General features: G+C 43.3%; 2 protein-coding genes and 1 long non-coding RNA gene across 4 annotated transcripts in view; 1 reads left to right on the top strand and 2 right to left on the bottom strand.

The window, feature by feature from the left end:
* LOC306933517 (surfeit locus protein 4-like) overlaps nt 1-306 on the top strand; it is a gene marked incomplete at both ends in the record, with an annotated part of 816 nt that extends 510 nt beyond the window's left edge. The window contains one exon of the mRNA XM_079515770.1: nt 1-306. This exon is cut by the window's left edge and continues 510 nt beyond it. Coding sequence (XP_079371896.1) covers nt 1-306 — 306 coding nt within the window.
* A 39,620-nt stretch (nt 307-39,926) lies between these two features.
* LOC306933259 lies at nt 39,927-42,351 on the bottom strand. Its single transcript, XR_013791204.1, has 3 exons — nt 41,194-42,351; nt 40,155-40,966; nt 39,927-40,082 (listed from the first exon to the last, which is right to left on the bottom strand). It is a non-coding gene; the product is annotated as an uncharacterized lncRNA (long non-coding RNA).
* Nucleotides 42,352-42,667: 316 nt separating this feature from the next.
* npr3 (natriuretic peptide receptor 3) lies at nt 42,668-71,390 on the bottom strand. Of its 2 annotated transcripts, none has more exons than XM_079516164.1 (8): nt 70,514-71,390; nt 55,476-55,598; nt 55,086-55,261; nt 46,481-46,616; nt 45,165-45,259; nt 44,549-44,663; nt 43,563-43,650; nt 42,668-43,098 (listed from the first exon to the last, which is right to left on the bottom strand). In XM_079516164.1, the coding sequence occupies exons 1-8, from the start codon at nt 71,184-71,186 to the stop codon at nt 42,987-42,989; spliced, it is 1,518 nt and encodes a 505-aa protein (XP_079372290.1). In that variant the 5' UTR covers nt 71,187-71,390; the 3' UTR covers nt 42,668-42,986. The 2 variants fall into 2 exon arrangements, with proteins under 2 accessions (XP_079372290.1, XP_079372291.1); XM_079516165.1 differs by having other exon boundaries at nt 43,563-43,647.
* Nucleotides 71,391-72,089: the final 699 nt, after the last annotated feature.

The following is a 72,089-nucleotide window of genomic DNA, read 5'->3' as shown; positions in this document are numbered from 1 at the left end:
ACCCTGTTGGACGTGAGCGTCCGCGCCAGCGTCTTCGTTCTCCTGCAGAACATGGTGTGCTCCATCCTCATCCTGCTGGTGTTCGTCGGCTACAAAACCCAGTTGGCGGCGCTGTCCCTGGTGCTGTGGCATCTGGCCTGCAACGTCTACTTCAACGCCTTCTGGACCATCCCGGTGCACAAGCCCATGCACGACTTCCTCAAGTACGACTTCTTCCAGACCACCTCGGTCATTGGCGGCCTGCTGCTGGTGGTGGCGTTGGGTCCTGGAGGGGTGTCCATGGACGAGAAGAAGAAGGAGTGGTAGGAACTGTATGTATGCATGCATGCATAAAATATTGGAGGTACGAGGTTTCTGCCCGACAGTGACAATATCCTATATTAAAGGGGGAGGGACGTCATCACAAGCGTAAATTTGTTGACACTTTCAGGCCACATAATGACCAGAGGTAATCTGCTGCCGTGATCACGAGCGCTCCCTGCATTCTTATGACAGTGACTGCAGGTGTCGTTTTGAGGACAACTGTTGGGCGAGAGAGATCACAATAGAAATCCTAATCATTCTTCCTCCACACTGGGAGAAAAACAGCATGGTTTGTGGTTCATTTTTTTTACACACGTGCAGTTAGAACCTTTCCATTGCATCTTATGAGAGGTGTGGTTCATGTGGTGCCGGCCTGCGCGCGCATGCTGGTGCTTATCCGTGTGATGTTGTCTGTTAAGGCATCTATAGATGTAATGACTAAATTGGGAGAAAAAAAAATGTCTTACTTGAAATAAAAAATCACACCCGTGTGAACTGAGTGGTGCAACTACACATTTATGTCAGTGACGTCACATACTAACCATAGCAACCATGCTCACCCGTACAGGCACAAACACACACACGGGTACTAACAAAGCCAGTTGTTGGAGTGGTTTGCACCACTCAAAAATGATCATAATAAAAATCACACAGTTCTCTCACGCTGCACCCTGTGCGCAGCTTGTCGCATGGCGGTGTTAAGGTGCGTTCAGACTTGGATGGTTAGAGCGGCGCGATTACATACAAAGTCAATGCAAAGACGACATAATGCGAGCGGGTGCGGCACGACCTGGCACGGTACAGACGGGACGAACCGAGGCGAATATATATATGCAGGTCTGAACGCAGCTTTACAGTATAGTATATAGCCTGCCTATAATATAAGTCCCATCATCGCAATATAAAAAAAACAGAAATATACTGCATAAACTGCAGGACTCTTAGTAGTAGCCTGCTATTTGCCGCAGGACTAATGGCATTTCATGTTTTGTTGTGGGAGGTAGTGGCAGACAGAAGTTAACTGCGGGCGGTCAGAAATGAAATTGTGGGGGCGGACCGGAATGGTCAGAATTCCAGTGGGAGCAGACAGGAGCAGGATTAAGAAAACACTCCTGCGCAAGGCTCTAGCGCGGGGGTCCCCGTGTGTGGTGCGCACATGAACATTTCTAGGTCATTTTTTGTTTGTTACACAATGAAAATGTCTGTCTTTTTCACACAACGGCGTGACAATGACAATACGGAACATGTTGCTCTGTGCGCGTAGCAACATGTTCCATTTATATTGCTGCACATACGCATATATCAAAATAGACATGACGTGATTTTTGAGTGGTGCAACCACTTCAAGGAACAGCAATGTCCCTATGGGACTATGGGACTATGTCCCGATGTTTAGAGTACCAGTAGGGGCAAAAGTGGCGCTGTTGTGCCAGAAACAGAGAGAGAGAGATAGTGTTACACTGTTGCCTGCTAATTACAGAGAGAGAGAGAGAGAGAGAGAGAGAGAGAGAGAGAGAGAGAGGCAGGGGGAGAGGGGAGTTGCACCACTCAGTTCACACGTGTGTGATTTTTTTAAATTGTGATCAGTGGGGGAAAAAAGACCGGGTAATTATTACTGTATGCTGCCGTGAGTAGTTCAATCATAACTAGAAAAAGTGCCCTTCTGGGCACAGGTCTCCACCAGGAGGATAGGACTGTGAGATGTTTGGCAAAATGTTTAGGATTAATATAAACATGTTTTTGAGGCATTTTGTTCCAAAAATGTGTTTTGCAAAAATCAACCTGTTGGTGGCGCTATAACAGGCCAATGTGAAAAGGGTGGGATATATTCCTCAGCCTAGTAAGAAAATGTGTGAAAGATTTCACGTAAATTGCATGCTGCGTTCATGAGGCTTTTGTTCAAAACAGGGTAATCTTGCAAACTGTGAAAGCCAATTATAGCCATTAGGATGGAATATGAAATATCGGACAGATCCAACTTGAGCACATGACCATAGAGATACTGTGTAACGATTTGTGAGATTTTTGGACAGAATCTGGAGGAGTAATATCAAAAAATGTGTTTTACAAAAGTCGGCCTCCTGGTGGCGCTATAAAAGGCAGATGCGGAAAATGCAGGTCAACGGTTTGTCCTTGGCCTCTAGGGAGTGTGCATGCAACATTTCACGCAGATCGGTGCAGTTTTAGGTACAAAATGTGAAAAGCTGCCTCATGGTGGCGCTATAACAGGCTATTCTGGAAAATGTGGGGCAGAGGTTCATCGTTGGCATCCAGGGAGTGTGTGTGCAAAGTTTGGCATCGACCGGGTTAACGGTGCCGGAGATTAGCTGGTAACGGACGGACGGACACACACACACACACACACACACACACACACACGGACGGAGTGCAAAACATACTCTCTCCCCATGCCTTCGGCCTGGTGGAGACAATAAACCAAGTGATACCACATTGCGACCTTAATTAACTTATGAACACCCCCAATATAAAAAATATATGCTGCAGGCAAGTCTTAACCCATTTAGGCCTGACGTCGAAGTAAAAAAACCATGTCTTCAAAATCCTAAAGGTTTCCTGAAAAATCGATGTTTCTATATCAGTGGTGCTCAAAGTTTTTAATGGACCCCTAAAAGTATATGTAATTGGCCGCCGACCCCCATCTGAAAATGTGTTGTTCCAGGGAGCCCCCAGAAGCAAAGATTTGAGTTAAAAACGTTCACTCTGAAAGAATATATATTCCAAAATTGTGCCACATTAACACATTTTCAAGATTTTTCTAAAATAACAGATCTACAAGCTCGTAGCTATGAGCTTGTAGATCTGCTATTTTTCAATAGCTAAAGTATAACATAATAGAGCACCGAAGTCTGACATCAATATCGTAGAGGGCGCAAATCCACGGGTTCATGTACTTTTTATTCGCATTGTAATCCGGGGATGACAATAAACATGTCATTCTGGCTCGTATGGATATGAAGAATCAACTGATTGAGAAAACGCTATTGTTACTGCTGCTGAATTAGTTACATTTTTGCTAGAAACAGACTGTATCATAAGAGTGACCGACTGTCGCAAACGATACAGAGACACCTCCCTGACAATAACGCTGAGACATCTTGTTTATTTTTGGACCACAATGCTTATATGAAACGATTTTAAGATGACCCCAACTCCATGTTATTCTCCATAGAGAAATTACTTCTGTGAACCAGGGGATGACCGAGTGACGTCAGGTCTTCAGCGCTCTATGCTTAAAACAGGGGTTTCTGTCCTGAATGGGTTCATTCTTGCCCGCGACTTGCATAATATATGGATTGCGATGGATGGTAAGAACCACGTGCGTGTGCATGTGTTGGTTGAAGAGTTGATTGAGTCCTTATACTTTAGTCCTTTATCATATCATTACACCGGCTGGGTGTTACGTCGAGCTCATTGCGCCACATCAAACGTGGAGAACGCACAGTGATTCTTTTAATACATGCCCCCATTACTTCTGTCAGTTATGTTTTGTCAGTTTATTCCGGTGAGGGAGGCCGCGCCCGGGTCGGGGCTGGGTCCCTTTGAGCTGCAGATATTCAAAAATCACACCCGTCACTTTGTGAAGTGAGGGGCGCTCTTATCATCATACATCATACTGTCCCAGAATGAGACAGTAATCACAGTTTGCGTCCTCACTTTTCCGTCTTCACTTTTATCTTCAATGTTTGTTGAGGGGCGCTAGCCCCTCCTCTCCTATATTCAGCTATTAGTGTAGATTTTCATCTTACACAAACATTAAATTCCCATTGACAATGAATGGAGAATTTACGTCATAATATGTGGATGACTACACAAAGTGCAAATCGACATGTTACGTCATGATGATGTACAATGATAAGAGCGCCCCTCACTTCACACGGGTGTGACCCGGACAGCTGGGTATAGGAGGGGCTGGCGGCCCTCAAACATAGAGATGCACGTCGTGTATACATCTGCTACTTTTTGAATATGTTTGAAAAATCTCAGGAAAACGTTGACACAAATCGTCTCTTCTGTGGGTCCCCGACACAAAATATTGTCAGATGGGGGTCCGTGGCCAAATACATTTGGGGGTCAATCATGTCAAGGACTGTAATAGGCCATGTGACCAGTCAAGGGACATAACAAAAAAATACATCATTCCTCAAAAACTCTGTGTGCCTCTGTGTGTATGCGACTATGCGTGCTCCGTGCATGTGTGAGTGCCTGTGTGTGCGTGTGTGTGTGTGACGTGACGTGACGTGATGCACCAGGGATGGCACGCAACGAGGAGCTCTGAATGTGTTATTGTAAGAAACGGTGACTGCTCCCAGACTTTCCCACTACAGCAGTGTACTGGATTAAAACCATATTGACTTCCTCTGAGCATCACACACGCACACAAAGCACATGCTCATATACATGCACACGCACACACAGATCATTTGATGACTACAATGTTCAACACATTGCAAATATGCGCTGTTGGGCAGAAACCTTGTATCTCCTTTATTTCAATTTTTGAATGTTTTTTTTGTAAACTAATGCCATACGTTGTTGACCAAGCGTGTCCCTTAAAAGTAGATACCTCTGACTTGTTCCTTCTTATTGCTGGGAAATATCCAGGATTTCAATGAATGTATCTTGTAATATGAAAAATGCAGCTTTGTCTTTTGTTTTTGTCTTCCTCTTTTTGTTCTTTTTTTGTCGTATTGTCTTTTTGTTTTGTTTTGTTTCATCAATAAAAATTAAGTGAAAAAAAAGTATAATACTTTCACGAGGAGTTGTGAGTTTGTATATCTATATTTCATAGTGAAAGTGGTTAGGTGTGTCTGTGGGTGTTAAATATTTAAATAAAGGGGCCCGGTGGCGGTGGCACAGTCGGTAGTGCTGTCGCCTCACAGCTAGAAGGTCCCGGGTTTGATTGCTGCCGGGGGCGCTGGAGGCGCGATATCAGCGCCCATACCCTAGGTGGGGTTGGAGAAAGGGCCTTTCTGTGTGGAGTTTCCATCCCCGTGTCCCCTATAGGGTAGGTACCCTCACAAAAAACATGCAGTTATCCTGGTCTCAATACTGCCTCCCCCTGGTCAGCCGGGGTGCCTGATGGAGTGGAAAGGACTGGTTCCTTCCACGCTACATCCTACCGGGGAAACTCCCCTTAAAGGAAGCATGAGCTCTGATTGGAAGAGCTTATTATACATTGGAACACAGGTTACTTTTTTTCTCCTCCATGTCCTGAAGAGTAACGGTTTTGGACATACAAGATTTACACCTAGCAGCGACAAAATGTCAACTGGTGCTGAACCTGGACAGGTTTGACATCTCTAAACAGTGAACTGACACCTGTTTTGAACAGAACTGAGAACTGTTCTGAATGGAACTGAGACCTCACAGAGGGGTGACCTGGGCGCCGATATACGTAGTGGTACTGTGGTGTACCATTAAGTGCAGCTTTACACCGCAGCACTACACCTGGCCTCAGCTCAGTGGCCTTGTGGTTAGAGTGTCCGACCTGAGACTGGGAGGTCGGGGTTCGATCCCTGGCCGGGTCATACCAAAGACTCTAAAAATGGGACCCAGTGCCTCCCTGCTTGACACTCGGCATCAAGGGTTGGATTGGGGGTAAGTCCCTGCGACATACTAGCGTCATGTCCAGGGGGTGTACTTGTACATCAAGCTGCCTCACGCTACAGAAACAGGAGATAGGCTCCTGCCTGATGGGCCTCATGGCTCGGCAAGGCTACTTACTACACCTGTACTGCGCTATGGATTCTAATAATAATTAAAACAAATCCCCGAGTTTGACTACTGCCACAGTGTCGACTGCAGTCAACTATTCGTCTATAGTCCCCTGAATGGAAGTGACACCTGTTCTGAATGGAACTCCTCCTGCCAACAGAAACATTTTCTGTTCCAGAACTGTTGTTTGACATTCTACACTCAATAATGACATGCCCAAAATAGGGGTTGCGAGGTTGAAAGTAGTTTTTATTTTGTTTTATTTTGTCTGTATGCAGGAGAGGTCTCTCTTTATCATTATGCCACATAACAATGAATACCAGCTGATTGAAGGCTCAGACTGGCGTTTGCACACATTTGCGTGTGAGCGGTTTCGAGCCTTAGTGCGAGCGAGTGTCTTTAGGGCACATCTGTCCAGAGACAAAAGGCTGTGAGCATCTCGAAGGCGGCTTCTTTTCTTCTTCTTCTTTTGACAGGGAGGGAATGAGTAATTGAAGTGAACTAATCCAAAAGAATATAAAGTAAAGCATGTAAAGTCACACAAAGTGAAACACGATGAAGGTCTGGGTGCCACACGGCACATGGAAAACTGCAAGTTTGACAGCGGGCAGAAGCTGACGGGGCAGGACAAAACCGGCAGCGCAAAGCAGCTGTGTGAACATTATTTAGTGAAGCATTTGATTTAGGCAGTGGTGGATAGTAACAAAGAACATTTACTTGCAACATAGTGTACATTGTTTGAGTATCTGTACTTTACTATATGTAGTCTAGGGTTGGGGAAGCAACATAAAATGCAAAAGGACAATTAGAATTTAAAGTACTATAGAGCGGTGCCCGTTGGGCACTGCATGGTCTACTTGGAGATATGGGGTGATCAGGTCCAGAGCCCGAGCAGAGGCTTTTGTGCTGGTTCTGCACAACCGGTTATCCGACGGACTCGACACCGTGCACTGCACTCCCTGTGGTGGTGTGGAACGCGTGTGTTGAATTTGAAGTCGGTGGGGCGAATGGTTCTCGTCTCGAGTTGCGTGGATTACAAACGTGTGTGTGTGTGTGTGTGTGTGTGTGTGTGTGTGTGTGTGTGTGTGTGTGTGTGTGTGTGTGTGTGTGTGTGTGTGTGTGTGTGTGTGTGTGTGTGTGTGTGTGTGTGTGTGTGTGTGTGTGTGTGTGTGTGTGTGTGTGTGTGTGTGTGTGTGTGTGTGTGTGTGTGTGTGTGTGTCAGTCATCAGGGTCTCAGGTCTCGCAACATCATACCCATCACTCAGGTGACCCAGCCCCGGGGTGTCAAGTCCCGACTTACGTCCCAGTAGCTTCCCTCGATCATGCAGTCCCATTAGGGAAAGACCAAGGCCACACAATCCTTTTCTCTAATCTGCCGGGACTGGGAGGTAAATGGTGCATTTGGAGGTAGATCAATCTGGTGCGTGGAAGGTGGGTCGACTCCTGTCTGGGCCCCTCCTACGTCTCACCAGGTCCACTCCTATATAAATGTTTTTTTGGGTACTTACTTCCATTCCACTACAGTAACATTCCTAGAAAAAAGCATGTGATATTCGAGCTCACTTCAGCTTGTAGCTCGCAATTTCTTTAAGATTTCAAAATTCAGGGCGCTCGGGTATAGCGCAGTGGTAAAGTCCCTGCTCCCCACCACGGAGGTGGCTCTGTACTGCTACAGGCTGGGGCCGCACCAGTCAGCAGGGAGTGTTGGGCGGGACGAGTGTGACGAAGGTCCTCCTACGTCATCCTGGTGGGGGCTCCTCAGGTGAGTCAGTAAGATAGCAGTGACAACACAGAGATGTACTACTGTATGTGGGAAGGAATTAATTGGTATAACGACTAAATTGAGGAGAAATAGGTGTTTTTTTTATAAATGGCGTGTGTGTGAAATGAGCTGAACAGTTTCACGGGATTGTGCATCGAGCATGAATAGTTTCCCAGGAGTGTGCCTACTTGGCACCCCGCCTGTCAGATTGCCCACGCTTCCCAATCTGCCCGCTCGCCTCTCCTTGAAAATGATACTACTAAGGCAGTTCCCCATTAAGCCCTTAAATGGGCATGAAATCTCTAGGCTGATTTTGTTGATTGTTTTCCACTTCAGGTCAAAAACTACAGCAGTGTAAAAAGCATGGCAGGCTACATAACACTGACCTCATACAGTAGTACAGTGATGTAAGCAACACAGCTGCAGCATAATCAAATGAATAATGGGCGTGTTAGATTTTAGGTGTGTCAATGCCGTCAATCATGCTTGCACATTGGCATGTCCTTGGCTAGTAGTTTTTAACTGGAAAACAAACTACAAAATTAGCCTGTGGTTTCATGGCCATTTAAAGTAGCATAGTCTATAAATTCCAGTGTAACTAAAGGGTAGGATTTTAATTGCATTATCCACAATCAATAACCATAGTATTGATAGTTAGATGTGTGTATTAGGGCAATTTATTTTATTGATTACTAATTTCACAATGGGGAAAGAAAACCTAAATTTGATGAACGGAAGTACATAGGATAACTTAAGGCTGATTTAATAATAGAACATGTCAATTAAAATAGCACTATGATGTGGGAAAAGTAGCAATATTGTGATAATGAGAAATGTGGAATAATAGACCATAATTTATTTTCACAGATGAATGCTCTTGTGAACAAGCCACAGTAAACAGTAAAGTCCCCAGTGTTCATTTGTCCATTTGTATCTCTGAGTGCATTTGTGTCTCCAGTATACTCTCAGAGTTAAATGAACACTCCGGATTTGAGTGTGCAAAACATTACGCAGGCTGTCCTGCTCTGTTGACCAGAGTTGTACGTCACAGCACAGCCGGCTCACATTGTTTTGATTTGGCACGTGGTTAACAAACCATATGGGAGAAGACAAACACTGCACTGACTGCAGCCCTTCCTTTGTCACAGGACAGTCGGTGACATGATGAACTAAACGGATTTGCCCCGGCACAGACACCATGCATTGTAATTAAGGATGACTTGCCCTTTGATTGATGGCTGTTTGTTCGTCTTCTACCGAGCTCAAAGGCAGATCGTGACCATATGGATTATCTCCCCAGACTCCTCACACGAAGGAAGGATGTTTTTCGAAAAACAAGACGCTTTGGGGCATTGTTTTTGAAATCCCACAGTGTGGTCCACAGGCCAGCCGTTGGTTTACAACCATGGGGCTCATTTATATTTTATGTCACTCAGAAATATGATTGGTTTGTCTTTTAAAGATTTATAATCCCTATATAATTAGTTGACCAGAGTCTCCCAGGGCTCTGTACTTGAAATTACCACAGATCATGTCACTGGCGTTGACTGTCTGATATGTGTGATACTTACTAGCCCGGTGGCACTGGCCTACTCGGGGACACTGGCCTACTCGGGGACAATGATACTTACTAGCCCGGTGGCACTGGCCTACTCGGGGACAATGATACTTACTAGCCCGGTGGCACTGGCCTACTCAGGGACAATGATACTTACTAGCCCGGTGGCACTGGCCTACTCGGGGACAATGATACTTACTAGCCCGGTGGCACTGGCCTACTCGGGGACAATGATACTTACTAGCCCGGTGGCACTGGCCTACTGGTGGCACTGGCCTACTCGGGGACAATGATACTTACTAGCCCGGTGGCACTGGCCTACTCGGGGACAATGATACTTACTAGCCCGGTGGCACTGGCCTACTGGTGGCACTGGCCTACTCGGGGACAATGCAGGTCAGTAACAGGAACGATGTCAATTGGGAACAATGCAAGCTGGGAATGCAATACCTGTTGTGCTTGATGTCAGAGTAGGCATGCGCAATGTACCCAGTGGTGCGATACCCGTTACAAGGGGTGTAATGGTGGTTTTCTTTCACTGGCGGAATGCTATTTTAATGATATGTCACGTGTGCACTTCACACGCACATTGCAGTAGCAAAACTAAAGTTAGCTTTGAACTATAGTACCTGTCTCTTCGCTGATGGTGGCTTCTTGTTGCGTGCAGATAGGATTCTGGCAACAGCAGTACTGTAGCTAAAATGTTGTGTTGTGAGGAGTGAGGATACATGAATGATATGCAAAGCCGTCATTTGGGTACTTGACTCATGAACTGCGGGGAGCGCGTTCTAGCGTACACACGGGATCCTGCCCAAAATACTGGAGGAAAAAGTGAAGTGACCAGTTACACAGCCTGCCCTGCCCGTTACACAGCCTGCCCTGCCCGTTACACAGTACTATTAACATTAGATATTACTCTGGCTTCTTTATAAACGGGCACCGGCCGGCCTACTCTGGAAAGATGCAAATCGGGAATGATGCAAGTTGGGAATGCATGCCCCACCCAATTATGCAAAACCTGTTGTACTGCGGTACTTGCTTTTTAATGGAAAAAGTACAATAAAATAAATCTAAAACGTAATTTAAAAAGCATGGCCCCTCACACATTAAAGGACAATATCTGTCACCAGGACCAGTGATGTTTTGGCAGACCGGGCTGTTGGTCTCGTTTTTTTAAGTGGCACCAGAGGGTGTGTGTCAATTATAGGCATCACATTACTCATCCTCACTGGCAGTGACGTCATCTCTGTGGCGGCTGCAGTTGCTCGAGCCCCCATGAAGCATTTGTAACACCTCTTTTGTCCTGACTCCTAACTGTCCAGGGGTGGGGGGTGGGGGGGGGGTGGATGTTGCCTGTCCTCGTTTGCGTTCGCGCAGTTCAGGCATTCAAATGCTAATCTGGTGGCTTTTGTTTTAACCTGCCAGGTAGGGTATAAAAGATGCATAGAGTACTTTACCCTGCTCACTACCCTGTTCACAATGAAAACCACCACCAGCCAAGAAGAGGGGGGGCGGGGCGGGCCCCAGTGACAATTGTAAGAACTGTTCGTCTCTGCTCCCAGGGAAAGTCTACACCAAGGTTCTGGAAAGGAGGGCCCGGCCGATAGTCATATACCTCACATCCAAGAAGAACAATGTACATGTACAGAAAAATGCACATAGTTATACATCACTATCAAAAGGATAAATGCAAGAAAGCCAACAGCTTATTTCCATTGCAGTCCCTTAGTTGAAAATGAAACACAACAATGAATGTGTATGAGTGAGCGTGTGTTTTAGGAATGTGTTATATAATAATTATTATTTTATTATTATTATTTTATTTTTTGTGTGTTTTTCATGTGAGTGCGTATGTGTGCGTGTGCCTATATGTATGTGTACACAAGAGACATAACACACATCAGGGGGATATGCAATAGTAAAAGGATACAGCATTCAATGTACAATAATTTCAAGTAATATTAGAGATAAAACAAAAAGAAAAATACATTTACAAATTAGATGGACTGTGGCACCTGAAACCGAAGATAGGTTAGGATGTATCCTGCTTAGCCATGCACTGAAGTTTAGCTTAAGTTTAAGTTAGGTCCAGCTGTTAGTTAGCCATATTTTCAGGGAGGACTTAAAAGTGATAATGGAGCTGGTAGTTTTAAGCTTTTTGGGCATCTCATTCCACCATACAGCTGCTGAAGTTTACAGGTATAAGGTCTGTGGTACTACGTCTTGTGAAATGATTGTGAACGTTACTAACCTTAGAAAAATAGTTATGAAGGTATGTCGGGGTGTCCTTGCTTTGTATCCTGTGGACCATACACAGTTTTATTAATGAAACTCTTCCGTCAACCCTGAGCCAATTGGGGCTATCAAAATGAGTAGGGAGAAGATGTGTTCTGGGATGGAGTTTTAGGATAACACTGACTAATTTATTCTTGCAGGGGTCCTAGTGGGGAAGGCCTGGACGTGTGACTATCCAGTATACATGTGTTTTGTGGATTTGGAGAAGGCGTATATAGCCGGGTCCCCTGGGAGATACTGTGGGAGGTGCTGTGGGAGTAAGGCGTGATCATATTGAGGGCCATCCAGTCCTTGTCCTCCCAAAACGAGATCTGTGTCTGGGACCTCCCAAAGCGAGATCTGTGTCTGGGTCCTCAGCAGTAAGTCAGACTCGCTCTCTGTTGGGTTTGGCCTGTAGATTGTGACACATTATTCGCCACCATAATAAGGGATGCTAGGGTTTGTGTGGTTAACACATTTGTCTACTTATGACGGAATACTCCGCCATATAAAATCCTACTGCTCACATAAGCTTTATTATTGATATCAATTGGGATCGCTGTTTTATTTTTATTTTTATGCTTGGCCTTTCCTTCTTCAGTGATCCTAGACTGGCTGCCTGAAAAGGCTCATAAGTCTAAATCTACGGAGCTCTCCATGGTTTTGACAAAACGCAGATGTTCGGAGGTCTTTTCTTGTCTTTCTTTTTCTATTGTCCGGTGATCCCGATTGGAACGTATGGCGTTTTCTAGAGCAAGCTAGCATTGACGCTAATATTTAGCATCTAAAATGGACGCCAAAAACGGACATGCATTACACTAAAACCAAGGAAGCTTTGAGAAGGAAGAGAAGTGCACGTGACTGGGCTGCTCCATGACACTTTCATGGACGCTTTAATGGGAGCCAAACTACCCGGAAGTTTGGCAGAATGCATTGGAGTCAATGAGAGCTCAGTGACCAGCTCATGAACAAACATTATTTATGAATGACTGAGACCTTTTGTAAAGTAATCACTTCTGGAAAATAACAGAAGACATGTAACACATTATTGTCTGCTGTGTTGCTTTTCGATGTGTACACTGTCATTTTATAGAGGTATGGTATCTAAAGAGCACGTACCTTTCTGAACGTACCAAGTATCGCAAGACTTCCCACCATTTCCTGTCTGGCAGCCAAATCTTGTGATACTTCGGAACCAGAAACGATACCTGCTGCTGTTTAGATCCTCAGATAAAATGATATACTGTGCACTCTGTGCACATCAAAAAGTAAGTGATTAGAAAACAACCTGTGATATGTCTTCTTTTATATTCCTGAACCGATTATATGACAAAGGTCTCAATTGTTCATAAATAATGTTTGTCCAGCCGACTCCATTCACTGCCATGTATTCATTGCACTTCCGGTGTGAGTTTGGCTCCCATGAAAGTGTCCATGAAAGTGTCATGGCACAGCCCAGTCACGTGACCACTTCTCTTCCTTCTCAGAGCTTCCTTGACTAAAACCAAGTAGATCCGGGTCGGCAGCCAAGCACTGGCACTTTCGTCCACCAGGGGGCAGACAAGGTGTTAAGATCATGGAGAGCGAGTCATTTAATATATATTTTTTCAATCCCAATTAAACTTTTTTCAATCCAGCGTAGCGATAGTTCATTACGGGCACGGAAGGCAGGAGGCTTACATTCTTACTCTCTCTTCCCACCACCACCTTCACCACCATCATTCACAAACTAGTCCATTCCATGAATTATTTTGCTCCGTTGTGTTGTTTATTAGCACTTTAAGACATAAAAAATAGGGTCCATTGACTTCCATTGTAACAGGGAAACAGCTCTCAAAGTCACTCTTCTAGCACATAAACGAACGCAAAAAAAAAGCTGATCTCAGATTCTGTGTTATGTTTGCAATGTTATGTTTGCAATATCACATGAGCAGAACCACACCGCCAAACTGAATGCAATATCATTCCTATAAATGGTAAATGATTAATCCTGAGCTGAAGGGGGGGCACAGTTGGTAGTGCTGTCGCCTCACAGCTAGAAGGTCCTGGGTTCGATTCCCGCTCGGGGTGCTGTTTCCTCCTCCGCGTCATCAGTGCCCATACCCGAGGCGGGGTTGGCAAAAGGGCCCCTCTGTGTGGAGTTTGCATGTTCTCCCCGTGTCCCCTAGGGTAGGTACCCTCACAAAAAACATGCAGTAATCCTGGTCTCTAAACTGCCTCCCCCTGGCCAGCCGGGGTGCCTGATGGAGCGAAAGGAACTGGTTGGAATAACGTGTTCCTTCCACGCGCTACGTCCAACCAGGGAAACTCCCCCCTGTCAGGTGTAAAGGAGCAACTTGGACACTCAGGCATGAAGGAAGCATGAGTTCAAGTCCGTTGCTCTCCCCATGTCCCCCATATATGGGGACTAGGTTGGCGGAGGGTGTGTAGAGCCCAGGATCACATTAGATAATTGACACAGGGGTGAAAATGGGTTATAAAATCGTGGGATAAAAATTATAATAATAAAAAATATATATATATCCTGAGCTGAAGTGTCTTAATTGCAGCATGACATGTTGTAAGCTTGTAGTTCAGCAATTTTGGGGGGCTATTTTCGGTGAAGAGATTTGGTGAACTACAAGCGAGAAAAGGTAGGGGGCCTAGTACAGTACAGAGCCCTGAAGGTGAACACGTACTGTAGGGTTAGGCAGTCGGGTGGCACAATGGCAAGAGTAGGCCTACCAGCATTGTTAAGGTTTTATCGATCAGGCCTTGCTTAGCGTTTATATGAATACAATTGGCCGTGTTCCGGGGAGGGAAGCCAGGTGGGGAGGATGCCATTTGTCACGCTACGGTGGGGGGTCGCGGTGGAGGCTCGAGGTGGAGGTTCAGTGACAGGTGAGCCAGTGGCAGAAGTGACATCACACCGAAATGTGTTTTGGAGGGGAATTTTCAACTCACAAACTACTCTCCCACTAACAGCTAGACGTGCGAATGAGTTGCTGTAGCCACGTGTTGTACATTTACACTGTCCTAAAGGAGAGGCAGTGGGCGTCCATTAATAGCAGCGGACAGATATGGACGCTGTGTACTTATTGTGGTGAAGAATGTCCCTGGACCGCTGATTTATGGAGCGTGTTTACGCAGAAACGCTAAATATATGCACTCATCTGCATACCAAACCTGATCGAACGAGACGCCGCTGATAGTATGTGTGGAGGTGTCGTTACTCGGGCCATACCGCAAAATGATCACTTGTGTTTTACGCATTACGGGTCCAAAAACACTTTCAAAGAAGATTTAATGAGGGATGGAAAGAATGAGGTCGATGAAAATGCGAACAGAGAAAGAAGGATCGGAGGCCACAAAGTGCTGCGAGCGATCTGAAAATATATAAATCAATGTCCCATAAGTTATCATGATAATAATAAAAAGACATGAGAGGGACCAGAAGGCACAGTTTTGTGTTTGATTTGGAGTTGGCCAGTGTTGCTCTATTGTACTGTTCTGCTCTGCTGTGTAGATGTTATTAATTGGAGACAGTAAGGGGTCAAGATTATTCACATGAAACACTGAGACACTTTGGTGCAATCCTCATGCAGTTTTAATAAAAACCCGAGCCGCGTGGCGGTGGGAATGTGTCAGGTATAGAACCTTCCACAACTGGCTTTGAAAACCACAGAACTGGAATCTACAAAATACAGCCTGGCAATAAAACAGGGTGGATCAGACACATTCTTATGGCCTGAGTGCTTTTGTGGATTTATGTCCCATAACAGAGTTTTAAAGTCACACGTTATTTTCTTTAGATGTTTTTTAAGCGAAGTCCGTTTCCCCTCCGGGCTACACTCTTCAAGCTCTCCTCGATGAAAAGGGCTCGCCTCAGAGAGATCTGAGTCAAATGGAGTTTGACATCAGAGTAGCCGTACCCACGAGAGCGCTGATGGCATGACTAGCCGGAGACTCGGCAGTCCAGATCGGATTATGAAAGGAATATTTTAAGGGGTTCAAAAACAGAGCCTCAGACGGCACGGCTCGCACGACTTTCATCTCTCAATATGCACAGACAAATCGAATCACGGGGCGACTATAATGCTTGTGTCATGCGCGTCAGAACTCCCCGGTTCTGACACAATAAACAACTGCTGCTCGCGTGCAGGGCGGATGGAAACGCAGTGGACACAAGGACGAGTGGAAACGCAAGCCAAGCGTGCTGCAAATCAAGGACAGATCAGGGTAATGTTAGTCCATACAGGTGCAGCTGAAGGCCTTAAACCACTTAAACGCTATAGCCTACTTAGTTCACTAGAGTACCCCTGGGGTCTATAGTTTTTTTTATTTTGTATTCCCTCTACACTAAATAGCAGAACTGCAAGCTCACAACATGCCGCGTTGTAATGCATTCTGGGCTTGTAGATCTGCTATGTATTGTTCTCCCCAAAATTTGGGATAGGAATCATGTGGTCACGTAGTTGTGCGGCAAACCAGAAATAGCTGATCTCCACGATCACGCAGGTATTTATGTCATCGGCACACAACTAAGAGAGATCACCCATTTCTTTAACATCACTGAATCCCAGCAGGAAAATTAATTCTACTCATTCTAGTGCTAGGCCTACTATACAGATCACACCTTTACAGCAGGAGTACAAAACATGTAGAAACTAGAAAAGTGTGCTCCTTGGAGCACATATCTCTGCCAGGCCTGGTTGTCCTGCCAGGCCTGGTTTTCTTACCAGGGCGGGGACTGCCCATAAGTCCGACATCCCGTTAGTCCGACTGACGTGGCCGGTTAAGACTGAGGTTAAGTTAGCGACATACATGGCCGGTTAAGACTGAGGTTAAGTTAGCGACATACATGGCCGGTTAAGACTGAGGTTAGGGTTAGCGACTTACCTGGCCGGTTAAGACTGAGGTTAGGGTTAGAGTTTGGGTTTGGGATAGTGTTAGTAATTGGTCGGACTAACGGGAGGTCGGAACATTGGGTACGTTTACATGAGGTCTTTCAACCCCTCTTAATTCCGAATAGAAGTTAAATCCTATTAAACGTTGTCATGTAAACACCTACAAAAACGTAAATCCGAATGAAAATGCTCGATGCGATTTAAAAACCATTCCGATGTCACTGGCCGGATTATTCCGATGTTGAATGCGATTGGCCGAAAGTTGGACTCATGTATACACTGCTTCGGATGTAAATTCATTCTGGTCTTTCTGAGCATGCTCATTGCCAAGGCGCTCCAACTCCAAGGCGCTCATATCCAAGGCGCGCCGAGGAGTTTGCACATAGAGCGCGTTATTTCGTGCATTTTGCAGATCCGAAATAGCCTACACACAAAAAAAACGTGGAGCAGGCTGCAGCAGCAGTGGTGATGATGATCCCCCTGATCTGTGAGTGTTCAAAGATCCAACCGTCCCGAGTTGATGATCACTCTGATAATTTTCAAACATGTTTGATAGGCCTATAGGTTATATAGCCAGCCTATATGTATCTGGATGCTTCATGCTACTGTAGGCTAAGTGCATGGGGGACTCACAGAAAGACGGAGGAGAGAGAGGACGAAATGCCGTCAGTCCGCTGTTCAGTAATCTCTCTCACACACACACACACACACACACACAGTCCCAAGAATACGCTATTATGTCCATCCTATCCCTTTAAACTTTTATAGGCTATAACTTGCCTATTCCAAGTTGCAACCAAAACGTCATGAAACATAACGGCTTTGCAGTTTAATTGGGACACGTTGTCAGCCTGTAGATCAGCGCTTACTTACACAATGTACGTGCATTGTGCAAAGACGAATCACAAATAAACCCAATAGCCTTGTGAGGCGCACAGCGAAAACTTGATAAATGCGATGTGTGTGTGTGTGTGTGTGTGTTCAACAGTCTCTCTCTCTCTCTCTCTCTCTCTCTCTCTCTCTCCTCTCAAAAATAACGAGCGACCCTTGATACAATAATAATCAGTGTGCGTGCCCTGGCCGTGCTGTAGTGTAGATAATAAAGTACAAATAAAAACGAGATGATCACCTTCCCAGCGGAGAAGGGGAGCCGCAGCGGGTGGGGAATAAAAGACGGTAAACATATACGCCCGCCCCTATCCAACCAGCAGCCTCAAAGCTACTGCAGAATGAAATTATGGGATTTCAAAGTATCGTCTTTCACATAATGAATGAACTGCCTATATTGTATGTGTCCAACACGTGAATTAACATGTATCATGTCTTATATCACATCTCCTTGTAAACGCTCATTCGGAATGACCATTTCCCATGTAAACACGCAGCAAAAAACATTACTTCGGATGTATTTTATTCGGAAGTATTTATTCGGAATGATCAGCCTGCATGTAACCGCGGCCATTGACATGTTACTTCCAGGGCTGTATCAGTCGTGGGGTGCAGCTATCAGGACACAAGGAAGCTCCAGGGGGAAATTAATTTGTGCGACAGACTGTTTGACAGAAATGTGTGTGGCAGAAGGAAAAGTAGTTTTGAAGGTGTACATTAGAGGCCTCTCAACAATTTCAATTTGGGTATGATTAGATTTCTGCACGCAACTTGCATGATATATAGCCAGCTACTTATTATTTTTTGTGAGAATGTTAAACATATGAGAAATAATTGGTAGGTACTATATGGCCGGCAGTGTGCACAAGAAATAGTTTAGCTCCGGACAATATAGACACACAGACACACAGACACACAGACAGACACACGTCAGACACACAGACAGACAGACAGACAGACAGACAGACTCCTGCAGAGCCTCTCTGTAAAATAAATGAATTGTCTAACTTTCTTAACTGAGAAGATGATGAATTTTCAACCAATTAACCAATTTTAAAAGCTACATTGCAAACATGCCACCTGGCTCAGCCAGTTAGGATACTGACACTTGACTCAAGTTTGAATCGGACTCCTGTCATGACTATCATGTACGTCTGCCCTTGGTTTCCTCACTCTTCGCTAAAAAAAGGGAAAAAAAATATAATTTGATGCCAAATATATTGCTCCACTGTGTGGTTAATGACTCTACATCAAGCTAACAATAACATTGGAAAGTATGTTTGGATTCTTCCGCCCTGAAACATCTTCCAGCTGATCTGTGCAGATCTGCACACAGCCATGCGTTTCCTCAGGCAAAACAGCTTTTTACATCCCACTGGTGGACACGTACAGTGCAGTGCAGTGCAGTGCAGTGCAGTGCAGCGCAGCGCAGCGCAGCGCAGTGCAGTGCAGTGCAGTGGCCCTTCTTACATCTGACACAAGCTGATCCCCTGCTGATCCCCTGCACGTGCACATAACTTGTACACAGACACATGAATACATGCACACACAGAGACTTGTGTGTGACCAAAATAGCCCAATACACTTCTTATACGACGACTAGCAAAACAAAAGCAGATCCACAAGCTTCCAACGTGTCCAACTTGTAGATCTGCTGTTTTCGCTATTGTTTAAAAGTTTTTGTATTCGACAATACAATGGCCAAATGAAAGTTGTGATTTTGTGCAACATTATGGTCTGCCTCCAAACAGACAATAATTTCACAACCTCAGACCCCAGGTTGTGAAACGTTAGTTTATGGCCCTGCACAGCCTAAAAACTCCTCTCTCCAGACCTTAATACGTATAGTATTCTGGGTTGGCTCTCTATTATTTCCCCAACTACACCAAATCTCTGCCGAAAATAGCCAGTCCTACAAGCTCACAACGTGATCTTGTAGATCTGCTTTTTCTGCCCCCCCCCCCTCCACAATAGGGACGCTAGGGTTCAAGTGGCTAATGGCTCCACTTCCCTGCTTCCCTCCCCGTGGCCTTAGAGGGCTAATTCTTAAGACTACAAACACGTCTCGTGTGGCCTGTATTGTACAAAGCCTATCCAGTGACTAAGGCCCGACGCGGGGAGCACCTTCGAAGAATGGGAAAAGGAAACAGTGCTGAGAACCTCTGCGGTTTGACACGGCTCCAGAATCCACTCAAAGCCCCGCGAGCTATGCTTTAGTCGCGCGCGGGTGCCGCGCGGCCGAAAGCTGGGGCCCGACCTCCAAGCTCACAGTGCATCTCGGGAGCCACACATTGTGAGCTTGGAGGTCGGCAGCCCCGCTTTCGGTCTCCTGTCTCCCTGGCGCGCCGCCAAATTGAAGTACAACTGTTTCCTTTAGTGTCGGGCCGAGGGCCCAGCGCCTTTTTTACATTTTTATATTCAGCAGAGACGAGCCCCGGAGAGGGAGAATGTGTGTGCAAACCTAAGCGGTGTTAAGAAACGGCCTGACAATATAAACACTATCACAACTCTGTCATTTTGATTTATTTGCCCAACCTGGGGGGACTTTAAGGTAAACCATCGTAATACCTGCCGCATAGCCCTGAAAAATGACTCTGTGTAAATGTTTTTGGAAGACGTGTGTACATTTCATTACCTCCGTTAAGACCGTAATTCTATCGTTTCTTTTCTGCCGGGGTGGGGGGGATGCTAACAGACAGGGGGCTCCGAGACTCAACCTGCTCTCTTTTTTGTTTACTGTTCCTTGCCAGAAATAAATATTCCCGCGTCAACCCTCCTCCGCGTGTTACAGATTGTTTTATGAAACATGATGTTTACTCTGGGCCCAACCTCGTCTGAGTGAGTCCTCCTTGTAGGCCATGCACCGCCGTGCTCGATTTAAAGTCCTTTAAACAGGGGGAGGGGGGGCATTATCAATTAATTGGAAATGCAATGCTGTGTGGAAGGAAAATTAAACAGTCATCAGGGCAGCGGACTGGACTAATGAGTGAGGAAGTTTAAAGTGGAGCGTAGGAAGGAAGCCATTTCTCTCGGAGCGTCAGAGGAAGCCATCCGCTGGGTTCAGGTCGTTAACTCGAGGGTGACAATCCCGACTGATAAAGGACCGCTGACGTCATCAGAGTTCAGAATAATCAAGGTCAAATGGTTCATGTCCAAAAACCTACCGCGTGGACTCTCTGGAAGAATATATTAGGGAAATGGACAAAATGCCCCTGTGTGTGTTTGTTGAGGCTAACGCTGATTGGCTCCATCTATGATGTTTGGAACATTGATGCCAATCAGACCCCAGGCCATCACTTGAAACATGCCGCCTGGATGCCCCAATGTTTATCCCACATCACATGCAATTGCATAATATCAACAAAGAATTCTTCCATTTGCTTTGCTCCTCTCGGCGAAGTGCAACGAGAGAGTGGGAGAGCGTGCAAGCAGTTTGTGCTGAATTAATTGACAAAATTGCGGAATCAGAATTAGGATCAGAATTGTTTTTGTGCAAGCCTCATCATTCTAAATGTAAGCTTTCAGGAGGGGGCAGAGAGAGGAAGAGCAAGGAGAGAGATCAAAGATAACTAGAAAAAGTGCCCCTCGGGCACCAGGGCAGGTCAGGTTGTGGCCTCCTTGGTGGCGGTATAATAAGCCAATGTGAAAAGGGTGCCATTTCTTCTTACGCCTTGGATGGCAGCCTAGTAGGAACGTCTGTGAAAGATTTCACGTAAATTGCACGCTGCGTTCATAATTTGAGGCTTTTTGTTAAAAACGGGCCAATCCTGTAAACTTTGAAAGCTAATGTTAGCCAATCAGGATGAAATATGAAATATCGGACAGATCTGTCTTGAGCACATGACTATAGAGATACTGTGTAACGATTTGTAGGATTTTTGGACAAAATATGGAGGAGTAATATAAAAAAATGTGTTTCTCCTGTGGTTTCTCCTGAGGTTCATCGTTGGCATCTAGGGAGTGTGTGCAAAGTTTGGCATCGACCGGGTTAACGTGCCAGAGATTGCAACACTGCACCACTCAGTTCACACGGGTGTGATTTTTTTTAAATGTATTGACATTAATCCAGCTGGCCTTCAACATAATTAACACACATTTGTTAATTCTGATGAGGGCCAGCATCACAAAATTTAAAAACAGCTTCATTATGGAGCCAGAGTGTGCAGTACTTTTTCGTTCTTTTTAAAGTTTGTACACTGTTTCACGGTGTAGAATGGTGGCTGGCTGCCTAATACCGGCTGAAGATTCTCAACGAGACGTTTAAAAAAACCGTTTTAAGCCCTATTTTTACTTTATTATTTCCGTGCCATGAATAGCCGAATTATACAGCTACAAAAGGTCACAATGCATGTGATGCATTGGGAGTTTGTAGAATAGCTATTTTTGGCACGCTATACACCGTTGTGAAAAGAAGCATAAATGTAAGCATTAATACCCTTTAACACTACTCCCACGTAACTGCTTTTATTACACAGCTTGGTTGAATGCTGTTATTTCTGAATAATGACCGATCAGCTCTATAACAGACACTGCCTAATCAAAGGCTCCGAGCACCTGGCTGCACTGCTTGGATCCAACATGACAGCTAAACAAACACACGCTGCTCTCAAGTGCTTTATTTGAAGCGAGAAATAGACGATGCAGGAACCGAAAATTCAACATATCCGACCGGATTAAGGTTAGCGAACGGTTATGGTTATGTAGCCGTTGCACTGGGCGGACGGATGGAAATTGGAAATACTCAAGTAAAGTACAAATACCTCAAAATTGTACTTAAGTAAATGTACTAGCTACTTTCCACCACTGCAATTTCACTGGATTACGTCCGCCTGTCGCTATGCTCTACCTGAACGCTCGCCTATCAGACGTGTCAGGCACTTCCATTGTGAAAAGTCCATTAGCACATCGCAGCAGCCTTTACGTCTTGTTACTTAAGCTGTGTGATGATATCCATAATTAATATAAGCAATAATCTCTCTAATGGTCAATGGAAGGAAATTTAAAAAAGTGCAAATTGAGTACCCTGAAAAGTTAAGCAAGTGAATTGAATCATATGGCGTAATGGCGTCTACTGCAGTTTCCAGGCTGATTGAATGATATGGCGTCTACTGCAGTTTCCAGGCTCATGATGCATATAAGCTCTCCGAAACCTGTAGGTAACGTTTTTCTTTTTTTCCCAAATTCCCATATGAACGAAAGGACTAAATGGAATTAGGAACATCACACAGGGCTTTAGTGGAAAGCAGGCGTTATAGTCTCCGGTCATTACCTGAAGCCAAGGGCAATCTGCATTCCTGCTGGGTCCAATGATCTCACATTACTGAAGTTCGAAGGGAATCTGAACTAATCACTTCTGACCATCGGCCAAAAACGTTTCCAATGCCTTCAACCAGATAGAGAGCTATGCTTTTGAACATTGACTGAATGGCATCCTGAACACGCAATCGAAAAGTGTCTCTATCTGCCATGTGGCCAACAATGAAAGGAAACAAATAGCTAATCACGTTATCTAATTGAAACAAAGAGAGCCTGAAAATGCACAAAGACCTGGAGGCAGCTGCAGAACAGGTAGGAACATACTGGGGGCACATTCCTGGGACGACTGGAACCAGAATGACTACAGGCTGCAAATACACTTTATAAGATCTACAGTAAGTCAGTGCTTCTCTAACTTTTATTGTCAAGGACCCCATAACTCTGAGAGTGTAGATATTGGTTGAAGTTCAATTTGAACAATCTCAGAGTTACAGACCTGTGAGGGTCCACTTGGAAACCCCCCAAGGAACCCAGAGGGTCCCTGGTCCCCACTTTGAGAACCACTGATCTTTTTAGATGATGTATTAACCACTTAAAGACAGTGTGTTAAATAGTGATATAGTCCCACATTAATCATTGCATACATTGTTGCGACTGAAGGTCAACTATGGAATCGCGCATTTCCCGCCAGTGTGTCGGGCACCATCAGTGTGTTGGTGCCCAGGTCTCGTGACATCATCAGGGATGGAGATGTAGAGACCCTGATGTCATAGTAAATGCGACCTGCTGTCGCAGTTAAGCCCATATATGGAGATCCTGATGTCATCAATATTGGCCAGCAACTCTACATCTGACCTCAAACCCTTAGATCTCCATATATGGATTGGATATATGTCAGAACCTGTTCTGACATTCCATTTGTTGATCCTTCCCCATCCATCCTTCCTCTTCGATGTCTTCCTTTTGACTTATACCTGAAAGTTATTAGTGCAGCCGCGCCCGGCAGCTGGCGAAAACTAGAGTTCTCAACAGGCCCACCTGTCCATTCAAACTCTAGACGGACCTTCCCCAAAGTTATTAGTGCAATTTCTTGACAACAGAGCGGAAAACAGTCAGGTATCTTGACCATTGCTGTTTACATGCAGGCTGTCATGAAACAGCAGTAAATCAAGCAGGGCACAGCAGGTGCTCCGAGGGTTTGATTAGGCATCGGTCTGTTATAGAGAGGAGTGGTCTGTTATCAAGAAATAACACATTACACACCGCTGAATTCTGCGATTGACCAATCAGAATCAAGCATTCAACCAAGCCATGTAATAAATTGTATGAACATCCTCTTATTCCTCTACCATACAGATGTACTAGCTTTATTGTATTAACATCCTCTACCATACAGATGTACTAGTTATATTTACATCCTCTACCATACAGATGTACTAGTTATATTAACATCCTCTACCATACTGATGTACTAGTTATATTAACATCCTCTACCATACAGATGTACTAGTTATATTAACATCCTCTACCATACAGATGTACTAGTTATATTAACATCCTCTACTATACAGATGTACTAGTTATATTAACATCCTCTACCATACAGATGTACTAGTTATATTAACATCCTCTACCATACAGATGTACTAGTTATATTAACATCCTCTACTATACAGATGTACTAGTTATATTAACATCCTCTACCATACAGATGTACTAGTTATATTAACATCCTCTACCATACAGATGTACTAGTTATATTAACATCCTCTACCATACAGATGTACTAGTTATATTAACATCCTCTACTATACAGATGTACTAGTTATATTAACATCCTCTACCATACAGATGTACTAGTTATATTAACATCCTCTACTATACAGATGTACTAGTTATATTAACATCCTCTACCATACAGATGTACTAGTTATATTAACATCCTCTACCATACAGATGTACTAGTTATATTAACATCCTCTACCATACAGATGTACTAGTTATATTTACATCCTCTACCATACAGATAATACAAGTTATATTCTATTAACATACTCTACCGTACAGATGGGTTAAAATAACCTTTCATTCATTGCCATAGGTTCCGGATCGCAGCTTTACTGCCAGGTGTAAAGAAAAAAATGGATGAATGGATATGGTCCAACCACACAGAGTTTATTTGTTCACGTAAAGATTAGGTGAACACTAAGCAGTTACAAGGATATCTCTGTTTGGACTGAGTGGCACTGTATGTGTACATAGCTATTATTTCATTACTCCGCTAAGATAGCGATTTAAGATCCTCAGATGATTGAAATTCCTGACCCATGCTAATCAGAGAGGCGCTTGCAGTTTGAAAAAATGTTATTGAAAGGAATGTGACTTAACTTAAAAATGTGTATTATGGGGGTAGTGATGAATACGAGTGCCTTCTATTGACTTTCCAGTGTGTGATTAGTCTGTTTTAGGTCCCCGGAGAGGTCATTCTCCACTGTCCAAATATCAAACTATATTTCCTCACATACCAAATGGTGGTATGTTATTCAGTGTTTTAATAAAATTCCAAGCCATTGGAGAGCTTCTGGAATTTCAACATGTGGACTTGGGGAGGTCAGTGCCGAGCTGGAATACAATCATAATAAATGGACAAAAGAATGTGCCCCCCCCCCCCCCCCCAGTAGAATTCAAGTATGTTATATGTAACCCCAATAGCTCACAACAAACGGCTTCGTGCCGCAAAACATAAAGGTGATAACGAAACCTTGCAGAGAATTCTGGAGAGGAGTTGGAAGTTTAAGTACAAAGGAGCATCGGGAAAGGGTTAATGTGATATCGCGAAGCTATCTGGTGCCATTCTACCTTGGCGAGTGGATCAAGCAAAGGGACCGAATGAGCTTCATACTGAGAAATTGCAGATGTCGGGCAAGAATCTGCTAGTTTCACTATTTCTGAAACTTTTTGTTCCGTTCCGTAGCAAAACTATTTCACGTCAAGGACCCCAAATTGACACTAATTTGCCCATGGACCCCCATTTGAAAACACATGCCAAGGCTCTGGCAGTGATTCTCAACCCGTTCATTTCAAGGACGCCTAGTTTGACATGCATTCGTCTACGGACCCCCATTTAATGGCATTTCAAATGGATTCAAATGGTTCCATTTGTACATAAGGGTCCATTTGGTTCCAAACTATCATTTAGCTGGGGACCCCCTGGAACTCCCTCAAGGACCCCTGGGGGTCCCGGGACCGGCGGACCCCACTTTGGGAACCACTGAAAAATTGCTTCAAACGGATTCCATGCACGAATGATCAGTGGGGCATTCTACAACACAAAGTCCCTTAAATGATCAGTGGGGCATTCTACAACACAAAGTCCCTTAAATGATCAGTGGGGCATTCTACAACACAAAGTCCCTTAAATGATCAGTGGGGCATTCTACAACACAAAGTCCCTTAAATGATCAGTGGGGCATTCTACAACACAAAGTCCCTTAAATGATCAGTGGGGCATTCTACAACACAAAGTCCCTTAAATGATCAGTGGGGCATTCTACAACACAAAGTCCCTTAAATGATCAGTGGGGCATTCTACAACACAAAGTCCCTTAAATGATCAGTGGGTCATTCTACAACACAAAGTCCCTTAAAAATGGCAGAATTAGCCGATCTACAAGCTCAAAACATGTCACAATGTGACACGTTATGAGCATAGCGTTGTTTCGGAATGGAGGGGTGTACCCAGATCTGCTATTTTCTGAATAATTTTGAAAGTGAAAGACGTGGTTACGCATGTCTGTGGGTTTCATCGGTACTGAAATATTGTCAAGCAAGTTTAATACTTATAAGACTGAGGCCTTATTTATGCCAGCAGCTACCTGTACCGCTGCAAACATTCACACACAATTGTGTTCATATATAGACACCCAGCAAAGCCAGATTTGAACCCACAACCTCTGTGGTGGTGGTGGTGGGCACACTGGGCAGGCACTTTACCACTGCACCAGCCGAACGCTATTCACACACTCTCTTGACCCCTTTGCTTCGGTGGAACAGAGGTTAAGTATCACCATAGGCAGTGGCGGATTTAACAAACTGGGGGCTCCCAGCAAAGCTGAAGCAGGGGACTTCTCTTGTGCGTGCAAAGCGGTCTGCGTAGTGCAATAAACTGTCCCTGACCATAGGGGTTTGAATGCACCACATTGTAGCCGGTTTGGCTGAACACAATTGGTCACGTTCAGCTGGGGAGGGTACTTTTGCTTTACTAGTATTTACTCTATCTTTGCTACTTTTTACTTTCACTACATCTCAGAGATGTTTTGCTCCATTAGGATTAATTGAACATTTTAGTTACAACTTTTAGATGTTGATTATTATTATTAACAAACGGGGACGGGGGAGAGACGGGGGAGACATGCAGCAAAGGTCGTCATGAACGGGACTCGAACATGCAACAGGCCAGAGCCTATATGTGGCTGGTTTATGTACAGAACTCCTGTACTACTCGTACTGTACTGTACTCTGTACTGTACTGTACTCATACCGTACTGTACTGTACCCTGTACTGTACAGTACTGTAGGAGTATCATACAGTACAGTACAGTACAGTACAGGACTGTACTGTACTGTACTGTACTGTACTGTACTGTACTGTACTGTACTGTACTGTACTGTACTGTACTGTACTGTACTGTACTGTACTGTACTGTACTGTACTGATGATCTTGGCAGTGACCTCTGCGAATCTGACCCTGTCTGTCCAATCTCTTATCGCCTTCTCAACAGTGCCAATCAGATCAAGGTGTTGCAGCAGCCCGTACTGAAACGGATATACACATTACACAGGGCCATACAACACGCACGCACGCACGCACGCACGCACGCACGCACGCACGCACGCACGCACGCACGCACGCACACACGCACGCACGCACGCACGCATGCACATACAGTACACACATACTTTAACCACTTGAACTTGAACTCTAGCATCACCTAGGTCCTAGGACCCTGGGTGGTCCCTGTCCTTCACCACAGAGGTTGTGGGTTTGAATCCACCGTGGTGCATCCGGCTTTATGGATGTATATACGAGCACAATTTGCCCATGCACGTGGGAGGTTAGAGTGCTAAAAAGACCAGACGAAGTACAGAGCCAAAGGTCAAGTTCACAAAGTATTAAGCGCTTAGGTTGTTAAATGTCTGAAAACACACGTTTAACATGAATCCAATATTGGGGGAGGGGTCCCTGTTTCATCTCTCTCTCAGCTACGGGGTCGTTGAGACCCCTGGTCAGAGGGTTTAAGTTGTTAAGTAAACAAAACAAAAAAAGAAGGAGAAAAAAGCGGAGTACTACTTCCATCACCGGAGGCAGAACTTGGCTAAAACCTGATGTAGGCTATTTTCGGCGCACGACACCGCCATACGTAGGTCTAACAAAGACGCCTGACATGTTGAGCCTGAAGTTTTGTAGTCCTTTGATTAAAAAGAATGTGAGGAATTTCTTTTCCACCGGGCTGTACCGCTGCCAGATGTGAAGATCTGGACTGCCTGCAACTTTTCCATGTTTTAGAAAATACCCAGCTGTCCTTTGGCTGGACTGCTCCATATCAACATATTAACAATTTTACATTGTGACATATTACCCCATGCATTATGTCAAGGACCCCCAGATTAATATGTATGAGATAATAGAGACTTCTGCTTGCTCAGGGGATATTTATTTTATTTATTTTTTTACCTTCAGGCAGTACCTCTCAATAGAAGAGCAGGGAGACCAACCACCCCAATTATTTAAGTTATATTGTAGTAACATACTCTTCCATACAGATTGGTCAAAATAACATTTTATTGCAGAAAGGTACAGTACGTGAGACGTAAAGACTGACGGAGAGGCGTATAGGGACACCACAAACATAAACAGTTGCAGTTGCAGTCTGTCATACAAACTCTTTAATTCCCCCCGCAGCTTCCTCTTGTCCTGACACAACTGACAACGCCCTGGCTATAGGAAACCAGGCCTAAAGAGCTTGTTTCCATTGTGGTCCTTGTGTTGACTTTAGAGGTGTACCAATATATTGATATCGCGATATATTGCAATACTTCCTCCCGCAATGTATATATTGTATCGTCCTCCCAATATCGTGATAGTACTAGTAGTACTAGACGGCACCCGGGAGCAGTATGGGTTGGCGCCCCAGCCTGTGTCTTCCGTGAGGAGGAAGCCCAACAAACCCACAGTGAGGCCTTTAGGAGGGCCATTCAAGCCGCAAGCGGAGCCTGCACCACCACCATTGCCCAGGTGGAGCCTGCAGAACCATTGCAGCTCAAGAATCCACCACTCCTCCTGAGTGAAGTGTCTGGTGCTGGAAGTCTGGTGCAACACACAGGTCCTGGACCTGGTGAGAGCAGGACCTGGTGAGACGTAGGAGGGGCCCGGACAGGAATCAACCCACAGGGCCTAGTCCTTCCATGCGCCAGATTGATCTACCTCCCAGTCCCGGCAGAGTAGTTCCAGAGCAACGGATTGTGTGGCCCTGATCTTTCCTTAATGGGACTGATCGAGGGTAGCTACTGGGACGTAAGTCAGGACTTGATCACCCCGACTGGGTCACCTGAGTGAGGGGTATGATGTTGCAAGACCCAAAACCCCGATGACTTTGGGATACATCACTGAGGAAGGATATACGTCCCAGGTGCATCCATGCAATGTTTTTTTTTCTTCGTTATAGTTATTCTATTTAAAGTGACTCATAGGAATAGACTATACGTGACAACCAGGAATAGTCTGGCGACCACCAGAGAGACGGGTGACAGCCGGAATGTAGATGGCACCCGGGAGCAGTATGGATTGGCGCACCAGCCTGTGTCTTCCGTGAGGAGGAAGCCCAACAAACCCACGGTGAGGCCTTTAGGAGGGCCATTCAAGCCGCAAGCGGAGGCTGCAGCACCACCACCATTGCCCAGGTGAAGCCTGCAGAACCATTGCGGCTAAAGAATCCACCACTCCTGAGTGAAGTGTCTGGTGCTGGGAGTCTGGTGCAACACACAGGTCCTGGACCTGGTGAGAGCAGGAGTGGACCTGGTGAGACGTAGGAGGGGCCAGGACAGGAGTCAATCCACAGAGCTTAGTCCTTCCACGCACCAGACCTCCCAGTCCCGGCAGAGTAGTTCCAGAGCAATGGATTGTATGGCGTTGGTCTTTCCCTAATGGGACTGATCGAGGGTAGCTGTGGCTCAGGCGGTGGCTCAGGGGTAGAGTGGCTGGATGGTAACCGTGAGGTTGCCAGTTCGAACCTGGGCCCCCCCCAGAGTTACTGTCGAAGTGTCCTTGAGCAAGACACTGAACCCCTAATTGCTCCCGATGTGCTAGTTGGTGCCTTGCATGGTTTCCGCTGCCATCGGTGTATGAATGTGTGTGTGTGTGAATGGGTGAATGCAATGCACAATCTCTGTAAAGCGCCTTGGATAAAGGCGCTATATAAATGCACCATTTACCATTAACCATTTAGCTACTGGGACGTAAGTCGGGACTTGATCAACCCGGCTGAGTGAGGGGTATGATGTTGCAAGTTACATATATCGTGATATAGCCTATCGTTGATGAAATCTCCTCGGCCTAATATCACCACAGATATCGTATCGTGACCCGTGAGGTACCCATATCGTCCCACCCCTTGTTGACTTGGGGAGCTGTCAGGAGAACAGGTTGGACTTTTTCTATCTCATAATACTGAGGTCAAACACCATATTGACGGCCCAGGCGGTGGCATAACCGTCTGGGCACCCGACTGGCAATCCAGTCGCAGTGTGCCGCGGGTTCGACTCCCGAGCCCGACACGGCCTTTACTGCATGTCTTCCCCCATCTCTCTCCCGTTTCCTGTCAGCCTACTGTCTGTCCCATCAAAAACCAATAAAAGGCGTAAGCCGCAAAAAAATATCTTAAAAAAAACAAAAAAAAACACCATATTGACCTATGAAAATAGCTTTACGATACAGTATGTCTTTGCTACATAGAACCTCCTGAAGCGATATAAACATTTTAACTCTTAAATGCATTTTATGCTTCAGCTATTCCAAAATGACCGACCTACAAACTCACAACGTGTCGCCTGAGAGCGAGGCCATTTCATCACCTATCTGGGAAGCATGTCCCTGACCTGCACATATGAATCAGAATCAATCAACTTTATTGTCACATCACATGTTTCTTTCTTTTTTCTTGACTGGACTGGGATCCCAAGTCCTATCTCTTTGTGGGCGTTTCGCAAGACCTTTCTGGTGACTTTTTGATAATTGGTTCAAATGGTTGAATGACTATAACTTTCTTTTCCCATCATCCGCTATCGCTTCCCATGATTTACTAATTCCTTGTATGATTGACGGTGTCCCACGACCCCCACCCCCTCCCCCCCGGCCCATAACACACTATAGAGGTAGATATGATAATTATAATAAGTAATATAATGATAATAAGCCAAGAAGCCACTGGAAGTAAATTATGCCATTGTGTACTTTGACAGTCAAACTAAATGGACCATTTCTTAATTGCTTTGTGTGGATGAATGGTTGAATTCCAAGCAGTCAGTAATACTCTTCAAGTGTTGTTGTGTCAGTGAGACATCCACTTCAATCTGCCTGAGTGCTTCCAGTCTGACTCCAACTGGACACTGTCCATGCACTCTACTCTACACCGCTGGTTCCCAAACTCTGGGTCGGGACCCATTTGTGGGTTGCGGACACATTTTTATGGGCCCTTTTCTTTTTTGTTTCCACATTTTGTTTTTACTTTTAATTATTATTATTTCCAAACATTTTCCAAAAACATTCCCAAAAAAGCAACCTTTTGCATGAATTAAAAACAAAATTCAATGTTTGGTTTTTTTCAGTAATGACTAATTTCATATGAAGAATGCGATTCTCCAAGCAGGCTCTTTCACCCGCCAGCTATGACAGAGTGTAGTGTAAAATCTGCCATTACAACGTCATCAAGACTAAATCAACTGTAGATTAATCTACTAAAATCACACGATATCTAGTCGACTAAAACTAAAACATTTCAGGTTGACTACAACATGTCTAAAACTAAACGGAATTTTATTCAAAAGACTAAGCCAAAAAAGCAATCTAAATTTGCCATCAAAATCAACACCGCCATGAAGCGATAACTATCAGTGTCTTCAAAGACCCTCGATAATGAGCTCATCCGTCACGATACCCCCCACATGTGTTGTCTCTCCTCCGCTCCTCACTCCGTGTCAGTTCATCTTCCCGTTTATCTTTGGAGCCATATCTCTCCAATCTGTTTATCAGAGGGGCTGGCCTTAATGAGTGCCCTGGGATGTGAGCAGATAAGGAACAAGTCAACAGTGGTGGTGGTGTTGTTGTAGCGGAGTGTGATATGAACCCACCAGGGGGTTCACCGTGTTCCACTGCAGTGCTTCCCAAACTGGGGGGTCCCCAAATGTTTTATTTTTTATGGGGGAGCCCATTAGCTTAATGTGCAACATTGTTTTCTCACTCAACAGTAAACAAACCAACATACAATATAAGTAAGTGTACACATGGTATCTGCACATTTATAAAGTGGCAATTTAAGAACTTTTAAGACCTTTTTAGTAGGCCTACCTCTAAGATTAAAATAATGAACTAATAATGAGACCATTTCTACGTCAAAAGTAACCAACAAACTACTATAAAACATTGGCCAAATTGTCAAATATTACCTACGAAAGAGGCACACATTTAGTTTTCTTGTAATTGTCTCCACCAGGCCGAAGGCATGGGGAGAGAGTATGTTTTGCACTCCGTCCGTGTGTGTGTCCGTCCGTGTGTCCGTGTGTGTGTGTGTCCTTCCGTCCGTCCGTTACCAGCTAATCTCCGGCACCGTTAACCCGGTCGATGCCACACTTTGCACACACACTCCCTGGATGCCAACGATGAACCTCTGCCCCACATTTTCCAGAACGGCCTGTTATAGCGCCACCATGAGGCAGCTTTTCACATGTTTTACCTAAAACTGCACCGATCTGCGTGAAACGTTGCATGCACACTCCCTAGAGGCCAAGGACAAACCGTTGACCTGCATTTTCCGCATCTGCCTTTTATAGCGCCACCAGGAGGCCGACTTTTGTAAAACACATTTTTTGATATTACTCCTCCAGATTCTGTCCAAAAATCTCACAAATCGTTACACACTATCTCTATGGTCATGTGCTCAAGTCGGATCTGTCCGATATTTCATATTCCATCCTAATTGGCTATAATTAGCTTTCACAGTTTGCAAGATTGCCCCGTTTTGAACAAAAGCCTCAAATCATGAACGCAGCATGCAATTTACGTGAAATCTTTCACACATTTTCTTACTAGGCTGAGGAATATATCCCACCCTTTTCACATTGGCCTGTTATAGCGCCACCAACAGGTTGATTTTTGCAAAACACATTTTTGGAACAAAATGCCTCAAAAACATGTTTATATTAATCCTAAACATTTTGCCAAACATCTCACACAGTCCTATCCTCCTGGTGGAGACCTGTGCCCAGAAGGGCACTTTTTCTAGTTCAAGCTATTTTCACAACATTTATCTGCGGAAGCGAGTCCAACTAAATGTTATTTTGGGGGTGACGGCCTTAAAAATGTGGGAACCCTTGTTCTACATGAGAGCACTCGTTTTCTTCAATGAGGACACCTCCTATAGTAGACTTAATCATCTGCGACACGTTGTGATCTTGAATATCAGCTTTTTTTTCAGCACTGTTGTGAATTTCATCATCATCATAATTTTTCGACCGCGGTCGAGATCATGGATTTCACAATGCCACGCCAGACTTCCCGGTCCTTCATTGCCACCCCCAGTTCCTGCATGCATGTGTCCCTATAGCGATGACATCAGGGAACGACAGTTTTCTACCTCTGGTCTGCTTTGAGGCAGGACTCCAGAGAAGAAGGGGAGATATAACCTCATTGTCAGCTCTGTAGCAGTGGCTGGCAAACTGTGTTCTTCTGGATTGGACTACTGATGAAACACGGGGAAGTTTGCTGTATATTAGATTAGTCGATGGGTGGCTCTTCCAAGACAGATTTTGCGCTCTCATTAGAAGGCGGGTGTAAGTGCCATCCAACCGTTTCTCTAGTTTCTCTAGTTTCTCTAGTTTCTGTTGTGAATTTAGTTGACCCTCAATGTGGTCCCTATAGACTCAGTCTCCTCCTAAATAAGGTGGTGAGTGATGGTTTATACTAGAGCAGGGGTCTTCATCGTTTTTCAGACCAAGGACCGCTTAGTGGAGAGAGAGATGAAGTCAGCGAACTCCCCTACATATTGAATATAATTGTGTTGCAGATGAAATGTTTTTCATAATTTCATAGATAGCTTTATCAAAATCAATGCAGCAAAAACTAAGGTAATGCGGATCAACAATAAGAACAACTCTACAATAACCATGGACCAAAACCAGCTAGAGGAGGTACGGTAGCCAGTTTCACTTAGGAAGCATAATTGCTGTGGACGGGGGAACGGAGGAGGATGTCAGTGCCAGAATTGGGAAAGCAAGGACCACATTCAACATCTTAAATAAAATCTGGAAAGCAAAAGATATATCACGCAAAACCAAACTGCAAATCTTCAACTCAAATGTCAAATCCACCCTACTCTACAGTTCAGAAACCTGGAAAATAACTACTAAAATACAAACATTCCTCAACCGCTGTCTCCGACGTCTACTAGGAATCTACTGGCCCAACACCATATCCAATGCCAACCTGTGGGACCTCACTAGACAAGACACCATAGAAACACAGATCAGGAGGAGGACATGGATAGGACACACACTGCGAAGACATAACAAATCAATAACAAAACATTCACTAACATGGAACCTGCAAGGCAAGAGGAAGACCTAAAACCACCTGGAGAAGAACTACAGAATAGGAGATGAAAGGGCTGTCATGGCAACAACTGGAGCGGAGGGCACAAGACCGAAGGGGATGGAGGAGCCTCATCAATGGCCTATTATTATATATGTTCCTCAGGGAATTTAAAGGCCTAAGTAAGTAAGTATAGATAGCTTTATAGACTTATTTGACATACATTACCGTTTCTATCATGTCGGATTCACGTTAAAGTGTATTTTCAGTAAACCTTTCAAACCCATGGCTTCAAGTGTATCAGTATGCACTTACACAAGCGTACACAACACCGTCATACACTGATTGATTGATTGATTGATTCATTCATTCATTCATTCATTCATTCATTGAATACTTTATTACCAGTCGGAAATGCAAAGGTGCAGTCGGTACCTTTACATTTAGGGCTAAAAGGAAAACACAAACAAGTCCTGTGGACTTGTTTCCATTGTGGTCCTATGTACTATTTCAATTCATCAACATAGCATGAAGAATTAACCCAATACATACAATAATATACCCAATACAATAATATTTGGCAGTATAGGAAGTATAAGTCAGCCTTTACCCTGCATTTCAAAATCCATTATGTCATTATAAAATACTTTATTATGATTATTGATCTAAACAAAGCATTGTGACTGCTTATAGTGTTATAAGCAGATTAATGTATTACGAGTTCTAATACATTATAGACATAGGTTTCATAGAAAGAGTTGCCCAAATGTTAATATAGTTGATAAATTCATGGCGGAAGATGATTCAATTGACCCATGAAGTTGAACCCCTTTGTCTGATTCAACCATTAGACATTTTGGACGTTTCCGATCTTGTGTGAACGATGGTGACGGTTTAGTTTAAAAATAGCATACAGTGAGGTTCAGCAACAGTGCATTGCAGAGCATCAGTGATGCTATCCCCAGGTGGCAGCAGTTAGCTGATGGAGTTGCTGTGGAAAAAGATTGCCAAAACACTAATTACCGTACATATATGTCCCAAAAAGGGGACAGTGCTGCCTCACAACCAATGACGGAAGACATACTCACATGTTTTAGGTTTACTTAAGTAAACATATTAATACTGCAATGTAGAAATACTATGTTACAAGTAAAATTACAGTATTCAAAATGTACTTGAGAGTAAAAGTAAAAAAGTATTGGCAATTTGGCATCAAAATATACTTAATGTACCAAAAGTAAAAGTACTCATTGTGCAGAATGTCCCATTTCACAAGTTCAAAATGTATTCAAAAATCATTTGAAAATACCAGATCTATAAGCTCATAGTGTGCCGCATGGCATCGGTGGCCATCTCTGATATTGGAGGACTTCCGCATTTGGGACGCTAACACCAGGGCTCCACCGGGCGCGTCAGCGTCGCGTCAGCGTCGCGTCTCCGTCGTCGTCAGGGAATGTTCCCTTTTTAATCAATGAAGGGTGGCTCCACTGCCCGCGTTGTGTTGCGTTGACGGAGACGCGACGTGTGCATTAAAATTGAACCGGTGCGTTTTTTGACGCACGCGACGGAAACGCAACGCGTCCGGTGGAGCCCTGGCGTAATGCGGCAAATCGAGTGGCAAAGTCAGTTTAATGTCGTTTAATGCAATCCGATAGGAGTTTTCTCTTTGGATGTATGAGATGTCAAGGCCATAAAGTAGTTTCTTTGCCAACAAAGCAGGCGTTCCCGCATAACTTCCGGGTATGATGATGATGTCACGCGCATATCCTCTATCCAGGAAGTAGAGGTACTTTGCGGGTGCTTCATGCGCTTGTGTGCAACTTTAATTTAAACGAATAGGTGGAGGCGGCGGGGCAGTGATCCGATAGGTGCCTGATCAGGTAGGACGGTGATAGGTGCCTGATCAGGTAGGACGGTGATAGGTGCCTGATCAGGTAGGATGGTGATAGGTGCCTGATCAGGTAGGACGGTGGAGTCCAACATGTGATGTGTTATTGTCATGCAGCAGTGAGGTTCAGTGTCATGTTCCTCTGTAGCTCACATGTCCATGAGGAATGTCACACTCCCACACACACACACTGACACGGCCTGTGCTTCTTCACTGGCTCTACTGTACACTATATACCACCACTGTTGGGTTTTCTTCTACAAAGAAAAGAAAGGAAGAAGCTGTTTTTCAACAATTAAATAAAATAAAGCAGAGCTATTACACAGTTTAGGAAAAGGTTTAAAAATAGATAGGCCTACACAGAAGACGAACGGGGGGGGGCTGAGTGTAAATGGTATGTGACTACAGTACAGTATGGTGGTTCTGTTTTCAGTTCAGTTTTGTTTGTAATACAATCTTGATAGAGACCTGATTTCATTTTGAAATTGTAAAAAAGGGAAAAAAGAGCAGGATAAGCTTATGCTTTATTCCTACAACTCTTCCAAACAATTTGTGACCAGGTCTAGCAAAATGGTCCTCATCTCGCCTATAATGAAAAGGCAGAAAATCTAAAATAAACTTTTTTTTTTGTTGTGATTTTCATTTTTTTTCATATTAACACAGTTTGAATGTTGAAGGTTTTCATTCGAACAGATTATTGATTTGGGCAAATTAAATGTGTACATTTATAAGTCAAAGTAGGCTATCCAGCTCAAGGTGTTGAAATGTTGTGAACATTCAAAGGGAATTTTCTCAGCTTTGGGTAAAACGGCACAATCATTTTAAAATGGTCATATCTCCTTCAAATATTTTCCAATTTCATTGAATGATACATCATATGAAAGCTTACATTCTGTACTTTAATAATCTGTAAAAAAATGAAAAATTACTCTGGTCGAGATGAGGGCCTATTTTCCAGACCCGGTCACATTTGTCTTTTTATTGTGTGTGCTTTGTTGTTTTTATTATAATGTTTGAAATATCAATCCATCCATCCATCCATCCATCCATAATTGAATGTTATTTAAACATACAAGATTAGTTCTTCTTCTTCTGTTGCCTATTGAATTGTGTGTGTGTGTGTGTGTGTGTGTGTGTGTGTGTGTGTGTGTGTGTGTGTGTGTGTGTGTGTGTGTGTGTGTGTGTGTGTGTGTGTGTGTGTGTGTGTGTGTGTGTGTGTGTGTGTGTAAATGATGAAAAGGTACTGCTTGTGCAATAGCTTGCAGAGAGCTGATGTGGGCATGTTTACAGTAGGAATGGACATTTTAGTTAACATCTATCAGAATTAATAATCTCTGTGTTTTCAAATGATTCTGGATGGAATCAATGGGGGGCTAATAGGGTTAGGGCTATAGGCTTAGTTAGAATGTGCACCGTCGAACCAACGGTACTTCAGAACAGTGAACCGTTCAAATAGATCTTCTTATATTAACATTTGCTTCGGGAGGACCAGGCGGACCACGTTATGGCGGACCTCATGTCACCATGACTCAGACTCAGCCATGACTCAGCCATTACCCATAATAAATTCCTAATGCAGCTACGGCCAAATGAGTGTGTTATCTAACCTCAACGTATAGTGTTGTCATGGCATCAGGCGCAATGACCTGATGCCCATATATGGCCATACTGATGACATCAGCGATGTCCATATATGAGCATAAAGGGACTGAAAAATACAGAGGTCTCGGTCGGATCTGCATGCAAGGCAGGTGTGAGGGCTGAGTAGCGGCCCGAATCTATTGTTATAGAATGTTATATGTTATGTCCGGCTTGAGGGTCTGTGTAAACACAAACATTGAAGACAAAAGTGAGGACGCAAATTGTGATTGGCCAGAATGAGATGATGTATGATGACGCATGATGATAAGAGCGCCCCTCACTTCACACAGGTGTGGTTTTTTTATTTATTGTTTTGTCCAATCTGTATACTATGGTAAAAGTATGTTAATAAGTAACGTATACAATTGGGGTGGTTTTATTTAGTCTCCGGCCTGCTCTTCTATGGAGACATTTAGATCGTGTCAAAGGTCATGTCTCACCTAGACACATGGGATCTGACACGAATTATGACCTAAACATGAAAATCCAAATGCTCCGCAGAGCAAGCAGGTAGGGCTCTATTAGCTCAATGGTAAAAATGTCAGCACTTGTGCAGGAAACTGCAGGTTCAAATCCAGGGTAGAAGAGGAAAGTTAAATAGTGCAGCTTTAATGTGTATATACTATATATAGGCGGCGGCCTATAGAAGTATGTATATATACAGTTTTGGTCGGAGATGCATGTATTAGCCATGCTGCATTGCATAAGCTGTCTCTCAGACTGACCACTTAAACAAACCCTATATACTTAGTTGACCAGGGTCCCCCAGGACTCAAATGTTTACCCTCTACACCAAATATTTTGGCTGAAAATAGCTGATCTGCTGTGCACCTCCACCAAATATTGTCCCCAGAATAGTGTGGCTATAGGGTTCAAGTGGTTAAGTGTTTTCTATCTGCATGGCGATAATCTGGCACCGTGGCCACATGAATACCAATAAACCAAGTCAACATTATTTACTTTATGCAAATGAGATGCGGTGGCTGCCCCCAGCGCGTCTCATCCAGCCAAGTTTCCTCACTGGCACACATATGTGCACTATAGGTGTATAAATCACAACCATTTGAATCAGCGTTTTTCAATGTCCAGTAACACAGACTGGTTTCTCTTCAAAGGCTATATGCTTGTCTTGCACCATTGTAAACCCCTATTCTTCTGACCACACATACGTCATGTCCTAGTATGACCGAATAGGGGAAGGGGATCAACGTCACGCGATTCCCTTGCTTGACTCCGCAATGTGTCTCAAACGATCATTATTGGCAGAATCGCAGAAAGTTTAGCATAATCCAACTATAATTCACTCAAAGTCTGAATGAATGTCTATCTGAATGTCAGAAACACTGCCGCTGCTCCTCACTGCCTGCACCAATCGCTCCCTTTTCACACAGGTCTTAACAAAGCCCTTTTTCCCATTTTTGCAAGAGCGGGTTTGTTGGAATTACCTGCACTACAATAGGCTACTTCACCTATGTTGCACTACGACAAAGATGTTTTTTTAATATAATGTGTACATCCCTTTTTTTGCATAGTAACCTACTGCATATTTGTATGTTATTAAATGTTCTGATGAATTGAAAAAGAGGACCTCAATGTAAACCATTCTTAGTGATTTTCTGGGTTTATCCTCTAAGCAAACCTTGTATTGAACTTAATAACTTAATTTGCTTTCCTCAAACTTTGCTTATTCTACAAACTGTTAATAAAAATGTCAATCAATCAGCTGTATTGTTTTCACCCCGCGAAGGAATGGCGGAATCGGCCACGGCCATACCTATGGCCGTGTATCTGAAAGAATTCTAAGAGAAACGGAATTGAGATACAACTGTACTTGGATCGCAATTTTTAGATTTAGAACAATGATTCTCAACCCTTTAATTTGAAGGATCCTCAATTTATTATGCATTATAGGCTACGGATCCACATTTGATTAGATGTACGGTATTTATTCTTTAACACACTTTACCTGTTTTATCAACAAACACTTGCATCTACCTTTAGCTAGTTAATAAACTTCGCTAGTAGTATCCTTCTTTCATTCAAAACATACCTGCTATAGTGCTATTAAACCGTTAATAATCAGATTATTATTATTATTGACAACCCTAGTTGTAACCACAAATATCAACAGTAGCTAACCAAATGGACCAATTTGTTTACATTTGTACATTCATAGTTAAATCTTTTTCTACTAATTATTTTCTACCCGATAACTTTTCTACTAGCACATCTCAAGCAACAGATGAATGTTATTCATTCAAAAGATGACATAGCACTGAAAATAGTTCAATAGACGTCTTTACCACACACTTTGAAATTCACAAAAATAGGAATAAGGACATAAGCTTTGAACTGCATAATGTACAAGTGAGCACAGTGTGGGGAATACTGTAATACTATATTTTAAAATATGCAAAACATGATTTGTTAGGAGGCCAAAATGCAACAAAGAGACAATACAGAGTACAGTATTTCATAATAAATTCTAACATTTGAAGTGTCCTTAATTAAATATGTACAAAATAAGTGACTCTCAGTTCACGTTTCCATTGTTGTACTAAAATACATAAATATAACTCTAATTTACACTTAGTTTTTAAGGCTATTATACTGTTAAAACTGGTATCATGTAACTCAGCATACTTCTGGTTTATTTTGACTAGGCTTTCTACATGAAAAACAAACAAAAACAAATTTGTGCAATACCGAAGTGTGACTTTGCATATTGCATATTATTTTTTATCAACTTTCTTTATAAAAGTAAACTAGTGGAATTCTTCACACTTTATTCAAGCTAAGAACATGATTCCAGCAAAGACTGTTTAAAGGGTCTGTAAGTGATATTTTTTTGTATTAATTAAAATACATGTTAAATAACTATTTGTGTTTGTTCAGTAACAGGAGTCTCCGCATCTTTCCAGCTCTTTTTAGTAAACAGAAAATACATTTTCAAGTTGGGATACTAATGTTACCGGATACAGGATAAACAAGTGAAATTGGAAATGATGACACAATCAATTAAGCAGACAAATTTGGAATTGTGATAAATGATAAATGATCTCTCCTGATTGGATACAATTGGTATCCCAACTGAAAAATGTATTCTCTGTTCACTAAACAGCTGGAGAGATGGGGGTTACTGAACAAACACTCTATAGCAATGATTACTATCACAATATACAGCTTTAACAAAACAAACAAACAAAAATGTTTTACACAAAAAGCAATCACTTACACCCCCTTTAATCATCCTTGAATTGAATTTGTAATAGATACATGCAGTGGTATCATGCATGTATCTATGCCATTTCAAACATCTTAAATCATTAAGCAGTTAGGATCCCTATGAAATGTTTCATTAAACAACATCAAGGAGTGCAAATACATATAAGGGGAATGTCCTTTTATAATGTATTAATTTCTGTCAGGGCTTATGACAGCAGGAAACAGACCTTTTTGCTGGCATAGGGTTAGGGTTTCCTAAGGACAATGAAGAGCGCACGCACATTCTGAAAGATTCATACTTTGGAGCAGTGAACATAGCTGACCAACAAGCATGTGCTGCATCTGCAGTTGAAATGGGGCCTTATCTTCTACCCAGCGCAAGACCAATTTAGCGCCGAGAACTATAGTAATCGTCCCCGCGAGTCGTGACTCTATTTTCCACACAGACTTTGCGCTTCAAGTTAAGACCAGCTTGGAGCTGCTCACGTTCAACAATTGAGGTGGCATTTCAAGCACTTGATTCTTCATTAATCCTATGAAAAGCATGCAACATAAACCCTATATTCTTAGTTTTTTGTGAGCTTGTAGATCGGCAGTTTCTGCGGAACTTCGCCACAGAATAGTGACGGTGTGAGCCTTGATACGTGTCCTATCGGTAAGCCTTTAGCCTGATTTATTGTGTCAAAAATAGCAGGTCTACAAGTTTGCAAACTGTTGCATTGCGAACTTGTAGATCTGCTATTTTCCATAGTATGATGGTACTATACACACAGCGAAATCCTGAGATTTTACTGTGCATGACAGCGATTAATATTTAAACGACCAAATCACACATGAATATTGTTATTACACTTGTTGGGGAATTAGCTAACGGCTCTCCACCATTGGCAGTAATATTTACAATAAGTTCTGCAAACCCCCAAAACAGCTGGAAATCAAGAATGAATGGAGCACTTCACTCATTTTCAAATTGGTCCTCACCAATGGTCATTATAAGATGGCACTTTTCTGTCTACTCACTCTGGCCCCTTTTCCACCAAAACAACTTTGGTTCTAGTAGAAATGGTCCGTTCTACAGAACCAGTGGCCAGGTGTTGGTTCCAGTTCCGAACCGACATTTAGGGTTCTGAAACAATACATTTCCAGTGGAAAAGGGGCCTCTGTGTCTCATTTGTGGGCTATGGATGCAGTTCACAAACCGATGACTACCAATGACATCATTGGTAGTCAAAAAATAACTAAATCTTCCTACCGATAACTGGTAGGCAGGTTTCTGAACTATCCACAGCCCTCCAATGAGACACAAAGAGAGGAGACAGAAATGGTCCCATCTTATAAACGTAGTGTAGTGAGGGAGGACCAATTATATGAAGATAAGATTGAAAGTGCTCCTTTAACATACAATCTTATTTTTGTCCAAATGATTCGGTAGAGCAGGTCACACTACTACATACATTATGGTAATTTCTGTACAGAGGAAATGCAAGTGAGTGGTCCTTGTGACTGTGACAAAACGTTCCTGAGTTTATGAAAGTAAAAAAAAAAAGACATTTAAAAGAATATAAAACACAAACTAGCTTTTCATTTAAATAGAATGACTCCTTTAAAACAGCCTTTTTGCAAAGTCTTTGGTTGGTCACATTTCAATTCATGCTTCCCTAAAAACGGGAATGTTTCACGGGCGACTCCTACGATAAGGGGGCGGGCTCTACGCTGCCGAGAAGTTCGATCTGATGGAGTCCTCTCGGAGCTGACGGTGCTTCCCGATGTCACACTCTTCCCGTTGCGTGCGGCGCTCGATGGTTATTCTGTAATTCTTCCTGCAGGAAGGATTGAGAAGACATTAATAAACTGTGTCAAGACCACTGTTGGACCACTGCGGTCTCGCAGACAATATTTATGGATCGCAAGTAAATACCCCTTTATTTTTTTTGTTTCCAACATTGTGTTTTCAATTATTATTACAAAATATGTTCAAAAACAATATATATATATACCCCACAAGAAAGTACTTTCATAAAATAAAAACTAATTCAAAAGTTTTCTTAACAATTCCATAAAATAGAAATAAAGAAATCCATTAATTAGAGTGATTCTTTTTTAAATCAATCAATCAATCAATCAAATAGATTTTATGTATTATTATGCAAATGTACAGTATTATTCAGTCTGACCAGAATCACGGATTATTTAAAACATATCCCCACTGGACATAACAATGGAAAGGGGGGAAACCAAAGGGGGGGATATCAAAAGCAGTTTTAAGAAAAGATGTATGTTTTACCTGAAGAAGTAAAACGCCATAAGCAGCGCCGTCCCCAGCAGGGCTCCAACTATGATGCCAGTCACAGCTGATACCCCGAGTCCACCTGCTTGGAAAATGAGGGGCGTTTATTAATAAACCTCTTATAATATAATATAATTAGTGCTGTCCAACGATTAAATCGTGATTAATCACATGATTTGTGTAGTTAATCGTGCGATTAATCACATAATAATCTTTTTTTTTTATTGGGTCAACGATAAACTGAAAAGCAGTGCATTGTGGAGCAGGATGATTCCAAATGTATACTATAGTTTTATACAGTATATCCAATGCATTAAAAAGCACACACACACACACACACACACACACACACACACACACACACACACACACACACACACACACACACACACACAACAACAAAGAAAAGAGAATGTATCTTTCTGACATGGCAGCTGACAGGCTGCATGCAGGCCTTCTATAAACATCTGTCAGTCTCTTAGAGCGCGAAAACTTCAGTTGCGTTCTAGCTCTGGTTGAGTTGAGTTCATGTAACGTTATCGCCCAACGGTGTGTCGCTAGTTAGGTCAAGCGTTGTTAACGCGCCAATAGCGCATTAATTTGGACAGCACTAAATATAATATAATATATAATATAATACTTTTTTTTCGTAAATGAATGCCCTACTTTGTCAATATAGTACAGCATAATAGGTAGTATCAAAAATAATAGCTGATCTTAAAGCTCACACAACGCATCGCAATGCCATTTCTGAATGGTTAAGTGTGTCTTACTCTTGAACCAATGCAAAAGTATTAACAAGAGCTTGTGACTAAATAATAACTATGTTGGTTCCATTGGAACACAGGTTATATTATTATTATTTTTCGTCCATTTCCTTAATGTAACAGTTTTGGACATACAAGGTTCTAGCCAACAGTGGACATGGTGGACCTGGTATGTCGCAGTGAAAAGCAAGGCAGGGGGGCAAAGGTTTAATTTACATGATTTGTCGGGGATCTCCGTATGAGTTTTGTGTTTTCCCCTCAGAGTGAAACAGTCCGTGTTGAAGCCCAGCACCTGGAAGCTTCCGTTGACGCCGAAATAATTGGCCACCACCTAAAACAAAAACAATCGGGTGTAAAACTACTATGATAGCGTTGGCCCAACAACTCATTCTCCCAACATCTTTTTAATCCACGAGGGCTGTGGAACAACCTTATAACAACTATAGCATAAATATGTCCCACAAAATTGTTTAAGCAATAACAATCATCCTCCCATAAATGTATAGACTCAGTGAGGTCCCTGCTGGGGGCTTGACTGTATTACTATAGGGGTAGTCTCTCGATACAGACTGTTGCTGTCTCGAGAGGGAGCTGTTTTTCCTTTATTTTTTGATGATGGGGAGACAATGAGTTTCATCCTGGCATTTGCCAGTCAAAGCGAAGTCTGGCCAATCACAGGACAAAAACAGAAATTGAAAACGAAAAGTCACAAAAATAAATATATATATATTGAAAAACACAGAACTATTATAACCAGGGTGTGGTGGATTGTGGTATCATTCTGAACATTGGAGTCATTTCTTCGGCTAAATTGACGGCAGTTGGTTCTGACCTCATATGTGCCCGCTTCAGGATTGGTCATCGCCATCACCGAGAAATCTCCCTCTCTGTCCCCGTTGAGGTCCATGGATACGGGACCCGCTATCCCTGAAAGAGAGAGAGAGAGAGAGAGAGAGGCTTCAGCCAATCAAAAGGGAAATCTCATCCACATTTGGGCTTTTGTTGGCTCGGGGCCCAAGAACTGTAATTACATCCCCCAGTATCTATGTTCCAAAAATTCCTGACATTTTTAAAATATTATTTCTTTTTACAAGAAAACACAAGCCTGTTCTTGACAATTCCTGCGGAATGGAACATTGTTATTTCATGTAGAGAGCTGGCAGCATGGAGCCTGTGCTCCCCGTGCCCCATATGCGTCAGCACCAGCCCCCCACCCTGGACCGACATGTTTCATATCTGTGACCTGCTGTGCTTTGCTAAATATCATTTAGCTAAGGGTTCTTTATTTCAGGCAGAGGACCCCCTAGCTGAGAGAGAGATGAAGCAGGGACCCCCACTACATATTGTAAAGTTCATATTATAAGTACATATTATAAAGTTGTTTTGCAGATTAAACCTTTTCAAAGATTTCATAGATAGCTTCTTAGACTTCATCACTATCATGAGTGCTGTGTAAATTAATGTTTAACCAATTGAACCGTAAATTACTTATTAAACTTGACCTTTGTTACCTTTAACTATATATATAGTTAAAGGTAACCGTTTAGGAATCGGAACCTTAAAGCCCCGACTGCACCAAAGCAACTCTTTGCAACAAAACAGTTTTAAAGGACCACTTCACCACTTTTCAAATTATCTTCATATAATTGGTCCTCACTAATGTTCATGATAAAATACCACTATTTTTTTCTACTCAGTCTGTGTCTCATAGGAGGGCTGTGGGCAGTTCAAACAAGATTTAAAAAAATATATATATATAGATTTTTATTATCGCAACTTTTCAGGAATAGAAAGCCTGTGGTTTCTATTAGCTTGGATTCCCCATCGATGATGTTACTTGTGGACGTGTTTCTGAACTGCCCACAGCCCTCCCATGAGACACAGACCGAGTAGAACAAAAAAATTGGTATTTTATCATGAACATTACATTAGTGAGGACCAGTTATATGAAGATTGGTTGAAAAGGGGTGAAGTGGTCCTTTAAGGTCAACGCACCAATGCAACTCCTTGCAACTGCCATTGGGGATGATGGTTGCAAGTAGTTGCATGGTGAATCATTGGTGCTGTTTGGGCTGTAAGAGGGAATCGTTAAGAAACTGGAGTCGTCCAAAAGGAAACAGCGAAGGCATACTGTCCAGTGAGTTTTACCCTCAAACGTTCTGTTCCACATGCGTGAGGTGATCTCGGCTCCGTCCTTCTTGCTGTATCCGTTCTTCATGGCTTCGTGCAGAGCGATGGCGTACAGTAGCAGAGCGTCATGGAAACCCTCCACAAACATGTTGATCTGAAACACGAGACACATCTTCAATTGGACGAGAGCAAAGAGTAAAGAGACACTGGGGGGGATTCGTAAACCAGAGGATCCAACATTGAGCAACCAGGAATCGGTTCCATGATCACATTTGGATTTATCACACTGTCAGAGCTGGTATGTGGGCTTAATGGCCGCTATACAATTACAATACCAGTGGTTCTCAAACTTTTTAATTTCAAGGACCACCATAACTCTGAGAGTTACACAGACCTGCAAGGGTCCATTTGGAACCTAGGTACCAGAATCGTTAAAATCCTAATAGGATCCAATGATACTGATGAAAGCTCTGTTCCATTCTAGTCAAACAGAGTCAGTGTGCTGGTGTTGTACACGTTGGCTCACTGGAAACACTCGGCTACACCAGTGGGTCTCAAAGTGGGGTCCGGGGACCCCTCAGGGTTCCTTGAGGGGGTTCGAAATGTCCCCTTACGGGGGTGTAAAGTGTAGCTACAAATGGCCTCATTCCATTTGTACACTCAGCGTTCCTGACATTAAAAACGTTTGAGAAATACTGAGCTACACTAAATGGAACAGAGCCTTAATCGGTATAAATGGTAAGACCTGTGGCGGAAGGAAGGTAAAGGTCCAATTTCTTTCCAACATGGCTGCTGTGCCTGTTGCATTGAAATGGGAATGGGAGAGACACCCTTGCTCCTGGCCGATACCGACAAGAAGCCCCTCCAACATACTTACATCTTATCGATTGGTCTACAAATTCTACAAAGAATGTGTATGGTTGAGGACAGGCCGAGAATAGCACATGGCTGACACGGAGATAAGTCTGGGAAGGAGATATGCTGATACTGCAAACTGCCTGTGGTTTCACATGTTAAAAATGTTTGCTTTCACTGTCCTGGCAACACATTCTGTGAATAGACATTCCACTGCTCCAAACAAATGCTTAAATCGTTTAAATAAAGTGATTACAGTGTTCCAAAAATATCCACACGCAGGACAAATATTATAATGGAGTATTTTTTACAGAATGCACTGCGCTGACCATCCTTTTTGGTGACATGTTTCACATTTTTGTGTTTTATAGGCAGTGGTGGACAGTAACAAAGTACATTTACTTAAGTACTGTACTTATTACTGTAAGTAAACTTTCTGAGTATGTGTGCTATTACTACTTATTAATTTGTTGGAAGATTATTGCTTTTACGCCAATATCTTTGAAAGAGAAATATTGTGCTATTTACTCCACTCCATTACCAATTTGACAGAGTAACTTTGTAGTTCAGTAATATTTGACCAGCAGTATCTATACTTTGACTCAAGTACTTTGACCACCACTGTTAATAGGAAACATGCTATGATATAATACAATATCTGGAAATATGTTACTGCTTGCACACACTCACCCCCACCCCACCCCACCCCACTTACAACCGTAACCCGGATTTATGACGGATACTTTTCTTCTTTCTTTTTTACAGCGAGGCGCCGAAGAGGTCGGTCAGACCCCCGGGGACCCCAACACGGTAACTCATTTCTGGACCGGTTCAGACGCGGGGCGGCTCGCCGTTGTTGATGATGACGTAACTAAGGTACGTTTCAAGGTTGGTATAAGGTCAATAACGGGTCTAAGGGATTTAGAACAGCAGTTTCTTTTTTTTTTTACTTATAATTTTTATCCCACGATTTTGTAACCCATTTTTCACCCGTGTCAAAAGAACAGCAGTTGTAATAGACATTAGTTAGTAGGAGTACATGCACGCTCTGCTTGCACACAAGTAGGCCAAGTATGGCCTATTGTGTGCAAGGCGCAAGTTGGCACCTCGACAGAATGCATTTCTAGTTCTGAATCAGCTGCATATAGGTATACTGATATGCCTTTGATTCTTGTCATGTATGTCAACTCAGCTCAAATGTAACAATATGTGAAACAAACTAAATGCCAAGCGGTGTGATATAATAGATCATTGACAGACAATGAGATCATTTTCCCTCAGCTTCTTGAGGTTTGACAACATTAAACAAGCGTATCTTCTTCAACTACTTTCACATTTCAATGTACGACACGTCATGTGAAAGCTTTACAATGTGCACATTCATAATATGTAAAAAAAAAAAAAAAAAAAAAAAATGAGTGAGCCGTACTGGTGGCACATTCTATCAGCCACTATCACTGCGCGTACCACTACGTCATGGTCAGTGTGTTTCGACCTGCCACTGGTCACTGTGGTTACTGGCTAACACAAAGTGGACAGCTTGAATGCTTCTCTGCTGGGAGTTATGCGCTGCCCGCCTCTCACTGCGGGACCACCGGACAAAAGAGAGGATTTTCTGCGCACGCACGCACACACACACGCACACGCACACACACCCTCCTCCACGCTGTGGCCACAAGTTTTCAAGTCTGGCCATTAAAATGTCCTGTCTGAAAAGGGAACGCTCTATAAGCGCTTTGTCCCCCCCACGGGTGGAAATAAATGAGGCTGCGATGTACTGTATGTGTGCAATTATGCGAGATCTGTGCTGATATCTCTTCGTCTGTCACCGGGTGGACGAGCGTCCCAACCCACTGAGATTCTGTGTGGCCTGGCCTTGTCCCCCACCCCACACCCCCAGCAGCGTGGTGGATAACGGGACAGCTCTGTAGCCACAAGATGTCCCGTTCACATAGAACAGTGGATTTGGGTTGTACCATAGGAGGTGCAGTTTGAATGTTGCGTGTTGTATGCCAAAACATGGCGCATTCAGTCAACTTCAATTTCAAAGTTCTTTCTTTTTCCATTCGGAAACTTCTTTTGTGCAGTGGTTAAAAGACAAAAACAAAAAAGAAAAAAATCACAATACGTAGATACAGAGTCAGGACAATTTTTACACAAAAGATGGCCTGCTATCCTGGTGCTATTTTCTCCCAGAACTGTTTACGCAAGTCAGAAGGCTCCCAGGTGTGGTTCATGTACCATACACAACCCGACAAGAATCATAATGTTTCGCTTAACAAGCCTAATTACAGCCAATTAATTTTGTCTCCGGAGGCTATTTTTCTTTCAAGCCACAACTCGACTCGCTTGTTGATGCCACACGCCAGAGGCTGTGGGATGGGGAGGGTGCTTTTCAAAGCTTCTAGTGTTTGACTACAACATCACATTAACTCCGGCGTCCCTATTCTGGGCTGAACATTTGCCGAGAACAGCAGATCTACAAGTTAATGACAAGTATACAGGGGACCTACTGTAAGTGAGTGGGTACATTGTGTAACATCGACATGGGCTAAAGGAGACCTTTTCACTCAAAATCTCTTTTTATGAGGAGCTTTTCCACCCCCACCCCTCCTTTTTCACTGTAAATCCCTCCGTTTTCACTGTAAATATACCTTATGATTCAACTTTTAGTTTTATTCCAATATGGTTTGCATTGTATTGTATTACTGATGAATTGAGTACAATGGACCCTGTTGGGTAGTTATCCTTTTAGCATAACCTTTGACTGTACTACCTGTACAGTAGTCCTCTGTTAACAAGCATGTTTAAATCAATGGTTAGCAAGGAGCTAGAGTCTGGGCATGCCATAATAGGCAAACATTCCGCGAAAATAGGCAAACATTCGGCAGAAATGGCAGATCTACAAGTTGCGTCGCAATGCATTGTGAGCTTGTGAGATTTTGTGTAGAGGGAAAAGAGGGGACCAAGTACAGAGCCCTGGGGGAGCCTGGTCAACTAAGTATAAAGGGTGTACTATAAAAGTTGGTGCTGGGAAAACCAAAGCACCTGGCTTTGTTTATGGAATATCGATTGTGTCACATAATAAATAATAAGCTGTAAATTATAATACAATGCTAATTGTAAATCTAATTGCAAAAGTTGTATCTATTCATGGCTTTATTATGCTATCGTTCCAGGGGAGCAATCATTTCAACAACACACTTATAATTCAAAACTGGCATGTTTGTAGATGATTTATGACGCATGTTCTGTACTGTCCTGCTGCACTGTCATGTGCTCTGCGTGCATCTACAGTAATAACAGTGCTGTAACCCAACACACCCATCTACTGGTTGGGACTGCATGTTAATATTTAACCACTTAGTAACTCAGTGGACTAAGGAAGCTAAACCCAAATTCCTGTTTCCAAGTTCCCAAAAACGGGGGGTGTCCTGCTAGAGGCAAAAACAAGCGAATGGGTTGCTTATAGTAGCCACTTAACTCGAGTTAGCTCTGTACCGTTTTCCCCCGTCTACACCAAATCACTTCAGCAAAACATTGGCGATCTACATTTAGCTATTTTTAAAGGGCGTTAGCCTCTCCAATGCATGGCTTTCTTAAATGAAGTCATGTGGCAGCCATGAAGTCTATGGACTTTTAATGTTTGTTTAGAGCCTAATTATAAATTCCCTGTTGCCAGCCAAGTCCATGGACTTTAATGTTTGTTTAGAGTAGTTATGATGTAATGTTTTGCCAGCCAAGTCTATGGCCTTTAATGTTTGTTTAGGGTAGTAAATAACAATGTATCATCGGGCTGATATAAATACTGCCCTCGCTGTGCCCCTCACTTCATCAGGGGTGTGATTTTTAGCTAAAGTTCACCCCAGAATATATATACTGGGGTGCAAGTGGTAAAATGTACAGATGTACAAAGATAAGTAAGCTGCTTTTTTAATGCTTGTTTTTAAAGCCCTCAATGATCAGCCTCCTGCTGCTATATCTGTGATCTTTTAACTTCCAATGAGCCTGCCCGCTGCCTGAGATCCTCCAGCAGGGTGCTACTGATGGTTCCAGAAATCTGGGCCTCTCACAAATGGTGACATGGCTTTTTTTGCCCTGGGGGTCTTTAGCAATGCGGGCCCCTCTGCCATGCGAGCAGCTCACCTGTCTCAGGGTCCTCGTTTGAATCTCTAAAACGCACTCCTGTCATACACTCTTTCTAAATTGAAGGGCTTGTTTTACACTTTTACATTATTTAGTTGTGGGCTTGAGTAGTGACCCCACTATGTTATTTCCATGTCTTTATTCCGCCATCCCCTGTGAATTTCCCCACTGAAATTTCTCATTGAAATTACATCATGTGGGTCAAAACATCAACATCGAGTAGCAAGCTACTCAAGCCCACAAAAAATGGGTTAAGCGCACTTTGTAAGGTACTAGACTGACACACAAAGCGTACATTTTGAACGAAGGCAGACAGCGATGTGTCTTTGGCCACTGAAGGTGTTTTGTCCGTGCTGGGTACCTTAAGTTTCCCTTGTTCGATGCGATACAGAAAAAGAGATCTTTCACACTTTCACTTTCAACATGGAGCGACAGACTGCTGCTTGTAGGAAAGGCCCGCTGTGATTGGCCAGTAGTCGCAGTCTGGGTTGAAGATGGAGAGGTAACGTCAGTACAGACGTAAGCCGCATATACGTCACGGTCCATGACTTGGCCACATGAACTGGCACACAAAGTTGTGCACTCACATGGGCACAAATATGTGGTAGTGGAATCCCCCAAAATGTAATATTAGATTTTTCAAGTTTTGAAATTGAAAATGTGCCCATGACTTTCATAAATATTGAAACTTGTGACTAAATAATAACTACATTGGATCTATTGGAATACAAGTTTTTATTCCCCAATTTCCTGAAAAGTAACACGTTTTCCACCCGACAGCAATGACTACTATGTGATGAGCAGGTGGGAATTAAGCATCCCAGCACCGACCAAGCATGAGAGAATAAAACAGGTCCCCTGTGCCCATGGGAGCATTCCTTACCGCCAGTCAAACCCAGGAGTGAGAGAGAGAGAGAGAGAGAGAGAGAGAGAGAAAGAGAGCAAATGTATCACCTTCGGTAAAGGGACAAAAGCCACCATTCTCCTCCCTCGAAGGTCACCAATGCAGTTGGTATCAACAGCAGCACAATATAGGTGTGTGTGTTTTATCTGGAGACAAGCCAGTATTGAATCAGCAAACTGTATACCAGGGGCACGGTGGTGCAGTCGGTAGCGCTGTCGCCTCACAGGTAGAAGGTACCAGATTCGATTCCTGCTGGGGACGCAGTGGGCATGTTCTCTCCTCTGCATCATCAGTGCCCATACCCTATAGGTGGGGTTGGCGAAAGGGTCTTTCTGTGTGGAGTTTGCATGTACCCCTTGGGTACCCTCACAAAAAAAGCAATAATCCTGGTTTCTATACTGCCTCCCCCTGGTCAGTCGAGGCACATGGAGGGGAAAGGAACTGGTTGGAATACCTAACGGGGAAACTCTCCCCTGTCAGGTGAGAAGAAGCGGTCTTCTCACTCCTCATGCATTAAAGGAAGCATGAGCTCACTTCAGGGCTCTCCCCAGGTTGGCAGAGGGAGAGTAGGGCCCAGGATTACAGTGTAAAGAGATAACGTGTTAAAAAAAAAGCAAATGCACATCTATTTTTGAATAGCCAACATTACCACAAAACTGAGCTGCTCAACTGCGCCAGCTTCCCCGCTGGGGCCCTATTAACCTTGCACGGTCCAATCGTCATCCACTGTGTGTGGTGGAAAGCACAAACTACAAGGAACTTTTACTTTACTTTGAGTATGTCCATTTTTTTATACTTCATACTTTTACTCCACTACATTATATATAGTGGAGTATATATTATTTGTCTACGCCGATCTACGAGCTCAGAGCGTGTCGCGGACCGGGTGTGAAAGAAATGGGACATTCTGCATAATGATGCGTGCCTTTATGTTGGTACTTTGAGTACCGGTAGGCAGTATATGGTCTCTGTCAGGTGGAAACCGTATATGTAAAAAACGACATGCTACAGGCTCAAAATGGGTTGCTTCGCGCCACCGTCCGAGCTTGTGGACCTACTTTTGATGCTTTTGTTTGATGCTGTAGTAGTATGTATGATCAAGTAGGGCATTGATTGAGGTTTCTGTCTGACATCAAAGATATCTTGATGCCGTAATACTTTTCAAATTTTATTCACGTGAAATTTTAAATTACACGTACACTTCTAATTTTCTACATTGTGGTACTGCTACGGTACTTTCAGTTGAGTAAAATCTGTGTACAAACTGTGCCTGTCAGCGTCCCCACTGGGCTCCATTAACCTTACAGGGTGGAATCGTCATCCACTGTTTGTCCCAACGTGACAGCTCCTGCTGCTCAGGGGTACAAAAGGCTTAATGGCCGCCCAGCGCTGGCTGGCAGGCAAAGCATTTCGACAAAGCCAAAAGCCATACATCCACCTCTCAGGTCCCCCATTCACACTTTACCCATCCATTTCACACTGTCCCACGTACCAGCTAGATTGGTGTTTCCCAAACTTTTTAGCTCAAGATCCCCCACAAAATAAATTAGACGTTTCCAGGGACGCAAACTAAAAATAACAGATCTATGAGCTCACAACGCGTCGCTTTGCGCCGACCCATGTGTTGAGAACCACTGAGCTAGAGGATTGTTGTCCCTTGGCTTGAGGACCAAACGAGGCGTGTCTGGGACAAATCAATTAGCCTGATGGCATGATGACACAAGCAGCCTGTGACGTTTCCCACTAAACATGTTGACAGCGTTTGCATGCATGAACACAACATGCTGTGCTCTGATTGACACTCTGCTTGCTGCTTGTTTTGTGTGTCTGACACATACTTCCCACAGATTACACACCCCCAAAGTGAGTTTGAAACTATACACAACCTGGGAGAAATACAACAATGTGCAAACACAGCAGCAAGATTTGTGAACTGTTGCGATAAAAGGTTAGCCAATGGAATACAACCACCCTAAGGACTATTCTCTGTACCAAGTAGACCGCATATAAACAGAGCTGCTACCTTTAACCATATCTTAATTCTGAGGCTTTCTTTTGTATATAGTCTTGAGAAAAAATGATGCTATTTTGTCCCAAATTGACTGCAAAAGATTGCTGCTTTGTTTCAAAAAAGCTTTATACTCTGTATAACATGTACATAACGACAATGTGACATAGTTCTGTTTACACAATGTTGACACCTGCTTTGGCAATGTAAAATGTTTTCTCATGCCAATAAAGCTCCCCCCGAGCAGTTCCTCATGATCTGAGGAGCCATCACCTGGGTGAAGCTGAAAACTGAATACCCCACGTGGGAATACTAAAAAGATATGATGAAGAATTAATTGACGATGAAGATCTGGTGATCGAAACATTGCAAGCGTAATAAAACAGTGGTGTGCAGACTTTTCTTTTAACTGTCGTTTGCCATGCACCTGGGTATTGAAGTAGATGTTGAGTGCACTTTCTATAACAAAGGTCTCCCTTTCCCTTCCCTAGAACGGTTATTTACACTACTCACCTTAAGTAAACAGGACTTGTATGTGCAGGAAGTGTTTTGTTTTTTAATGCTTGGCAGCACAGACGTCACAAACAAAAAAAACGTAAGACATGATCGCTTTGCGAGGATGCATTCTAGAAGTGGAAGTTCTTGTACAAACACACTCCCCAGGTGTTTCCTGCTGGGTTGCATCGTACACGTATCCCAAACTTACGTACACTTCCACAGTCGTTGCAGTCGTGGAGTCCCGCTCTTTCGACGGACTTCTGCACTTCGGCCGAGAAGTTCAGAAACTCGGGCTTGACCGTCCGGAGCAGCGTGAGCGTGTTGAGAGCGGCGTATGCCTGTCTGGCATCGTTGTCGTACTTGTCGCCTCGCTTCCACGAACCGTTGCCTACGAACCAACAGGAGAACTTAATGTTGTCACCAGCATGATATTTTTGACCAATCAAGAGATAACGTGCATGTTACAACCATGACGCGTTACAACCGTGGCAGCTCTCCCCTACTATGAGAACATCATTTTAGGTTGGAACGATTTAACCATGCAAAAACGAAGTGGATGAATAAATAAATAAAACAGTTGTTATGGAGTGGAATATCTTTACCATAAGAGGAGGAATTGAAGAGTTCGATGTTGAAGAACACATAGGAGCCGTTGGTGAGTCGCCGGCGGTGCGCTGCCAGCATGATCTCTCGTATGATGTCCGTTTCTGCACACATGATCACCACTGGAAGGAAACCACACAGAGAGGTGGTTACAGTAACGTTGCAGAATGTTATTAAGACATAACGGTGATTGTCAACCTTTTTTTTTAAATGTCAAGGACATTTGATATGCATTAGACCACATACACCCCCAGAAACCATGCAGCAAAACATACTCTCTCCCCATGCCTTCGGCCTGGTGGAGACAAAGAGAGGAAAAACCTGAAAATGGAGTTAGCTGGTTTCTGCTGGACAGCGAAGACATAGGAAAAAATTGTGATGTTGATGAGACTTTGTTGGCCTATGTGGCAATGTGCATAGCAAGTTTGGTGCTGATCGGTCCAGTGATTAGCTCTGGAAACCTGTGGGCACACACGCACGCACGCACACACCCACCCTCTCATGGACGGCTATTCTCATCCAGAGCCACCCTGTCGTAAAATCTATAACAATTTTAACAGTTAAAGCCTAGCCAGTCACTAGCCAACTATTGTTGTCTGTGGTAGTGGATCTCAAAAGTGGGGTCCTGGGAGCCTCAGGGGCTCAGGAACCCCTTAAAAGGGGTTCCAAATAGAGGTCTGTACAGTTGGGTGCCACCGATATTGTCCCTTATTATTTGACCCATTTAGGCCTGACCTCAAAATTAAAAAAAATCCTTCTAAATCCTCCAGTTTTCTGAAATAAATATTTTCACGATTTTTCAAAAATAGCAGACCTACAAGCTCGTAGCGCGCCACTCGGTGGCGCGCTATGAGATTGTAGATCTGCTATTTTTCAATAGCTAAATTATAACATAATGTTTAAAACACCAAAAGGGGTTCCCGCCCAAAATGGGTTAACTGTCCTTTTGCGCAGATCACGTAAACCTCAGCAAAAAGAAAAGGACAATATCGATGGCCTCCAACTGTAACTCTGAGAGTTATGCAGGTCCTTGAAATTCAAACTTTTTGAGAACCACTGGTCTGACACGGCCAGAATAAGGAGGCTTGGACTAATATATGCCAGAGGATGCTTCTAATACCAGAGAGGCAGGGTAAGCATGGTCACACTCTTAAACAATGTTTACAAGGTTGAGTGATGATGAAATCCACGTGCTTGTTAAAACCTTCAATCACGGAAGGCTCTTCTTTTCACCGCCTCCTGAACGTTTTCACCGACTTAAGACTATTCAACATAAAATAAAACTATGGCCGATCTACAATCTCACACACTCATCGGTGTCGAACATTTTGATTGGAAATTCTCATCTATAATGACATGCCCAAAATGGGTAAGAGGTTAACCATAAATAATCCATATACCAGAGCTCCTGTGACACAAAATGAAATCTATGAATGAATGAATTCATTAATTGATTTATGAATGAATAAATAAATTCAGTAAATACATAAAGATAAATAATAATACATTGAAATAAATGAATGAATAAATACAAAATCATCGTGGCCAGCCTGAGACATCTGTAATCTGTGACGTCGTTAAAAAAAAGAAAAGTACACAAAAAGATCCTCCACAGACCAGATTTGTGGAGGTTCTTTTTGTGGCCCAATGTGGCGCAATAAACCTGCCACTGACTGGTCCAGCGGTTTGCACAATTCGCTCTGGAGAGCCAAGCAGACACGCAGGCAGGCAGACACACACATACAACCCTCTTACAGACGGCTATAGCCTCCTGCGGAGCCATGCCGTAAAAGAACAACAGCCCCCAAACGTTATAACATTCCCAGGTTGTAAAGTCATGACGTAAAATCTCTGACTTGCAACACTTGAAGTCTGGCAAGTCCTGGAGGATCCTGTTAAAGAGGCGTGGTGGTTGCAGCTGTTTGAAACCACATCATGTAATACCTGACACCGCAACAATGCACTGGACCTTTGCTTTACACACACACACAGAGAGAGAGAGAGAGCCCCCAAACGTATGTGAGGCTGATGAAATGAGACGATTCTGACTCATAAAATGACTTTTTTTTAAAATTCTACTGGATTTCTTCTCCACTAGTCCCTCTTTAACATTTCAGTCTAGTTTTGTGAGTGGTGTAAACCACTCCTACAACTGGCTTTGTTTGTCTGTCTGTCTGTCTGTCTGTCTGTCTGTCTGTCTGTGCACAAAAAATGAGCATGGTTGCTACGGTCACCCAGTTCACCCGGGTGTGATTTCATTACGTCAGACATTACGTCAGACCACAGCTGATCAGTCTATATAAGACCTTACACCACTCAGTTCACACGGGTGTGATTTTTTATTTGTTGATGAAATTGTCAGTATATTTAATCTTAGTTATCATAACTTACGTTTTATTTAGTTTGTCAGTGGAGAAAAAAAGGTAGTTGTGTATCATCGTTATAGTCGACATAGTTATAGTTGACAAAATCAACACCGCACTGCAGTCAGTCACAGTTTTCCAGAAGGTAGTACTAGTAAGTAGACCCATTTCTGGTTCCACTTGTTTCCAATTCTTTTGTTCGATTGACTTGGTCAGCCGATGGGTCGAAGGCTCGAAGCACATATGAAGGTCACGTCATATTACGAGTGTCCGGTTCACATCATCTACATCTGCCTCACCAATCAAACCAAGCTATGAGAAAATGAACCAGAATAGTATGCCACCTTCAGTAATCTGACAGCTATGCACAGATCTGATCCCATTAGCAAGTATACAGACTGCATCAATGCAACTAGTCGCGACTCCTTGCAACAAAACAGTTTTAATGCCAGTCCACACCAATGCAACTCCTTACAACTGCCATCGGGGATAATGGGTGCAAGTAGTTGCAAGGAGTGGCATTGGTGTGGACTGGCCTTTAGGGAAATAAACCAGGGCTGTGGTGGTTTTGTGGATTTGCGGAGGGGTGGGATATCATTTGAATTCTCTCTGGATAACGTATTCAATCTTGGCTATCTGCCTCAATAAGACTCCAGTGCGTGGCTGATTTATACCGGGTTGCTACTGAAGATAACCGAACTACAAGCTTATAACGCTTCACATCGCAATACGTTGTGAGCTTGTAGATCTACTATTTTCGATAGATGTGACTGGCGAGCAACTAAGTATGAATCACCCTTAGAGGTTGAGGTTGTATATGGGATACAATAATAACTATAGTAAACTAAACTAATGGTAATACAACACGGCTAAAAGAATGGTGCCGTCTTTTCCCAATGAGATCTGTAAGCAAAGAAATGAACCTCATACATGTGTCCCTGCCTCCTCCTCCCTCCCGTATATAAGCTTTCTAAAAAAGAATCTGCATCGAAATGGCCCGATATACATTTTTCCCCCTCCTCTCTGGCGTACCAGCGGTTAAAAATAAAGTGAACCAACAATCAACAAGTCGTCCGGGATAAATAAGAGAGACGATTGATTGAGAAGTCACCCAAGAGGTGTCCCTGTTTCAAGAAGGAAGATTCAGAGTCTCTCTGGAACATTCCCCACAGCTCTGTCACTTTAACACACCTCCTGAAATATCCCCTTGAGTCCGCTACGGGACAAACTTGACCTCAGTGCTGCCAGCACTATAGCACCCTTTAATTACACTCGGCTCCGCGCACACACTACTGGCCTCTGTGTGCGCCTACCCCCTGCCCCTTCCATGGGGTAAGCTGCTTGCAGCCAGCAATATTTCAAAAATCCTGGATTTTCCCCTCTCTCGCTAAGGCACCCAACGCTAGTTACAAATGAACGCAGGAATGCTTATACGGAGGGCAGCTAGCGCGCACACACGGCCGCACTTATTGAGGACTCACAGTGCATTTTATGTTGCCCTGGGCTCGCCATAAAATCCGTAGAGTGAGTGCATATGCAAAGCAGGGCTGCGGCCCATGCCAACTTGTCATACCGTCGTTCCTTTAACAAGGATTTATGGACGGAGCCCCGTGTGAAAGGCCTGGCGGACTGGCGCATGAAGCAGAAATGGATAGAAGTCTGCCTTTGTCTTTTATATTTGGGATGACTCTCTCTCAAATTTAACTGATCGATTGGTTGATGAATAACTGAGATTGTAATTGATTGGACACTCGTTGCTTGACAGAAAAATATGCATGAGAGTAGGGGGCACAACAGTTTATTGGTCCAATCGATTTAATCTATTATGAAAAATAATCTATTATTAATAATAAATCTCCTATTTTTGATTGTCATTTATAGGCAAACATCTTATCAATATAAAGAAAAGCTAAAGGCAGATTGTAGTTTGTAGATTTGAGCTTGCAGATTTTCACTATTATCGCACAACACCGTTATGCGACTAATTAAAAAAGAGGGCTTAAGCTTTAAATAGATTTTTTTTCCGATTAATCAAAAAAGGTAATCGATAGAATGATAACTAAGAAAATAATGGCTAGTTGCAGCCCCTACATGGGAAAACACTAATTGTGAATTGGGGGGTTTATAAAAGCAGGTCATTGAGCCATCGCTCTAAGGAGCAGGGAGGCATGTGTGCATGTGTGTGTGTGACTGTGCGTGTGCGTACCCGTGCGTATGTGTGTGTGTGCGTGCGTGCGTGTGTGTGTGCGTGTGTGTGTGAACACAAGGACTTTATAGATGGGCTGGGAGACGTCTTGGAGTGCGTGTCTCTGGGGGGATTCACGTCAGAGACGCAGCGCCACGGAGCTCCCTTCTACCCCTCAAACAGACTGCCTGCTTGGAAACGGTATAACGTTATGTAATGTCTAATATCGTGTGTGTGCACAATCCTGTGCAATATTGTGCAACTGATGCGGAAAAAGAGTGGTGGCGAGTGGACTTTGGAACGATCAGAGCATCAGATTAGGGATCAGATATGGGATGCTGTACGCGGTAATGTTGTCCTTACATCCATCGGTGGAAAAAGTATTCAAATGTTTTACTTAAGTAAAAGTATCAATACTGTAATATAGAAATACCAGTAAAGTAAAAGTCCGGAATTCAAAACATACTTGAGTAAAAGTACAAAGGTATTGGCATCAAAATGGACTTAAAGTACCAAAAGTACTCACTACTCATTGTGCAGAATGTCTCATATCACATTTTCAAATGTCTACAAATATTTTGAAAATAGCAGATCTACAAGCTCACACTGTGTCGCGGCGCATGGCCAAAATGTATATAACTCATTTATTGCGGCTAGCTGTTAGCATAAATCCCAGTTCCAGGTTCCACCATACGCGTTCACTTTAAAAGTCAGAGTTTTCCCACCCCCCACACACACTCGCTACACACACTCGAGTATCATTGGAACAAGCACACACTGTTTACCTTTCGTCAGAAGCTTTTACATGGCGGGAGTGTCGCAGTACAAAGGCACAAATTAAATCCGAAATTTGGATGGCAGAAGATTTACCAAGGACAGCTCTCCTGGAGTCCGACTTATGGACATTTGAAAATCCTCCTTTCAACTGCTACACGGTGATTATATTTTCAATCCCATAGCTGGAGCGGTGGGGCGTTGCCATAGGGACCGGACCAATGTTAAAAGCTGCAGTGGGACTCAACCATTATAGACGGAGTATATATTGGGGTCCGTATATATACAGACCTGGGATATGACGTCCCCTAGCGTCGGGTCTGTATATATACGGACATGGGAAAGAAATAATTAATGTATGTTTTGTAGATTTTGATTATTATTGTAATAATAATCCAAATCTAAGTTTTCAAATAAATGTATTGAGTAAAAGTACAATATTTGCCTCTGAGATGTAGTGGAGTAGAAGTAAAAGTAATGGGAATTGGAAATACTCAAGTAAAGTACAAATAGCCTAACTCTAAAATGTACTTACCGGTAAGTACAGTACTTAAGCAAATGTACTTACTTACTATAGGGTTAGGGTTAGAGTAAAAAATACAGTCCTCCTGAGGGACTCTTACAGGTTTTAAGTGGTTAAGCTGCGCCCCAGTGTCGCAAACCAAAAGATGGTTCTATGTGAGCTTGCAGATCTGTTATTTTCAGACACAGAGTGCAACCAAGTATAAATCTGAGTAGTTCACCCCCCAAAAATACTTATTTTCTATCAATTGCACACCCCATGAAGCCTTGAATTCATGCAGCATTCCTGAGCGAAAAATGTGATGACCGGAGTCTCTGGTCTCCTACTGACGGAATGCGGAGAAGAAGAAAAAAATCCAGGAATTAAAGGCTTCATGGGGTCTGTAATTGATAGAATATAAATTCATTGCTAGAAAACAAGTACTTTTTTGGGGTGAACTACTACTTTAAAACACCTGAATGCTAGTGTTACTATTCTGTGGCGAACATTCTGCAAACAAATCAGCTCTAAAAAGGTGTCATGTGTAGAGGGAAATACTGGTGCACTTAGCATAGAGCCCTGGTGGACACCACCAGGTCCACTAAGTATATATAGGATTTAAAATTAGCTACTCGCTAAATCCGTAGACGGTTATACTGCAGCTTTTCCAGCGCTTGTGAAACCTACGCCAGCGGCGGCGCTCTCATATTTGTGTTTTGGATTCCATAAAGTCGCTGTGCGCTCCGTGGTGTGCAACATGTTCAAGATGAAAAGACAAAAAAAACCCAACAACAACACAGACACTGCCGAGCCGAGTAGGAATCAAAAAGACGTCAGTCGTTTTGGAAAATGTCCCAATGACGTCTTCCACCTGGATGAGTGGATCCTTAACGAAGCTCACCTGAGGCTATGAAGAACTGCTTGGCAACACACTGCTCCACACTGTTGGCCTCCCATGGAAGAACCGTGTTAACCTGACGTGTAATGGATTCCATTCATAGGAAGTTTGCACATGATGTGAAAGAAGGAATAAGGATTTGGTTTTCCAAAACAAATTATAAGATATCATTTTTCCTTCAAATGCAACACACCTACATGGGTTCTTGTTGTTTTTTGTTATACCGTCTATACGTGCATGTGCTCTTGTATCTTAACCACCAAAGCATGGTGAAACCAGCTGATAGCTCATAGCGCATTGCCGCATTGTGAGCTTGTAAACATTTTTTAACATTGTTGCCTATCATCATGCCCTGTCCTACAGTTTGTAGGAAGGCCTGTTGAATTGACTTCAATGCATGTATCTATGCAAAGGGAAATACCTGTAAATACTATTATGCAGGGGCTCATCTTGAACTCTGAAAAATACTACACAAAACGATGTACAGCATAAAGTATACTGAAGAGAATTATGGTATTACACATAAAAGGTTGCATCACGGATCTGGGAACTGTTAACGACATCATCCATCTCTGTGTGTGTGTGTGTGTGCGTGTGCGTGTGTGTGCGTGTGCGTGTGCGTGTGCGTGTGCGCGTGCGTGCGTGCGCGACATGCCTGCTAAATGCCTAAATTGTGTGTGCATGTAACTAACATCCAGCAACACTTGATCTATCACCTTACTGCCATGAAAGAAGAGCAATGAGAATAGTAACGCAAGGCTGTTATGAAATGCGTGCTTCAAGGATCATTTCTTTACCACGAAGATACACACAGATTTCTGCTAATACTGGGTTAAGCAAGGTAAGCTATCTGAAAGACGATTGTTCACTTGGACTTAAATGACACTTTTCTTTATTGCCGGGGCCCAATCAAATATATGCTGAACCATGCAAACATTTACTTGGCCGCTCCTGCCCCCAAGGACCGTCAGTCAACCTTCCCTAGAACCCTTCAAAAGCTTCACAATGAAGTACCTGGCATGCCTGGAATACTAATTTCCACGCCATGCACTTTGTGGCGCTGCACTATTTAGCATGTATAATATCGGTCGATGTTGCGTGGAAACCTTGTATGTCCAAAAGCGTTACTTTGAAGTAAGCTCTTGCTACACGATGCGCTGTGAGCTCGTCTATCACAGCACAACGTTGTTTTTGAATTATTTGACTGATTTATAAAACAGTTGAAATATGGAGATGGAGTATGGAGTTTCCGTCCCGACAGCGGCGGTTTAAACACGATTCACATGCTAATTTATACAAGGACCATTTCTATAATATATGTTAATATAAACAGGAAGTGTTATGGGCGCCGTGTGTAGCAGCTCAACGAGCATAGGTTTCCTCCTCTGTCGGGCGGAAGCCTCATTCTGTCCAAAACTGTTACTTTTCAGGATTCAAATAAAAAAAGCAAAATATACGGGATTTTTGGTGAATTTCGAGCTTGTATATCTTCTATTTCTGATGCTTTCGTGTGACGCTGTATCATTACGAAAAATCACAAACTTAAAATATGGTGGAGTTAAGATGTTTCTGCCCGACAGTAACGATAGGTATCAGCAGTGGTGGATATAGTTTTTAATTAAGTAAAAGACTGTATATAAATACTGCATAAATATAACTACTGTTACAAGTAAAAGTCCGGAATTCAAAATGTTCTTGGGTAAAAGTACAAAGGTATTGGCATCAAAATGTACTTAAAGTAGACTACCAAATGTAAAAGTACAAAGATTTGAGAAAATAGCAGATCAGCCCTATACATTTTAGCCATTTGAAAATAACTGAAGTGGTTACTGTATGTTTTGTAATAATAATAATCAAAATTTACAAAGTAATTAGTAACAAAGGTTTCCAAAAAAAATGTAGTGGCGACTGCATAAAAGTACAATATTTTCCGCTGAGATGTAGGCCTAGTGGAGTAAAAGTACTGGAAATTGGAAATACTCAAGTAAAGTACAAAAACCTCAAAATTGTACTTAAGTACAGTACTTAGTTACTTTCCACCAGTGGGTATCAGTGCTGATGAGCTGCTGCTGCGTACAGCGGTACAGCCTCGACATGCAAACACTATCCCTTCTACAATGAGGTGTACTTTCCCTGCCTGGGGTCACAAACAGCTCCGTGCCATCAAGTCAAGAGGGCTGGATTGCAAAAGTGCAAAGCCAGCTATAGCGCTGCAGCAAGCAAGCCCCTCCTGTATGTATAAACCAGATTGGAAGTGGTGGAAAAAGTACTCACATTTGTTACTTAAGTAAAAGTTGCAATACTGCAATGTAGAACTACTCCGTTACAAGTAAAAGTCTGGTATAATCCAAATTTACTTCAGTAAAAGTAAAACGTATTGGTATCAAAGTTGAAAGTTGAAAGTACTCATTATGCAGAATGTCCCATTTCACATTGCATTACATTGTGACACAGATCAGCTATATATATATATATATATATATATAGGGCTGAAGTATGTTTTGTAATAATAATCAAAATATTCTAAGTAACTAGCAACTAAGGTTTTCACATAAATGTAGTGGAGTAAAAGTACAATATTTGGATCTGAGATGTAGTGGATGGAAATTGGAAATACACAACTAAAGTACAAATACCTTACAATTGTACTTAATTAAATGTACTGAGTTACTTTACGCCAATGACTGCGAATGCTGAACCATTAGGGTGAATTGCTCAAGTTCGCCTTTTGCACAGACAACCACTATAAAAATGGGCATGGCTGGTTTCCCTGCCTGCGCTGCACGGATGCATGCCAAGGAAGTGAAATGATGTGCAGCTTTGGGATCCACACTCCACAGTGGGGTCTATGCAGGGGTCCTTGAGGGGGTTCCAGGGGGTCCCCAGTAAAATCTGTTACTGCAGCGTCACAAATTCACAATAATTTTCTTTTAACCCCTTTATCCATATTTTATATGTTGTCTATTAAAAAATTGTACAAGCTTGTTGATTTTTAAAGATCTGTGTTGAAAGTGGATGAAAGTGGATCATTTTCACTCCCACCCACAGGGAGCAATATAGATACTGTCTACAAATGTCAAAAATGTCAAACATTTGTTGCATAAATGTCACACACGCACACGTGCATTGTACAAGCTTGTTGATTTTTAAAGATCTGTGTTGAAAGTGTATGAAAGTGGATAATTTTCACTCCCACCCACAGGGAGCAATATAGATACTGTCTACAAATGTCAAAAATGTCAAACATTTGTTGCATAAATGTCACACGCGCACACGCACACGCACACGCGCACACACACACACACACACACACACACACACACACACACACACACACACACACACACACACACACACACACACACACAAATGTGGCATCAAACAATAGAGAGTATGCGCATGCTTAAAGTGAATGGCACCATTGAGTGGCAAATCGAGTGGCAAAGCAACATGCAAAGTGAGTTTAACATTGTTTAACGTTGTTTAATGCAATCAGATAGGACTTTTCTGTGTGGATGTATGGGCTGTCAAGGCCAGAAAATAGTTTTTTGCCACTCAGTAGGCCTTCCTGCATAACTTCCTGGTTTGATGATGATGTCACGCGCATACCCTCTATACAAGGTCAGTTACCAAGAGTGCAATTAGAACAAGTATGCTTCAAAGTGACTAGAATGAACAAGTCAGCAACAAAAACATCGTAGACAAGAGTCATTAGAGCTATCTTATGCAACACAGTGCACAGAACAATCTGCTGTGTTACACTTTCTTGTGCGCCAGTGTCGTGCACCACAAATAACCACTTGTACGACAAAGCATGAATTAAGCATTATTTTAACTGCCATTTTAACCACTTAAACCATATACACTTCATTGACCGGAGGGGTCTTTCAAAGAAATGCCAGCCAGAACAGGCTTGGGTCAGTATGAACAGCGAGGCTCTCTCTCTCTCTTTCTCTCTCTGTCTCTCCCTCTGTCTCTGTGTCTCTCTCTGTCTCCCTCCCCAAGTCCTTGGAATTCATGCCAGACATTTCAGTAGGAGGCTGCATCCAATACAAAAGCACTCAATCCAAAATATGAAGTGAATTCCCAGAAAATCATTACGACCTGGCATGCGGCTGATGTCTGTTTCATGTAAGGTCTAATGCTGGTTAAGGGCTTCAAAAAATATGAGTCACTTTCAAGAATGATCAGTCATGTTGGAATAAAACTCTTCACCTATCTCCAAACAAGCATAACAAGGTCACTTACAGCATTTAAATGTATCTAGCATCCATACATCCATGCTGTAATCATACATTATGTCACAGTCTGAGTGGGAGTGTGGGTGTGTCTGAACCACCTGCATTCTATCCCCTGCAATCATGCCCACAGTATTTAAGTCTCAGTCGCTCTGCAATCCTTGCCAGATTGTTTTGTGACCTTCCAAGCACCCAAGCCCTATTCAAGCCTTGCCTTTGCCTTACTGATATCTGTTTTGCTTTTTCTAGACCACGATTTTTGCCAAGCCCTTGCCGGTACTTCTGCCCTCGCTGACTGCCTTTGGATTTTGACCTTTAGCATTCTACTGTTTTGATTTTTTTGCCTGCCCCTTGCCTGTTTTGAAGTTTGTGGATTAAAACCCGTTTTCAGTGACTTTTGTGTCTGCATCCTGAGTCCTTTCCACGTGTGCCTGACACATTATGGTTATACACACAGGATGTCTTGTTACTCTGATTGGGAAATTCTGGGCCAATACCGATGTTTCAAATAACAATTTGTCTGATAGCTAATGCCGATGGCAGTGCATTTAGTTTAGTGTTCACTAAACTTATCATTACAAAAATTACAGATTTAGTGCTTTTCAGCCCTTCACCTTTTAATGAGCACAAAGTAAATCATAGATGTATGAAAGGACAGATAAAAACAGCCACTGGCATCATTGGTGAATGTCATCTTATTTGTTGATATAACTGATGGCAGTCAACAAGGCCAGTAATCTCAGCAAGGCAAATGGCTTCTTGGTTAGAGTGGGTGACAATGTTATCACACGTAAAGATGAAATTACCTACCTAGGTTCCATCCTTGTAAACAAGTGTAATGCTTAATTGGGTTGTCCACTCACAGTTAACAGTCTTTGTATTGAGTTTGTGCTTGAAATGTACTGTAATTCTAAACTGTTAAATTTCAATCAATCAATCAATCAGTATCGGTCGATAATATACCAATGTACTGCATGCGTGGCAATAGACAATATTTACCGGAACGTCCACTATAGTGGTCTCTCGCTCTCACACAGTTCTGGGCCTGGCCAATGCAACATATGGAGCCAATGGAGGGGTGTACACCTCTCTCTCTCTCTCTCTCTCTCTCTATCTGTTGGCTGTCCTGCATTTCCAAGACCTTATAGTCAATGCCAAGGAACAACCCACTTGGGTTTCTATCCACAGCCTGTTGCCATCTACAGATCAGTTCCGAAGTGCTGTACAGTATGCTTGAGCCGCCCACATCCACTTATCCTGTACGGTGTATGCCCTTGTGAATGAATGAATGAATGAATGAATGCCCACAAGAACAGATCTACCAACAATGCGTCACGATTAGAAATTAACCACTTACCATGTACCCTAGCATGCATAGCTGGGATTGACTATAGCGTGAAAGCTTGTTATCAATATTTATTGACGGAAAAGGGATGGGAGCAATAATTCTCACTCCTTTTTCGAACAGCTTTTCTTTTTCTTTTTTTTGCATTATTAATTGAATTTGCTAGCCTATATTACTTTCTAAATTGCTTTATTTGAAATAAACATTTCAAATCTAATCAAAAAACCCTAGCATCCCTATTCTGGGGGGGGGGGGGGGGGATCTGCCATAGCTGATTGCAACGATGATATTTGGTGTAGACTGCAGTGGGGGGGAAAGAGCGCAGCAAGTAAGCAACTAAGTATTATATATATTTTTTACAAAGTAAAGAGGGTTTCAGCAGTTTAGCTTAAAGGACCACTCCACCACTTTTCAACTTCTCTTCCTATAATTGGTCATCACTAATGATCATGATAAAATATCGCAATTTTTTTCTACTCAATCTGTGTCTCATAGGAGGGCTGTGGGCAGTTCAGAAACCCGTCCACCAGTGACATCATCGATGGGGATTCCAAGCCAATAGAAACTACAGGCTTTCTTTTCCTGAAAAGTTGCAATGCAAAAATGGAAGCCATCGTTCTCACGATAATAAAAATCTAAATATATTTTAAAACAAATCTTGTTTTAAAAAGAATCTGCCTAACGATGATGTCACTGGTGGACGGATGTCTGAACTGCCCACAGCCCTCCTATGATACACAGACTGAGTAGGAAAAAAATGGTGGTGTTTTATCATGAACATTAGTGAGGACCAATTATATGAAGAGATGTTGAAAAGTGGTGAAGTGGTCCTTTAAGCCATTAAGAGTAAGACCTGTGGCCAAATGCCTTCTACATCATTAGTTCTCAAACCTTTTTGTGCCAAGGACCCCCAAATTGATATGCATTTGAAAATGTATTGTAACAGGGAGCCCCAGAAGAGAACATTTGTGGTAAAACAATTCAAAACAAGAATTTTCCAAAAATGCTAAAAATGTTTTCTGAAAAACGTATGTTGCCATATATATATATATATATATATATATATATATTCCAGGTTTTAATGGGTTAAGTGACACCTATACGAGCGCTTTGTCAGGAGCTGACATAGATGTGAGTGGCCGTGGCGATACAAGAGCCAAACAGAGAGGGTATTGGATGGTGTGCGGAGGGACAGATGATCAGATCTGTTGACACGTGGCCACTGCCAAGACAAACAGTGGGACGCAGATGGAGCAGCCGGACCGGGCCCCTAAGATGAGGGTCCCACTCAGGGGCCAAGCATCGCAACGCTACATGAATAGCAATGGCCATCAGGAGAGCATGAGGTGGCTTTGGATGGAAGTCGATTGTGTGTGTGTGTGTGTGTGTGTGTGTGTGTGTGTGTGTGTGTGTGTGTGTGTGTGTGTGTGTGCCTGCGTGCGTGCGTGGTTACGCTTGGTATGGGATTTTAAGTAACTATGGCAACAGACAAGGCACCTACTCTGCATAAACCAACAACAAACTGATAGAACTCTGCCATCATTTCTATTCATTACATGCTGAAAACAGAGAATTAAGCCTAGCTTATTTACTCCAGCCTCATCTCTAGCAGATCTACAAGTGCCACGAGACGTTGTATAGATCAGCTCGTCGGCGAGCGAAACATCAGTAGCTATTGTATAAAGGCTTTACAACAATATAACACACTTGGATTCCTCACTGTTGAGGTCGTTTCCTCGACAATATTATGCCCACAACTACCATCCATCCATACAATGATTGATTTTTTTTTCACCCAGTGTCAATTATCTAATGTTATCCTGGACGCTACACTTCCTCTGCCGCTACACTTCCTCTGCCAACCTGGGTGGGCAGCGGACTGACCTCATGCTTCCTTCTATGCATGAGTAGTCCAAGCTGCTTCTTTTCACCTAACAGGGGAGAGTTTCCCTGGCCGGACGTAGCGCGTGGAAGGAACACGTTATTCCGACCAGTTCCTTTCCCCTCCATCAGGCAGTTAGTAGGTATAGTTTAGAGACCAGGATTACTGCATGTTTTTTTCTGAGGGTACCTACCCTAGGGGACACGGGGAGAACATGCAAACTCCACACAGAAAGGCCCTTTCGCCAACCCTGCCTCGGGTATGGGCACTGATGATGCGGAGGAGAGAACACGCCCCCAGCGTCTCCAGCGTGAATCTAACCCAGGACCTTCTAGCTGTGAGGCGACAGCACTACCGGCTGTGCCACCGTGCCCCCCGCATACAATGATTGATTGATTGATTGGATTAATTGACTGACTGACTGACTGATTGATTCAATCATTCACTCAGTTAATAATGTGTTTCTATTTTATCATTTATCAAAGTTCAATGGCAGTTTAGTGTTGATTATCCAAGAGTATTTTAACTGCTTGGGCACAGGCCGAAAAATGGCAGATCTACAAGCTAGCAACGCATTGTGAGTTTGTAGATCTGCTATTTTCGGTGAACGACAGCATTAACCACTTCATCCTCTAGCCTTAGTAAACTGGACCTGAATTGACTCTACTTGGACCGTTTTTCCCCCACCCAAGAATATATGGATGGATATATTTCAAGTGCTTAATAAACTGGCGCAAGCTTGCACATCTGCTATTTTTGAACATGTTTGACATGTTGAACATGTGAGAACTATAGAGGTTTACTGTAAAAGGCATTTGGCCTCATGCAGTCAGCCTGAGTCAGGTCTTACCATCGGTGTCAAAGACCTGCTGCAGGATATCCTCGGTGTCCAGCCGCTCCTCTCTGGAGTGGATGGGGTAGTTCTTGATGGCGTGGTCGCCCAGCAGCAGGTACACGCCCTCCACGGCGAAGTGGCAGTTCCTCTCCTCCTTGTCGTCCTCGTACACCAGCAGCGCGCTCCGCCACGCGAAGCGCGCGAACATCGCCGCGAAGGCGTCCGCCATCTTCAGGTAGGAGGGCGCGACGCGCGTCAGGTGAGAGTACTCACGCCGCTTGTCGCTGAAGCCGCTGGCGAGCGCGCCGGCGCTCACCACCGGCACATCCCAGTGCGACGCCATGCGCGCCACGGACGCCGCGGCGTACTCGCACACGGGACCGAGGATGAGGTCGGGCTTGTTGGCGCAGCGCGCCCGGTCCACCAGGGCGAAGAGCGCGTCGTTGCCGCAGTCGGAGTCCTCATAGTGCACGTTGAAGGTGAGCCCGCCGAACGGACCCGCTGCGTCCTGCTTCAGACGCTGGCGGGCGTAGTCGATGGCCGGCGCGACGCGCGGGTAGGAGAACATGTAGGAGTTGTTCTTGGGTAAGATCACCAGCACGTCAATGTCCTCCGTGATGCTGCCGCTGCTGACAGGCTGGCAGAGCAGCAGCGGTAAAAAGCACACGAACACACAACATGACAGCATGGTGACTGACAGAACGTGGCAGTTCTTCTTCCACTGAGCAGGAATAATGGATTTTACTGTCAGGTAGGTTTAAGATAGAGAGATGCAGCCCGTTCAATAGGCTGTTCAACTTGTTTCTTTGCTCCCAACAATTTGCCTTCACTCAGTGGCAGTGCACACACACGCACGCACACACACGCGCACACACACACACACACACGCGCGCACACACACACGCACACACACACACACACACACACACGCACGCACACACACACACACGCACGCAAACACACGCACACACACAGTCACACACACAGGTAAAAAATAATAATAGTAATAAAAAAAGCCCCAAACTTGAATTCCGACGTTAATGAATACAATGTTAAATAAATATATTTATCTTTGAATTAACGTTCAAACAGTTCAGTGTGTATTTGTTGGTAGTTTTATCCTCCTGGTCTCTCGTCAGTGCAGTAACAGGTTTGGGTGCTCTACCGTGGTAACTGTCCAGCCAGCCACCACACGATGTCTGCTCTGGCCTGGCCTTATAAAGCACACTGCTCATTAATATTCATCACGTCATACCGCTCCTGTCCCGCCTCCTTCTTAAAGAGACACACTGTTACGCACGCACGCACGCGCGCGCAAACGCACACACGCGCGCACACACACACGCGCACACACACACACACACACACACACACACACACACACACACACACACTCACACTCACTCTAAGTGATTCTCAATCTTTTTAGATTTCAAGGACCCCCAGTTTGAAGTTTCATTAGGCCACAGACCCCCGTTTGAGACTTTTTTTGTGAGCTTGTTATTCTCAGGTCACTCAGAATGTGTGCTTTTCATTTGCTCCGGCTCTCTATAGTGCCTTGCTCAAGGGAATGTTCTTGTCACCCACACAC

Source organism: Electrona antarctica (assembly GCF_951216825.1).
Source record: "Electrona antarctica genome assembly, chromosome: 12".
In the NCBI taxonomy this organism is placed as follows: domain Eukaryota; kingdom Metazoa; phylum Chordata; class Actinopteri; order Myctophiformes; family Myctophidae; genus Electrona; species Electrona antarctica.
The sequence above is the reverse complement of the archived record's forward strand: the minus strand, read 5'-3'. Positions and strand labels throughout refer to the sequence as shown.

Excerpts from the sequence above, each read along its gene's own strand:
- npr3 (XM_079516164.1), bottom strand. The coding sequence starts at position 71,186 with ATGCTGTCATGTTGTGTGTTCGTGTGCTTTTTACCGCTGCTGCTCTGC. Across the intron at positions 55,262-55,475 it reads CTTCAATTCCTCCTCTTATG|GCAACGGTTCGTGGAAGCGA; the intron begins GTAAAGATATTC and ends GTTGGTTCGTAG. Across the intron at positions 44,664-45,164 it reads CTGAAGCGGGCACATATGAG|GTGGTGGCCAATTATTTCGG; the intron begins GTCAGAACCAAC and ends TTTTTGTTTTAG.